General features: G+C 48.1%; 1 long non-coding RNA gene across 1 annotated transcript; it reads right to left on the bottom strand.

The window, feature by feature from the left end:
* Positions 1–46,228: 46,228 nt before the first annotated feature.
* Positions 46,229–50,435, bottom strand: LOC139083125 (uncharacterized). Its single transcript, XR_011539696.1, has 3 exons — positions 50,233–50,435; positions 47,192–47,306; positions 46,229–46,422 (listed from the first exon to the last, which is right to left on the bottom strand). It is a non-coding gene; the product is annotated as an uncharacterized lncRNA (long non-coding RNA).
* Between the last annotated feature and the right edge of the window lie 21,654 nt (positions 50,436–72,089).

The following is a 72,089-nucleotide window of genomic DNA, read 5'->3' as shown; positions in this document are numbered from 1 at the left end:
TAAGATCCACTTCACTTTAAAATATTTTACCTTGAAAGAAAAATATTCCCATCAATACACTTCTTTAAAAATATAATTGACTCTTTTCATCTGTTATTTTTCCAGGTTTTTTTTCAGATGTGAAAGTAATTCCCACTGAAATTTTTATTGGAGCTTAATGAAACCCCAAATGAACCTGGGATGAACTAGCCTCTCTTCAATATTCAGTCTTCTGGTCTGGAAGTCTTCCACTCTGGTCTTCCTTTATATTCATCAAGAGACATTTATACCATTCCTTATTGAATGATTCCTAGCACATTACCCTTTGTAATTGTTTTAATTAGGATTGTTTTCCCCATTATATATTTAAACTGATTCTTGACGTTAAACTGGGAAAGTGCTTATCTTCTATATTTATTCATATTCTGCCATTTTTCTAATTTTTTATTATTTCTTATAGTTTGTCAATTGATGCTCTTAGGTTTTCTGGGTAGACAATCATATTAACTGCAAGCAGTGGTACTTTTGATTTTCATTTCCAGTAGCCTGTCATATTTCTGTTTCCTGTCTTTTTGAATCAGCTAGGATATCCAGGACAGTATTAATTAATATAGTGAGACCAGGCATTTTTATCTTCTTCCTGATTTTAACTAAAATATATCTGGTGTTTTCCCTTTAAATATGATAAATGATATAATTTAATATAAATATCCCTTATCATTTAAAAATTCTCTGTCTCTAGTGAATTTTGTTTATTCAGAATTGGTACAGAACTTCTCTGAAATGCCTTCTAGACATCTACTGAGACCATGCGGATTTTCTCTTTAGACTTACTGATACAATATTATATTTCATAGCGTTAAATAATTCTTATATTCCCAGAAAAGCCCAATAGAATCATCCTAGATTGCTTTTCTTATATACTGCTAAAATTGATTTTTCAGCACTTTATTTAGAAATTTTGCATCTATCTATATATGCAGTAAGAATGGTTTGTAATTTTGCATTTTATGTCATTTCTCTCAAAGTCTGTTTCAGGATTATGCTTGTTTTATAAAGTGAATTGGGAAGGTTTTAATATTTTCCCTACTCTGGAACAGTGTATTTGGCATAGGAATTATCTGCTGCTTCTAAAATTAAAAGAAAAATCATCTAAATATGAAGCATGTTTGTGTCAATTCTTTTTCTTCTTCCTTGTTAAGCTAATCTATCGTCTATCTAACTTTTCTTGAATAGGTTTTATTGGTTTCAGGTAACTTTTAAAATATATTAGCATAAAGTCATTTTTGTTTAATTATCATTTGAAACTATTGTTATCTGTTAATACATTTCCTTTCTCATGTGTATTTTTATCTCTGCTTTTTCTCCTGCCATGATAATATTAGCCATAAATTGTCATTTTATGGCTTATTTATAAAAACCCATTCTTAGATTTATTTATCTATGCTACTATTTTTGTTTAAAAGTGAACTAGCTTTTAAATAATTTCCTAAATACTAGTTTCATTATTTTTGATTTACTATTATTTTTCTAGCCTCTTGAAATTATTACTTAATTCATGTATTTTACTTTTTCTTGTTTAATTAAAAAAAACATTTTAAAGCTATTTGCCCTCAATTAACAGCTTTGGCTACATCCCACAAATTAAGACAATGTTTTTATTTTTGAGGGTTTTTTTCATTTTTGGTAGGTGTTTTTGCTGAGGAAGAGTCACCCTAAGCTAACATCTGCTGCCACTCTTCCTCTTTTTCTGTGTGAGCTGCCACCACAGCATGGCCAACTGACAGGTGAATGGTGTAGGTCCATACCCGGGAACCAACCTAGTTAGCCAAAGCAGAGAGCACCAAACTTAACCACTAGGCCATCAGAGCTGGCTTTATTTTTGAGTTTTTGAATACTGAAAATGTTCTCTTTTACTTAGTATTTTTAAATTTTCAAGTGCTTGAAGGGTTGTTATGATCTCTGAGCTCATTTCATTGTGGTAAAAGCATATGGCCTATATGATGTCTACTTTTATCAATTTATTAATGTTTATTCTATGATCTAATGTTATATACATTTTAAATGTTCTCAGCACACCTCCAGAGGTCAGGAGAAGGCTAAGAAGGCTCCCTCCCATGAAAGCTATGAGGTGACTTAAGTCCATCCCCATCTGTCCACTCCTGTACCCTCTTCAGTGCCCATCTTAGAAAGGAAAGCAGAAGTACAGGAATAAATGTGAAAGAGAAAGCATCCTAAATATCTTGGGTTAAGTTATTAGGTAAGACTTACATTATTATTATTAAAACAATGCCATATACTCTTGTCACCCTTTTCTACTCCACTCTTCTGGATGGCCTCCACTCTCTGAGGAAATGATAAGGACAGAGAGAGCAACAGGCTCTCTAGGATCGATCTGAACACTGAACAGAGCACCAGGAAGTGAGCTTATGGCTCTTCCTTGTCCTGGGTTCCTGCGTGACTAGGCTTGCCGTCCAAGTGGAAATACAGTAGGGTTATACACTTGATCCATGTCAAGAACAATAACTTCTACCAAATACAGAAGAAAGAGGGCAGCATTACTCAAAACACTATCTGGACTCTGTGGGTTCTTATAACATTTTTATACCTGGCCCATATGTCTGCACGACCCAAACGTCTGCATGCCATTTTGTTGTTGTTGTTGCCTCACACAGACTCTTCACTAGACCATTCTCCAAGGTGGGGCTAAGTGGACCACACAGAATCTGCTGCTGCTTAGTGTTTAATTCATTGACCTGTGTTTTTCTCATCATAATGTCATTTGGTAAAGGCCAGGACAACCGTCCATGGACATACACAGTATAGTTTGAAGATGGTGCATGAACTTCTTTTGTAAGATAGTGCACACTCTTGACAAATAGAAATGGCAAGCAATAGGATATATTGGAGTATATGAGGAAGCCATTTGGTGTAAACCTAATTCGGCGTGACTTTGTTTTTCCAAAAGGGCCTGACATGGCCACTGAGCATGCATTGTATATCTGCTTTAAACATTTGCTGTGTCCCAAAGACAAGAACAAATGTGCTTAAGATAAAGGTGCAACTTTCCCCCACTTTGGCATTTCCCGAAGGACAAGCATCTTTCCTTAGGCTAGGAACTGATTGCTGCACTCACCTGTGACCACCCAGCTTGAGACAACAGAACTACTACCCTGTTGTGTCCACTGAGACAGCAGACCTACTACCTGCTGTGTCACTGTACTGACAGGGCAATCTTGTGACTGTTGTAAAAGGGACATTTCAATCATATATGAAACATCCTCTTTGAAGGTATATAACCACTCTGTACACCCCACTTCTTTGGTGCCCTTCCTTCCTTTGGGAAGGAAGGACTCTGCCCATGGTCCTCACATTTTGGCTCAGAATAAACTCACCCAAATTTTCATTTATAGATTGGTTATGGATTATTTTTGTTGACACTCTCTTCAGGATTTGCACCCAGTATCCCTTCTGGCCACCAGACCAATATCTAGAGACAAGCACAACATAGTGAATGCTGTCAGTAAAGTGTCTGTTGAACGAAGGGAAGAAAGGAGCTATGTCTCACAAGAGCTGCAGGACCTGATAAAAAGATGGCCTGTGTAATATTCCTCTGAGGCCCAGCTTGGAGATGCTACCACGCGAGGATGGAGCACCATCCTTCAGGATATAGTATGTACCTTAAATCAATGATTGCTGTATGGGGTATGAGTGAGGGCTATGGCCCTCAGTGGGTGCAATACATGACAGTTATTGCTAGCATTCTTATCACTTTTATGGAGAAGCAGATTTGTGGAAGTCAAAATTTTCTCCATCTCTTCCTCTGCATTGTTTGATGGAGATAATTTGAGGCTTCTGATGATGCTGTCTTCTGCAGAGAGAATTTACATTTGCTTCTGGTGGGAGACATGGGGCACTAGCAGTCCCAGACCCCATCAATCCAATGGGGGAGTGAGGTGACTCAAACCTGCCTTCACTTCCTTTCAGGGACTGACTATTCCTGATTCACCTTATTCCCGCGATGTGACCATTCACGGTCTTGACCCAATCATGGGGTTTTATCAGAGCCGCCCATCCTTGACAGGCTCCCAGCTCCCTAAGTCTGTTGAAAGTTCTGCTCAGCTTCTTAGCTTGTCAGCTACATCTTCTGGAATTGTCAGACACTCCTAGGAGAAACTGGCCAGAAAATCCAGGCTCACCTCTCTGGGTTTCCCTCCTCTCACTGAACTTGGCCCAGTAATTCTTCACTGATTTGTGATTTCTCTGATCCTCTCAAACAGATTTTTGAAGATAAGTTTCGTCCAGCTTTTCAAGTCTTTCTCAGCAGGAGAATGAGTCTGAACTGCTAATTCAGCTACTACTGGAAACAGCGCTGTGTCAGGCATCACATCTGCAGGAAGCATGAAGCAAGAGAGGAGACAGAGCAGAGTGCACCTCCCAGCTGAGTCAGATGCTTTAGGTGAACCTTCTCAGATGGTCCACATAACAGCTCTGCTTCTGTCTCGTCAGCCTGAAGTTAGTCACGTGGCCACACCTGGCTTCAAGGGAAGATGGAAACTATAGAGTATTAGCATGACATATTGCCACCCCAAATAAAATTGGAGTTTTATTACTATAAAAATGAGAAGAATGGATATTGGGTAGGTAACATGGTCTATGCCACATTCCTCATCTGCAAAACGGAAATAATATCAATACCTAACTTATGAAGGTGCCGTGAGGATTAAAGGATACAATGAAGGTAAACGGTTCAGCACAGTGCCTGGTATATGGTGAACAGCCAATAAATGCTAGCAATAATTCTATTTATTATAGTATAGTAACTTGACTATGATAGATTATTATATGATAAACAGGGAAAGGAACCAGTCCTTTGAACTTCCTTTCTCTAGCTTCCCATAGTCACCAAAAGCCTCTTATAAATTCGGTCAGATAAACTTAGGGAGAAAATTCCCACTACCCTTGCTTTGTTTCCAATAGTAGAGTTTTGCTTGATTTATAAATCATAAATCTAGCTCATACTAGGTATGAAAACACGTGTAAGTTTCCCTTATAATTACACTCTGGATTTTCTTGTACGGTCCACATTTTTATATGGTTCAATTCTTTTCAATTTACTAAATGTATAAATAAATATGATTACTTTTCACACCTTTGTAAGACCCATCATATTAAACAACAATACAACCCACACTTCAGAACAAATCCTCTTGTCAGATAAAGGCCCTGATTTTTAGCTGCACATATGTGGGTCCTCACTATGCTCATAATAGCTTCTGTATGATATTTGGGGATATTTTGACAATCCTCTGCCCTTATTTCTACTTCTTATGGCAACTACACCCAGACTGTTTTATACATACGGTAATGGATAAATTATGGGGGGTCACAGAACTTTTCATTCCAACAGCCACAACAAAACAACAGAATCTACAGCATCCACCTTCTCCCAGGGATCTGACGTGAGTGAGTGTGTGTGTCTGTGTGTGCGTGTGTGTGTTGGAACCCCAGCATGGCAACAGTGTCACTGTTGGTGATTATGAGGAGAAAAATTACCGGAGTGACACAAATTACTAATTACTTTATTATGCAGTGAGAAGAATAAGAAGCTGGAAGTTGTTTCAGCAAATTCTATTTTTAAGCAAATAATTGTTGGGTTTGCAACGCTCCAAATTAAGCAATTCTCCTCAGGACCTTCCTTAAGTCTCTCTCTCTTTGAACTCCAGCGGCTGGCAGAGGATTGCAGCTGGCTCTGGGTTGGACCTCAGATTTCCTTTGTAATTACTCTCTTTTCAAACACGCTATACCCAACATGAGATCTCCTCAAGGGTGTTTTCTTCCCCCAGTGATTAGGAGCGGTTTACTGAGTCATGCACGGCTTTTCTTCCCATTCTATAGGAGGTGGTGTTGAGTAATCTAAAGATATTTTTTAAAAAAGAACTTGGAACCACGTTTAAGACCAGGCGTTGCCCCCTCCCCGACTTTGTGACCTCGGGCATGTCCCACAAACTTCCCCCTTGCTGAAGGAGTAGGTGAGACAGTGTAGGAGAAGTTTTTAAACTGAGAAGCACTGTACATACTCATTTATTATTATTAAAATGGACAGGCATAGCAATAGCAACTTGGCTGCTCAGTAAGAATTATGATACCAGCTCACCGTGTTTAGGAGGTTTTGAGGATTTATCATGTGCCTGGTCGAAGTGCTTTATATGCATTAACTCATTCAGCCCTCACAATGATCCTTTGAAGGAGGCGCTAGCCTGTCCTCATTTTACTCATCAGCTACAGAGAGGGTGGGTAACTTGCCCAAGATCACAAAGCTAGGGAACGGCAGAGCCTGGGTTCAAAACCAGACATCTCAGATCTGGGCTCCACATCGCCGCCTGCCTAGAGCTGAAGGTGACACCTGGCCCACAGGCCTGAACACATTGGCTCAAGTCTCTGGTCCTTTGCTTTTCAACCAGAGTGTCAGGCACCCCTTCAGGGCATCACAAAGATGTTCTTATGCGGTGACAGTTACAAAATGCCACTTTTAACCAGAAGTAAACAAGGAGAGAGTGTTGAGGGAGTTGTGTGAATAAGCGTTGGGGTGCAGGATGGAACAGTTAGGCACTGGGCTGGCGACTGCCTATGCAGGAGCCCAGGGCTGCTCATTACCACCCCCAACCCAACCCCCCCAGGACAGTCATTCAGGATAATTTGCTTCTAATTCTTAGATCTGAGATGATGGAGGAATCGGGTTAGTAAGACTTGGTTGGGGTGAGCAGAGACGGGAAGGTCTGAATGGAGGGACAGACACTCGGTGGCCCAGGCAGGTGTGCCTGTCAGTGGGCAGCTCTGTGGTCTAGAGAAGGACAGTATGAAACGAGATGAGTTCAGGGGACGGCCGTGGGCAGAGCAGGAAGAGTGAGACAGGCTGTGTCCCCTTTGGCATCTTGTCTCCAACAGGTCCTAGAAACAGGATCTACGTGATTCGTTAATAAGAGTTGGTAGACAGCACAGAGCCTGGTGGGGTGTGTCCGGGGAGATAGGGGAAGGAAGCACAGAGGAGAGAGCCCGGGCCTGGGCAGAGGGCCTGGGTTAGACTTGTGGCTGGCCTTCGCAAGTTGGGTGCCTCATTGAACTGCAATTTCCCCCTCAACAAGCTAGAGATGATAATCCCCAACTGGTTCAACTCACTCAGTAGTCACCAGCAACAACTGAGACAACGTACTACGTCAGCAACATCCGGGAGCCCACTGAAGATGCTGATTGAAAGGGACGTTCTGTCCCCAGTGCCTAGGTCCTGGGGCATAGCATTTCTTCCTTGCTGGATCTTACCTTAGCTGGTGACTTTTAAGCTGGAAAGACACACTAGAGGAGGATCCAAGTGAGCAAAGCCTGGCACACGTGGGAGATCGCCTCGCTTGGATCCCAAAGTCCAGGGAGCTGAACACACACCAGGGAGCCTCTGCAACCTCTGGAGATGGGGTCTCACTCAAGGATGGTGTTAAACAGAAGAAGTGTTCCTGGGCCTCTGGCAGCTCAAAACCTTGGCCAGATTGGCAAACATTTCAGCAAGAGGTTAACAAAACTGATGCCAACTTAAATGAACCTCCTTTGTGGCTGCGCCGGGGTCCGTGTTTGCTCTGCAATACTTTCCATGCTATGGAGAGAAAAGAGGGGGTTCCAGCGCACCATCAGTGTAGGCATCCTGAGCTTGTGTTTCTGCAGTCAGTTAAGCAACCTCAGCAGAGCAGCAACACTGCTGGGAATACGAGCTGGGAGGTTCAAATCCCAGACCGCCACGATTTGTGGGACCCCGGCAAAGTCATCTCACCTCTCTGGGCCTCCATTGCGTCGTGTATGAAATTAATATCGTTAACCTAATCCTGACCCTAACCCAGATCCCAGCCTTCCTCTGGATGGAGAACAGACATCCGGACTACGTGATGACTGAGTGGAGTGATGCGTGTGCTACAGCCCAGGACATGGGACACAGGCATTCCTGGTAGCTGTGCCTGCCCCTGCCCAGACCTCGAACTCTGATAGAGGTGATTTCTGACCAGTCACTGACAGTCTCACTCTATCGAGGTAGCGACACTCTGGAGGGAGAGGGTGTGCTTCCACACTGGCTTCCTCGGCAAGCCTCAGCCTGAGGGGAGAGTCACTGGGATGCAGCGTGCAGGGGACTGAGCCCAGGAAGTCCTGAGCATCTTTCTCTGGGCCCTCAACTCTTTTCCTTAGTCTTGGGAATGAGGCCTGAGGGAGAAGTGGAGAAGGACAAGAAGGGTAAGGAGTCGGTGGGCCACCAGAGATTGGCATCAAGGGGCTTCTCTCAGAGACGCTGTCCTGAGTGCCCGCAGGGTGCACGCAGCCCTAGCTGGGGTCGTGGAGGGGAGTCAGTGGGCAAGCGCCCAAAGGCCAGCGGAGGGAGACCAAGGGAAGGAGTGCCACCTGTCAGCATTTCAAGGACTGCCCCCATGTCTCGTGGCACCTTCGCCTCACATGGCACAGCGAACCGTGTTTGTAAATTAGCCTGTTAGAGAAAACTGGCGAATCGTTGGGAGTAGGAAGAGAGAGGGTGAAGGTAGGGGCAAAGGACTAGAGCTCAGGTGCAGAACAACAGAGCCTCTCTCAGTGACAGAGCACAGGGGAAACAGCCATCAGGCTGCTGAGTGTGCTCATGCAGTGTCCTCAGTCCCGGAGATCTTCGGGGGCAGAGCTCTTCCCTTATTCCTCTCTGCAGTCCCAGCCGCCACCATAGGAACTGGAACATAGTAGGTATCAGTGGAAAATTTTCTGAAAGAATGAGCGAACAAATGAAAGAAGCTCCTATAGTCCATTTATGGGCCATATCCAAGCTAGGAAGCACTGGAAAGAGGTTAGAGGTGGAGAAAGGTCGAACGAAAGGCAGCCCCCCTTGCCTCCTGGCCACCCTCTCTGATTCTGGCCTCTCTCCTCCCCTTCTCCCAGGTCTCAGTCTTTTCTTGCCACCACTTCCCAGCACCCATATGCCCAAAAGACAACTTCGTCCTGTTTCTCCCTACTTGAGAACCTTCCATGGCTCCCAATTTCTCGCAACATCTAAATCCTCTCCTGGCTGTTAAGCCTTTGCATTCTCCCAGCCTGCACCCCTGTCCACTGTTCCACTGTCACTCATTCCAGCCAGCACATCTGGCTCGCCACCATCGCTCCAGCCCCTCCCTCCTCACTTCCTAACCCAACCCATACAGTGTCCAAGACTCTACTCGTCTTATGGCTCCAGCTGCTGTGAACTGGCCTCGCCTCTGAGACCTGCAGGCATCAGTGGTCTGGGTGGCACGGTTTATCCTGGGAGATCGTCAGTCCTTATTCTCTGGGTTAATCCTACCTCACCCTGGAGACTAGATTCCCAGAGGAGAGGGAAGTACATCACACATCCTTCTATATTGCTCCCCCAAAACCCAGTTTGCAATTGACTAATAAATCAGGTTTGAGATTATAAAATCATTGATTAAATTCAATTTAACAAGCACCTACTGGGTTCCAGCCACTGGGGATTTGCAGATGTGGAAGACACAGGCTCCCTGGGAAAGCAGAAGGGCTACTAGTGGCCATTTCTAAAGCAGAGCGGTCAGTGCTGAGGCGGGGTGGGCACTGAGGAGAGACCCCCATGGAGCTTGAAGAGAATGCTCTCCCCAAGGAGGTGAGCTGAGGGACCAAGCAGGAGTCAGCAAGTCAGGACATCTATAAGCAGGGGCACTGCTTTTATAAAGCTCAGGGTTGGGGCTGGAAACTGCAAATGGAGCATGTGGGCAGCTGATGCTGCAGTCAGAGCCGCGCGTGTCCCACCTCAGAGTTTGAACTTTATCCTGAAGCTTTTGGGATATTAATAAGGGAAATGATCTCCTTGGCAGACATTTGATTTGCCCACAATTTTTTTGTGTGTATGTGAGGAAGATTGGCCCTGAGATGACATCTGTGCCAATCTTCCTCTACTTTATGTGGGATGCCACCACAGCATGGCTTGACCAACGGTGCTAGGTCTGCACCCAGGATCTGAACCTGCTAATCCCGGGCCGCCAAAGCAGAGCATGCAAACTTAACCACTACTCCACCTGGCCGGCCCCTGCCCACAACTTTTAAAGGAACCCACCATCTCTTGGGGTTAACGGGATAAGTAACAGGTTTGTGGAAGAATATCCAGAGAAGTGTCTCTGAGGGGCCAGCCCCGTGACCAAGTGGTTAAGTTTACATGCTCCGCTGCAGCAGCCCAGGGTTTCGCCAGTTCGGATCCTGGGCGCAGACATGGCACCACTCATCAGGCCACGTCCCACATGCCACTACTAGAAGGACCTGCAACTAAGATATACAACTATGTACTGGGAGGATTTGGGGAGAAAAAGCAGAAAAAAAAAAAGATTGGCAACAGTTGTTAGCTCAGGTGCCAATCTTAAAAAAAAAAAAAAAAAAAAGTGTCTCTCAGCATCCTGTGCTCAAAGAAAGGATTTTTGCCCCTCTCTACCTGAGATTAATTTTTAATCTCATAGAACAAGCTTCATGAAAGGCAATCAGTTTTTATACCGAGACTGGCCCCCACCAGAACCGGGAAGTGGCCGCCTGCTCTTTCAGACCTTCTGGACCCCTCACACCCCTGCCCTCCAGCTCAGCCCCATCTCTGCCTCCCTCCCTGACCCAGCTCTGCTTCCCACTGGGTCACGCCCCTAGTGTTCCCAACTCTCATCTCACCTGCCGGCTTTGGGCAAGCTGCTCATGTCTCCGGGCCTCTACAACCTCATTTGTGAACCGATTATAACAAACCAAATCCTAATCCAAACCCTTCCCCCACTCTAGCCCTGACTTAGCGCTGGACGGATGATGAACCAGGACGAGAGCGATGTGCTGATTAAGCCATAGGACACACACGCCACACTCGGGACATAGAAGTGTCCATCGCTTTTGATTTCCCTTTGAACTTCCCTGCTCAGAGGGCAGACCTGAAGTGTGGGGACCCAGGCTTGTTTGTCTCGGGTCTGTGCTCAGTGTTTGCGGCATAAGATGTCCTGAAAGCAATTTCTCAGTTAAGCAGATGTTCAAGTAAACTGAGGGAGGTCCGCTTATGGACTACAATGCCTTAGAATCCACTTAAAAATACATGTCCATAAAGGAGAGAAAATGTAAGGCACACCTGCAAAAGAGTCAAGGACTTTATGTAAAATTTTTGTCTAATCCTCCTAAGAATCATGAAGTGTTTATTACCCTCGTTTAACAGATGAGGAAACTGAGGTTTATAGAGGTCAAATGTGTCTCATTCAAGGTCACTGCCTCTAGCCAGGCCCGCTTAGGAGTGACAGTGTGTGTAGTGTGTGTGTGTACGTGTGTATTCGTATCCTAGTGGCCCTCTAGTGACCCTCAGTTCACATACAGGAAGTCACCATCAATTCTGTCATTTCACCGGTTGGTTGTAAGGCTTTAGACAAATTATCTCCCCTCTCTGTGGACCTCGGGGTTGTTCATTTTTGTGTGTTTGTTTTTTAAACCCGTAAAATGATGGAGGTGGAGGTAGATGGGGTGGAGCTTGGTCATAGAGGGGCGCTATCGGATAACTAGTGTCCGCATCAGCACCAACTTTACAGGATTCCCTAGAAGACCTCCCCTAATTTTAATGCAAATTGCATTTCTCATCCAGAAACCATTTCTCGAAAGCCATTATCCAAATCAAGCCCTGAGCAGTATCTCCTGGCTTTGCAGTCCTTGCCTTCATCTACAGCCTGTGCTGCCAACATTCATCTAGCAGTTTGCTGGTCAGGGCTCACTGCCTTCCCACCCTGAAGACAGTCATAAACGTCGGGAAAGGAAACACAAAAGAGAATCAGGGCACGTTCGAGTGGGAGGCACCTCAGGGACCATCTACAGCCTCCTCATTTTACAGGTGAGGAGTCTAGGCCCTGGAGGACCTGAGAGACTCGCCATGGCTCCACCAGCAAAGATGCCACCCTCACTCTTGCTTCTGGGCATTTACAGACTAACTGTGGATCGTGATTCCGAGGAAATTAGATGGATCAACAGGCAGTGGGAATTGAATATAGTAGGCTACAGGCATAGGGACTATAAGGAAAAGAGGTGCTCAGGGGATTGAAGAATGCTTCCTGAAATAAATGTGTTGTGAAGCCGGTGTTGCAGTGTGTGACGAACATGGAGAAGAACTTTGCTTGCAGACTTTGAAGCAGAAATACGTCTCAGAGGTTGTGGTGTGCGTTGTTTGTGGCTAATTGTTTCTGCCGATATCCAAGCTCCTCCTCTTCCTTAGAAATAGATTTCCTGATTTTTTGCTGGGTACATGAACACCCAGAATAAAAACTACATTTCCCAGCCTCCCTTGCAGGCAGGTATGGCCAAGTGACTAGGTTTCGGCCAATGAGATATAAGATAGAAGTGTTGTGTACAACTTCCAGGAAGTATCTGTAAAGGAATGACCATGCCCTTCTCTCCTCCTTCCTCCTTCTGCAAACTCTAGTGCAGATACGATGGTTGGATCCTGAGCAAATGTCCTGGACCATGAGGTGCATACTGGTGCATATTAACAATGGCAAAGCAGCTAGTTTGGGACTGCCTAACCCCAACTTCTTCACGTAAGAACTTCTATCTTAAGTCAATTATATTTGTCCTTTTTTTCCCCAATCCAATCTAATTCTAGCTAATACGGAGGTGGAAGAGGAATAAATTCAGAAGCCCCTACTAAAATCCAGAGACCTACAAAGGGAAGCTGGCCTCGCGGAGAGTTAACGTGAATTGAGAGGAATTCTGACACTGACATTCTGGTGGCCCTAATGGATGTTCTAGATAGACCAGCAGTTCTCAAAACTGACTGTGCGTCAGAATCACCTGGAGAGCTTCTTAAACCACAGCTTGCTGGACCCCACCCCCAGTTTCTGATTCAACTAGTCCGGAGGTAAGGCCAGGACATTTGCATGTCTAATGAGTTGTCAGGAAGCTGATGCTGCTAGTTCAGGGGACCAGACTTTGAGAACCATTGTTCTAGACTTTTTGAAGACACTTCCCCAAACTCGGTTTTCTGTGGTGGGTCTCAGCTTCGTGTCTCTAACTAGGAGATGGGATGATTTTCAGCTGCTTTCAAAGACCAGGGAATGTGGGGAGGCAGGAGAGGGTCTGAGCAACAGCTTGGGCGAGCTGAGCATCCAGCAAAGAGGAGATTTGTGATGCAAATGATTTACTGGTGTTCAGCAGGGAGCAGAAGGGATTTCAATATGGTGAGCCAAATCGAATTCATTACCTGACAATTAGCTCTAAATTAATGCAAGACTGCGCCGCCCGAATGTGCTCTAAGGAAGAAGGTCCCTGACAGCTTGAGACAGGCAGGATCTGAGGCATCAATTTTGGCTGGACGTAGACAGGGCTTTTTCCCAGTTTGCCAGTGTATTCTGAGCTCAGAGAATGGCCAGCACCCCGCTCAGAGCCCTCTCCTATTTCACTTCCTCCAGATTTAGCCCTGATTGACCCAACTCAACTCCATCTGGAAGGGACTCGATCTCCTAAATCCCTTGCTCCTCCAGGTTTGTTCCTCAGGAAACTGCCTTGGGCACACAGGCTGGCTGCTGATTCTCCAGCAATGCTATGCTGCGGGATGAAGCTCATTATGTTCTAGAGGAGCAAACTGTTAGCATTGTGTGAGTATGTTTGACCTCCTCAGTGGAAGTTGCAAATCCCTAGAGGATAGGAATTATTTTTTTTTCTATTTCTTTAGTTAATTATCTCCCCATTCCTTCCCCACCTTCCCTCCCCTTCCCACTCTTCCTCTGCTGCTTCCTCACAGGGCCTCTGATACAGTGCACACGGGAATATGACCATAATAAACGCCGCCCAGTGGATTGAGCATCGTTGGACTTTATTTATTCATTAAACATTATGTGCCAGGATACAGGTCATGACGGCCTATGAACACATAAAACTCACAGCCTAGTCTAAGAAATAGGCAAGCAAGGAGTTAAAAAACAGAAAGACATGGTCCTAAAGACCCGTATATAGAGGAGTGAGGCATGGGGCCCTTTGCAGACCACTGTTTGTCCGTTGAAAAATCCTGTAAGACTCCAGCTTACCACATGGACCCCCCCCCCTTCCTCCCAGCACAGTCCCCAGCCCTGCCCTGTTCCAAATCCTCAGGATCATTGGCTCTGAAACGTCAAAGGAAAGTGAAGCAAGTGGGGCAGGAGTGCCATGGAGCTAGTTCTGTCCGTCTCCCTTTAACTGCCCAGTCCGAATGCCCAACAGAAGCCCCTCCCAGTGGGCTCTTTCCTTCCCAATGTCGCCTCGTGATGAGTTCAGGAACCTCATATTTGCATCCCTGAGAGACCTCATTTAAAGTATTTAATTGGTTTTGACAAATGACCCCCAATTTTTTCTCTTCCTGTTTGAACCGCGCTGAGCTGTCATTCAGAGGAAGGAGAAGCAAGCCCACTGCCCCCACCGTCATTCTCTCCCCCGAAAACAAACATCTTAGATAATTTGTGGACTGAATCTCAGTTTAAAACAAATTAAGAGATACCATATTACATGTGTAGATAGTTTTACAAAATGCTTTAATTTCCATCACGATGATTTCCCTTTGTAAAATTTTTTAATTTTTTAACTTTATTGAGGAATAACTGACAAGTATAATTGTATGTATTTAAAGGGTACAACATGATGATTTGAGATATATATATATATATACATTGTGGAATGATTACCAAAAGATCAGGATAACTAACACATCCATCCCCTCACATAGTTAACTGGTGTGTGTGTGTGTGTGCGCACATGTGAGTGGTAAGAATGCTTAAGATCTCTCAGCAACTTTCCAGTGCCCGATACTATATTATCTCCTACAGTCACCATGCTGTACATTAGCTCCCAGAACTTACTCTTCTAATAACTGAAAGCGTGTACCCTTTGACCTACATCACCCCATTTCCCCTTCCGCCCCCAGCCCCTGCTAACCACCACTCTATTCTCTGCGTCTATGAAATCAGCCTTTTTTTAAGATTCCACATGTAAGTGATGCCATACAGGATTTGGCTTGCTCTGTCCATGACCCTAATCATTCTCGGGCTTCTCCTCATGTTACAGGAGGGCAGTGGTCATAGAACCAAGGCCTCAGTGCTGGCCTTTGACTCTCGATCCAGTGCTCTTCCCATAAGACCACACCCTTTTCACTATCGGCAGCAGGTGGTGTACACACGACCTGGGCTCATAAAACACGTGTGTGCATTTGTGTGTCAACCTCACCTTCCACCCACCTCCACCACCACTGTCAGCATGCCTGTGTGAACCCCTGGAGCAAGGAGTGTCAAGGAGAATAAAAAACATCAGGACAACATGACCTACTCAGGATAGCATCTGTATCAGGCCGTGGTCTCCAGAGAAACAGGACCAAAAGGCAATGCATGTGTGTAGACATGTATGTATTTTTTAAGGATTGGCTCATGCAATTGCAGGACAGATAAGTCTGAAATCTGTAGGGCAGGCTGGAAACCCAGGCAAGATTTGACGCTGCAGTCTTCAGGCAGAATTTCTTCTTTTCCAGGAAACCTTAGCTTTTACGCTTAAGGCCTTCAAGTGTTTGGACAAGGCCCACCCACATTATTGAGGGCAATCTCTTTTCCCTAAAATCAACTGACTGTAGATCTTAACCACATTTAGAAAATGCCTCCACAGCAACACCCTGGTCGGTGTTTTATTAAGTAACTGGGTACGTTGGTCTCATCAAGATGAGACGTAAAACTATTGCAGCATCTCAATGCTGTTTCTCTCATCTAGGAGGTGTGAGCCAGAAGAGCTGAGGAGAGACCAAAGTGCCTCTTCTCACTTGAAACCCAAGCTGGATATAAAAGAGAAGAATCCCCATTTCCGTGACTCAAGGGGAGGGTGACCACTTCTGCCCCGTCCTGCCTCCCAGGCACTTGACAAGCGGGTTCCTGCCAGAGGGGGAGGCCTGGATGAAACTCCCTCCCACAGCCCTGGCACCCATGCTGCTTCCCTCGTGGCTGCGTCTCTGGTGTGGGTTCCAGCCAGCTCTGCTAGCAAAGAGGTGGGGCCACGTGTCATAGGACCACCTCTCAAATGCCTTCAGGAGCCAGGGATGCGCTGTGCGAAGGGCTGTGAGGTGGGGGCTGAGGACACTGGGGGGCATGCTTGGTCCACAGACACCTAATCATATTTGAAGTCACAACAGCAACCATGCACCTGAGCACCTGAGTCAGGCTTGGGGCCCTGTCGGCCCCCTCGCTCAACGAAGGCCGCAGCCTGAGTGCCAGCCGTGCTGGGCGTCCTGAAGATCTAGACAAGACGGACAAACACCAGCTACCAAACAGGCTCAAAGACCCCAAGAGCAGCTCACGGTCTAGTCGCCTTCAAGTCCCGGAGCACCCCGGGGCTAAGTGCCCACACTTCCACCCACCCTCCGGTAAAGTAGTCACCCCAGGATTGATGCTCTCGATTAACTTATTTCCCACATCTGACAAATAACACCTGACCTATTCTAGCGCTTTCCTGTGACTCTGTTTATGAACAATGTTCGAGACTTTTCTTCTCCCGTGACGAGTACTAAAGGCACAAAATTCAAACCAATCATGCCGAGGGGAGGTCTCCAGCCATCCGTGGCTTTGCGCCTGGCGCTGACGTGTTATTTGTCACTGGCTGACCGAGGAAGCACAGCCCTGATGGAAAGAGTTCTGGTTCTGGATTCAGACCAGGGGTCAGCCCGGCCTGTCCCCGGCCTCAGAAGGGCGCTGAGCAAGTACACGTCCTCCATGAGCCCCGGCAGGAAGACCATCTGAAAAGAGGGTTTTCCTACCTGTAAAACGAGAGTTGTGGAGAAGCCGATAGTACACAGAAGCGCCTTTAAAGTGCAGAGTGCTACACGACCCTAGGGGCTGAGCCACTTGCCCTCCTCGCTGTCCCAAATCCCTCTGAGCCTTGTCACTCACACAGCCTCAGGCAGCTCTGCTCTGGGCCCTGTTCTCATCGTTATTGCTGTGCGCATACCACCACAAATGCATTGGCCTTAAAAGCAAGCATTGTAGGGCCAGCCCCAGTGGCCTAGTGGTTAAGCTCCGCTTCTGTGGCCCAGGTTCAGTTCCTGGGTGCAGACTTGCACCACTCATCTGTCAGTGGCCATGCTGTGGTGGCCCACATACAAAAAGAGGAAGATTGGCAACAGATGTTAGTTCAGGGAAAATCTTCCTCAGCAAAAACAAAACCAAAAAACAACCAACCACTGGATTATGCTTAAGGATCTGCTGGTCAGGAATGCAGAAAGGGCACAGCAAAATGGCTTTCTGTGTTCCACAGTGTCTAAGGCATCAGCTGGAAAGAGTCAAAGACTGGAGGGACTCAACGACTGGGCACTGGAGCCATCTGAAGACCTGTCACTCACATGTCTGCTACTGGCCGGGTGGGCCTCAGCTAGCCAGTTGGCCAGAACCCCTCCATGGGGCCTCTCCACAGGGCTGCTTGGGCTTCCTCACAGCATGGTGGCTGGGTTCCAACAGCAAATGTCTCAAAGGAGCCAGGTGGAAGATGTGTGGCCTTTTATGACCCAGCCTCGGGAGTCACATGGCAGCACCTCGACTATAGACACATGCCCCACTCAGATGGATGGGGAGGAATAAAGGCCGTCAGCTCTGGACAGAAAGCCCCACTGCAAGAACAGTGTGTGACATGAAAGATGTTGTTGCAGCCATTTTTGGAAAATTCAATCTGCCAGAGGGTCTGAGTCACTAGATGCATGAACAAGCCGGCAAGTTAGAATTCTGGACCAGGATGGAATTGGCAGACATCGTACCCCTCTACTCCTGCTCATTCCTTGTGCCAGGTGTCCACTGAGACCAGCACAAATTGTCCCCATGTCAGGAAGCCTGGCCAGCAAAGCTCAAACCAAGAAGTGTCTTGAGGAGAGGGCAGGCAGACTGCACGGCTGCCCTTTCCTCCCACTCTTGACCTCTCTGCCTCAGCCGGGGCCTGAGCTAGGCTTGGGATTCACATCGCCCCATTTTCCAGAATGATCTCAGCCTCGTGTGCTATGGGCAGTGCTCCCAGGGTTGACTCCTTTGAAGGATTTGTGGCACACACTCACTAGCATTGGCATTACCTGGGAACTCCAGAAATACGGAATCTCTGGCCCCACTCTAGACCTAGAGAACCAGAACCTACATTTTAACAAGATCCCCAAGGGATTCGAAAGCTTATTCAAGTGACAACAGCACCAGAGTAGGGAAAAGAGAACCTGATTTGAAAAACACATGCTACTCTGTTTTAATTCTGTCTTTGCCCATTTATTAGCTGGGCAAACTGGCAAGTTATTTAACCTCTCTGAGCCTGGCTTTTCCTAATATGTAAATTAGGTATCATAGCTCCCTCAGAGGCTTGTGGGGGAGGGGGCAGGGGGTGGGTAAGTGTGCCTATGTCTCCCAGGGCTGGCAGCCAATAAAGTTCAACTCTGAGGGCCAAGCACAGCCAGCAGCTCCCCCTGTTTGGCTGAGGCCTCTCCTGAAGTCTGCCCTCTGGGGTGGGGTCTCTGAGGAGACAGCAGGCAGTGTCCAGGAGCGTGACCAGCACTGCAGCGAGGCAGCAAGGCAGACATCCCCCCGGGGGCCACCGAAGCACAAGGCTCAGGGAGCCCTCCAACAATGGGAGAAGCTGTCTCCTTGAGAGGCGGGAGGGGCTCCAGGAGCCTGCTCTCCTTTGGAGATGTTATTTATTTTTTCTAAAAGATGCTGTTTATCGCCCACTTACAGGTGTTCTGACTGAGGCTTTTGTCGCCCTTCAGACTCTGGAAATGAGGTCAACCCTCTCCAGAATTTACTTGCTCTGGGAACCCTGCCCCACCGAGGCATCAATGGGGCCTTGTCAGGGACGGGGACTCAGTGAGGATCTACAGAACCGTGGTCCCTGCACCCAGTGGCCGTCACCGAAGTCACTGAGCTTCCCCACTGGTGCCCAGGCCAGCCAGGCTCCAGGTTTGTGTGTTTGGGGGTGCAGGGGGTCCTCCCATAAAAAACCATACAGTAGTACGATCCCGGAAAGCAGAAGAAAGGCTGGTAAAAAACGTGAACAAAGTATTGAAATATTCAGTACCTCTAAGTCTTTATTTAAAATGTGCACCAAAATGACGCCATCCTTTCCCTACACTGCAAGATTTCAAGTGAAGTAAAAAAAAAAAATCGTAAGTAGAGATGAGGAGAAAGCTCAATTCGCACTCTGTCGGTGGTGACAGCTGCAAGTCCTTCCTTCAATCTAACTGGACGTCTTGCTGCTTTAAGTATCGTGCAACTAGCTGCCCCGGCACCGTGGACACAGTAACTTCTCAGCAAGGACTCAGCGGACTGTCATTCTAGAAGACTGTGCCCCAAGAGGGCAGGAAAAACTCCCCCTCTCTGTCCTGCATTCCCAGGAGGTCTCCTTTCTTTAGGATCAGATGGTCCAGGTACGTTCAGGGTCTTGCTAAGCCCAGCCAAGCTCCTCCCCAGCCGAGCATCTAGACAGATCACCAGTGCTCAGGCTGACCTGCAACGGTGCCCACGATGCTCTGGGGACATTTGATTTTTTTTTTCCCATAGGAAATTGGCATTGAGGTTACCTAGTGCAGTGGAAATAAAAACCAGGGAAATTCTGAAGCCCAGGGATGAGGGACTTTCTGGAAGGACCATGTTTTGGGGAGTGAGGCTGCTGCTGATCGGCAGGCTGGCCGAGCTGTACTCTCTCTTCTGGACGTTGGCCTTTGTGTCGACATCTAACGGGCCTGTCTGTTAGGGGCCCTCTGTAGTTTGGAAGGTCAAATCGACGCGATTCTGCAGCCACTGTCCTCCACAGTCGTTAATTAAAATATTTCAAAACATTTCGATTGAATGTGCAGGCACTACATAGATGTTAATAATAATAATTCTCTCACAGCACAGCCTCCAGAACTGAGCATCCTGGGAGGTCCCCCCGGAGGGTCCTTGGGGCAGGGACACAGAGGTCCAAGCTGGGCCTTCTCTGACTCACGATGAGGCTGCGGGCTGAGTCCCTTCCCCAGCACAGGCCGTGAGAGGAACCAACCCTCCCCGCCTCCCACCTGATGGAGACGCGCCAGAGACACTGATACAAGGAGCTTCGGGTGCTGGAAGCAGGGAGATGCTGACAGCCATCACACCTCGGCACGGCAGATGCCCCGCGCGGGAGCCAGGCCTCCTCCACTCCATCTGGCTGAGCCACAGCCGCCTAATCTGGTTAATACAGATGAGTTCTGAGAATTGAGTCCCCACGGAGCTGTGCAAGGGCCAGGCCTCCAGCCAGACTTGGGGAAGCCCATCCCCACGGGAAAGGGTTTGCTCTCAGCCCTCACAGATCTGGGCCTGGATTGGAGGCAAAGGCAAAAGTGGAAGGGTCTCTGATGGGGCATGGGAGGCTTCAGGTCCCCTCGGACTTGCTAAACTTTCATCCCAGACCGTGGGCTGCTTCTGGGCCACAATGTGAATGGGACAAATTGACTGGCTGAGGGGGTCAGTATCTGTGACTGTGGCTGACCAGGTCCCCCTCCTGCTTCACCTAGACTGCCTCCACTTTCCAGAAAATTCTTCCCCACTCTCTGATCATAACTTCACTGCTCGGCATCTCAGTTCCTCTGGGGAGTGTTAACTTCCAACATGCCAGCAGTCATCAAACACATCTCTTCACATGAATATGCCAAGAAGAGAGCCTCTTCTCCCTCCTAGGAGCTTCTGTCAGAAGCAGAGCAGGATGGAGGAAAGGACGGGAAGGAAAGCTTGCACTTTTAGGGGCCCAGCGTCAGGGTGGTTGGGAGAAGAGAGGAGAGGGATTCATGACAGACCCAAGGAGGTGGTGCTTAGAACAGACGGGGCCTTGCAAGGTGACACCTGTTCCTCACAGATGCCAGAGAGTCCGATAGTTTGGGTATCTGCAAAAGGCCCCAGTTCCTGGGAGCCACCCTAAGAGGTGCTATAAATCCTTGTGTGTCATTTCACATGATCGAACATGAGGGTTGGCCAGTTGGGGCGATGTAAGAGGAAGAACGTACACACCGCCCGCTACAAGAATTCTATCCAGGATGTGCCCATGGACGTTTCCAGAACCGCAACCTTCCCGCCTGGCCTGCCCCACTCTCCCCAGTGCTGAGCTCTCCCCACCTCCCAATCAAAATGGCAATATCTTGTCCAGCTCTAAGCTCTCCGGCTCGGTTTTCTCCTGTAGCCCTCCTGGGGGACGTCCTTCCGGCAGGCCCTGTTAGAGCAAGCTTACGTATACGACAAATGGAGTCACTCAGCAGCAGCTGGCAAATGTTTTCAATGAGTTGGAAAATCAGGTTGAATGTATCATGAAATATGGTGCTTACACCGCAGCCCAGACGTGTGGGCTAAGTGCTCTGCGATCAGGCCTGCATTTACCCACTGCCCCAGCCCCCTCCTCACCCTCCGTCTCGCCTTCTCCAGAGTTTTTAAAGTTAGAATCCGCCTAAGTGTTTTATTCATATCGCGTAAGAGATGTTTCTTCAAGCAAACGGTTCTTTGCCTTAGGGGTCAATGTGATCTTTTGTGTATAGCACGGTATGTTGGCTTGTGCATGTGCATGAGTTTATGAGTGTGTCCCTGTGTGTGTATATGCCGAATAAGTATTTATTGATGATGCCTATCCATTCAAGTGCCATGTGCCTGTATTTCTGCCCCATGTGTTATTTGTCCATTACACACACACACACACACACAGCTTGGCCTCCAGAGCTATATGTGCTCTATTGGCAGTTTCTGAATGTCTTGAGCGGCTATGTTCTGTCTAATGGGTGGACAGAGAGAACACTCAGATTGTTACCAAGATGTTTTTTCCTAACTGATCAGAACCGCCACCCCCACCCACAGCCTCAGGACTGGCAGGACAGGGAGGTCAAGTTCTCAGAGATCAGCTGCCCCACTTCGAAGCAGGTGCTAAGTAATCCAGCGCATCCTTCCTTCTTTCCTTCCGCTCCTTCCTCTTCTGCCCTCCTCCTCGACTGTGTCTCTTCCTCCCAGCCTCCTCCTCCTTCATTTTCCCTTTGCCAAAGAGCCACACGTTAGGCATGTTTGACAAGGATGCAAAGAGAGCAGACATCAATGGGAAGGGCCATAGAAACCCCCTCTAGCCTTTCATTTCATGGATGAGCAAACTGAGGCCTGGAGATGCTGCAAGATTTCTCCCATGTGCCAAAGGAGGTCACAGGAGAGCCAACGCCAAACGCTAGCTGTTCCCAGCCTTTTCCACAACTCTGCCCTTGGTGGAGGAAAACCAGTTATTTCACTGGCTCTTCCCCCTGCTCAAGGCCCACCCACGTCACAGGGTCAGGATAAAGTGAGTGTGACCAACGAACATTACCAGTAGTGAACTGAGTCTGACATCTTGCCCCGGCTAACAGTCAATCTGCTGCTCTCTAGGATGAAAGGACTTCATAGGGAGTCTTTTTCCAGCGAGCAGGCAGGAGGGGGAGCTGGGACACAGGAGCAACAATCCTGCTGCTCTTGGACCTCTTGTGGATTTAACAGGGGCAATCTTGGTCCCTACTCACCCCCAGTTCGGGGATGGCCATCAGAGAGCTGGTGCGAACAGAAAGAAATAATGAGAAGATGCAGGCATGGAATCCCAGCCTTTGACCCTGGAAGAGGTTGAAGAGATAATCCTCTAATTGAGTCCCTCGTGTTGCGCAGGAACTCAGCACACAGAGGCTCAGTGACTTGCCCCAGGTCACACAGACAGGTCCAATTCTTTGTCTTCCTAGGGCACCCTGTTTACAAACCCTTCCATCCTCTCTCCCACTTGGAGTTGGTCCTGATGACACTCCTACGAGAACAATGCTGGGTGAGGCAGGAGGGTTGACCTGCCCTCAGGTGAGGATGCTAATTCGAGATGACTCACCCATGTGGCTAGTAGTGTCCCCACATGCCCAGCTCAGCTGTCTATCCTCTTTCTACCACACCCTGCTGGTCCTCCGCTTCACTGGAGATAGAGCGGATGACAGAGGCACATGGAGGGAGCAAGCAGGGACTGGGGACACACAGGTGTGCCGGGGTTCTTCAGTCTTCCTGGGACTCGCTGTCAAAAGCACTGCCCTTCCCTGCCTGCCGCCCTGCCCCCAAGAAGCCAGACGGACTCCAGCACGAAGGAAGAGGCTGCCCTGGCACGATTCCCTCTCCAAAGTCAGGAGCGCCCTCTGCTGTTAGAATGGTGAATTGCGGGGCCCCAGCCCGAGCTCCCAGATTGTCCCTTGAATCAGGCGGCCAGCCTGCGTGCGGCAAAAGCAAGGACCTGAAGAAAAGGATCAAAGAAGCCGTTCCTTTTCCGGGCGGTGGGGCTAGAGCTGAGTCTCTCCTCTGAGGACTCATATCCGGCAGGGTGTGGGAATCCGGGAGGAGAAAGGAGAGGGGCTGCCTTAATTCTTTGGGAAGAGGGATCCTTTCATCTTGGATTTAGGGCGAAGGTCAAGTCCCCACACCCTTCCCACCTTTGTCCTCTCCATGCATTTCCAGAGGCTCCCCTCACTTGAAAGAGCAAGCTGTGCTAATGGAGCGAATGGCCCAGTGAGGAGCCCACAGGAGCCACAACATCTGTAAAGATTGTACTCAGTCACCCGCCAGCCTGAAAGTGACTGGATGTTCCCTCGGGCCACTTTGAGCCTGGGTCAAAGTGGAGTGTAGCCGCAGGCAGAGCACACGACTAGGAAACCTGGGATCCAGTTCTATTCCAGCACTGATGACTTATGTTTGACTAAGCTATTTCTCTCTGCGCCTCAATTTCCTCAGCTTCAAAACAGGCCTTATAATACTTTGCCTTACAGCTCAGAGATGTGTCCTGGAAGATTCATTTAGAATCTCGGTTTTCTTTCTCACGAAATGGGCAGTCATAGTGGGAAAGTGGGGACAGAACCAAGGCCATCTTCCCTATGCTTCTTCCCTGCCTGGACTCCAACTTTGAAATGTCGCTGGACAGTTCCATCTTAGCTCTTGATGATGTCACCATCCTCCCGTCTGAAGGCAAGGCATTCCCAAGGTTGTATAAATAAACTTGCCATGGGGGCAACACAGTTGGCGAAAATCAGGCTGTCCCCTTAGCAGTCAGCCTCCTGGCAAGCAGAGCTGTGAGACAGGGACACCGCCCAAGCTGGCTCCAAAGGACCTAGAAGGACTGGGGGAGGGGAATGCTGCTCAAGGAAGGCAGGAAGGAGCAAGGTTGAGGTCCTAGGAACAGCATGAGGGCCCTAGGCAAGGGGCATGCAGGGAGATAGGGAAAAGTCAGCTTTCTCTGAGTCTAGAATTTTCCGGACCAGCCCTGAATTGACTTTACCTGGCGGAAAGGTCAAGAGCATGGGCTTTGCTGAGAACCAGCTATAAAGCGGAGCTCGCTCTGTCCCTTGTGCCTAGGACAGCTGCTGAACCGCGTTGACCTTATCCATCCACTGGAGCCATCACTCCTACCCCAATAAAGGTAAACTGCTTCACCGGCAAGCAGCATCTGGTAAATGCACAAAAGGTATTATTGTTATTATTATTGTCGTGATCACCAGTGTCATATCACTCCTGGCCCTCTCATTTTCAGCATGATCTTCTCTTTTCTGAATTTCGCTTTCCTCATCAACGAAAATGAGAATGATCTTTGTCCTAAGGTTGTGGCAGGGAGAGAGATATCCCAGGTGCATCTGCAGAGGAAGGTTCCAGAGGGACCCAAAATGCTATTATTGAAGGCTAAATGTTCCGTGGCGAAGAGCTGCTGTGGCAATCTTTGCATGCACTTGATCTGAATGGGCACATTACTGTGATGTCCCAGCGCTGCAGTCAGCACGGGGAAGGGTGAGCTATTTGTAACCACGAGACGCATGAGCAGCATAAAGATCAAATGGTGGAGGGAAGCTCGCCTGGCTTACCTGAGAAAACAGGGCCATTTGCTTGAACACGACTGGAATTGATCCATGGCCACCTGCCTCAGACACCGCTGCCCCAGGCTTCCTGTGGGGAGGGCCAGAGACAGGAGTGGGCGGTCAGGGAGGGACTGAGGCAAGCAGAGCAGGCCTCCCGGTTGGACTCCATGAGAGAGAGAGAGAATCCAGCCATAGTTCCAGCTCCAGTGCCATGATGGATGCTAAAGGTCCTGTCTTCTACCTGTTGCTCCAAGAACACCGTCAGCGCTCTGCAAAACTTCCTAGACCCCCTCAGATGCGGACGGAGCCCCTCATCCTTGGTTTCAAGTTGTGCCGGTGAACAGCTCCAGGCTATTTCTCTCCCTACTCTCTCATCCAGAGGGACAGAGGACCCCAAGGCAGCAGGTCTCCAAGGTTCAACTTGGAGTGGAGATGGGAGTGGGGAGTGATGCCCTGGACTGGACGTGAGAGGTGGCAGGAGATGGGAGCAAGATAGGCAGGCCAGAAACACAGCAAGGCTCTCGTAAATGTCCCCTTAAGGCCAGGGCTGCCTTTTAGCCACATTGAGCCTCTCCCACCACATAGTCCCTTTGCGGTCTAGTAGGTCCTCCCAACTTTCGCCACCAATGCCTCCTTTGATCCTCAGTTAGAACAGTTTCCAGTAGGGAGGGGGCTGGGGGGGATGTCATGTGGCCTACATCCAATTCCCCACAGGATGACCAGACACTCATCCCCCTTTCTATTTTCCTTCCAGACCCTGGGAAAAAAATCTCTGGGCCTCGGTTTTGTCATCTGTAAAATAAGAATAGTTGATGCTCTCCGAGGACCCAACTCCCTCCTAACGTCCTAGCCTTCTCCACTACACGTTCTCTCCCAGCACCCCACGCAGCACGCGTCCACACTCACACTAGCTCTCAGCTGCGTTTCTCAGCCGTCTCTCTAAACTGAGTAGCCCTTTGCCCTCCTGGCTAACACGGCCCGTGCCCTTCAGCGTTGAGATTCTGACCGTAACCTCCTCTTCCCGCCCCTCTCCCCTCACACTGTGAATTTCCTCCCAACCCAGCCTCGCCATACTTGCTGCATCATCTCTCTCTTTCCTTTTATTGTGGCAAAATATACATAACATAATATTTATCATTTTAACTATTAGTAAGTATAGAATTCAGTGGCATTAAGTACATTCTTAATGTTTTATACTATCACTACTATCTATAGCCAAAAATTTGTCATCGTCCCCAACATAAACTCTATACCTATTAAACAATAACTCCCCACCACTGCAACCACTATTCTACTTTCTATCTCTACGTATTTATCTACTCTAGGTGCCTCATGTAAGTGGAATCATACAATATTTGTCCTTCTGTGTCAAGCTTGTTTCTTAGCATAATATTTGCAAGGTCCATCCACGTTGTAGCATATATCAAAATTTTATTCCTTTTTATGGTTAAATAATATTCCATTGTATGTATATACCACATTTTCTTTATTTATCACCTGTCGATGGAGATTAGGTTGTTTTTACCTCTTGGCTATTGTGAATAGTGCTACTACGAACATGGGTGTACAAATATCTGTTTTCAGTTCTCTTGGGTATATACCTAGGAGTGGAACTGCTGGGTCATATGGTAGTTCTCTATTTAACTGTTTGACAAACTGTGAAACTGTTTTCCCCAGGGGCTGAACATTTTACAATCCCACCAGCGATGCACGAGGGTTCTAATTCCTCCATGTCCTCACCAACACTTGTTATTTTCAGGGTTTTTTGTTATAACTATCCTAGTAGGTGTTAAGTGGTTTCATTTCACTCTTATCTCCCCTCTACACCCACTCGTAGTTTCATCTGATAATGGTCCTAATCTTATAGCACATTAAGTATAAAAGTGTGGTTTAAGACTGAAAACTCCTAGAGGACAGACACTGTGTGTGGTTCCCTCAAGATCGCCATTTTCACTTCCATACAGCGCTAGGCAGTGAGCAAGGGTGGCATGTGGTGGGGATGGCTGTTTCGGTCATTCCGTCTGCCTTAGGTCCCAGAGCCCAGCTGTGTCAGTCCTTCCTGTTGACAGAAGTTGGCATGCCAGAGGAGTTCAGGACAGTTCTCAATGGACAGGGAGAAAAAGAAATAAAAGAGAATTAAATGAAAAAAGGTTGGACGACCCTGAGACTAAAAGGGCAGGGCCCAAGAGTGAAAACGGAGAGAGGAGAAGAGAATTTGAAGGAGGGACTCGTCACAGAATCACATCTCCAGAGAGGCCTATTCTGGAGCTCCTTCCTGCGCCTGATTCGTATGCCTCACAGACCTCAGCTGGGAAATCGTAGAGATTCTGCTGCCGAACTCCCTGCCACCCCAAATCAGCTTCAGTAGACTGAGGGGCTACAGCTTCCCCCGGGGCTCCCGCTGGGGCCAGAGGCAGCCTCAGGTGCCCTCAAGAACTCCAATTGCAGCCCCAGCAAACTGGAGAATACAGCTGTTGTCAATACAGCTGTTGCTCTGGGCATTGCCGAGGGAGCGTGTCATTGCGGACCGTTGGAGGGCGGAGGGAGGGCGTGGGGAGGAGCTGCAGTGGAAGCTGTGTGGTCCAGTTAGCTAGTCAGTGGCTGCATCCCTGCTTCTTCTTGTCCAGATAGCCATGGGAAAAGCAGAAGAGATGCTCAGCAGCTCACTCCCCCAAAGGGCGGGATAAGGGAGATGTGTGGAAAGAGATGTGAAGAATGCCAGGAAGGACATGAGAGAGGACTGAGAGCAGGCACACGCTGGGGGCAGAGGGAGAAATGGGACACGTTGATCAAATGTAAATCGCCTGTGTAGGTCTAAATTGCAACACTTTCCCCTCTCCGGCTCCCTCTCTCTTTCTCTCTCCCCCCACCCCCGTCTCTCTCTCCCAGTTACTATCAAAGCAAAATTTATGAAGGGCTCGAGGCATTGGATATTCCTTGTATTTCAATCTAACTTTTTGCAATCTCAAGTGAACAGCTTGGCTGCTTCTGCCTGTCAGGGAATTTAAATTGCAGATGGGATGGGGAGCCAGCCGCCCAGCGCAGGAGCAGCCCCTCTGGTGTGCACCATCATTGCCTAGCAACTAGGCGGGGATGAACTTTATGAAGCAGCAAAAAGTTCCACTCTGGAAAGTGCCCTTGACCCAGGGTGTCTCACGGGAGAGGAAAGGGAGTTTCCCAGGGAGGGGAGACAGCCAGGTAAGAGATCTACCCATGTCACCCCAGGGTCAAGGCATGCAGCCAGGGACGGCCATCAACATTCCCCCCCAACACTGTCATTAGTGTCCTTCTTCAACATACAGAATTCCCACCGGCTCCCACATGGTTTTGACATTCCATTGTTTTGGAGACTGTTTTCAACTAAAGATGCCTCCCTTCTTCTCTGTGTGCCCCTCACACCTCAAACACCAACAACGAGTGAAGAGAGATGAGAATGAATCATGCCAACACACTAACGCTCACACACACACACACACACACAATCACAGACACAGACAGGTAGGCACATGTGCTGCTAAGAAACAGAACCCCAGCAAATACCCCCCACAGGTTAAAAGGAAGCACAAATCCATCCCACCTGCTCCTCTCTGGACCTTGATTCTCCAGGATGGAATGTGTATGATTATGGCCTTCAGCCTTGATCAGGGTTGGTATTATCTCAGGAAAGCATTTGCCACACTTAGCATCCTAGTCTGAAAGGGAAAAAACGCTCCAAATGTTCTTAAAGCCATAATCAAGGCATAGGCTTTTACTCAAATAATTGACTTTGAGAATAAAAGTGTAAATAGTCGCCCAATGTGCCTGTTTGGCAAAGTCTGCACAAATTGGTGTTCCGTCAACTTTGGGGCATAACAGCCTTCCACACACACTCAAGGAAAGACACTCTACATCAGACACACCCATCTCTAGCCTGTGTCCAGGAGATAGCTAATGTAGTTTCTGGGTTCCTGTTATGGGTTGAATCGTGCCCAGTCCCCCCCACCACCCCCAGATAAAAGATATGTTGAGGCCCTAACCCGCAATACCTCAGATTGTGACCTTATTTGGAAATAGGGTCATTGCAGATGTAATTAGTTAAGATGAGGTCATACTGGAGTAAGGTGTCCCACGTGACTGGTGTCCTTTTAAGAAGACAGGATAGCCACGAGAAGACAGAGACCCCAGGAAAAATCCCTGTGGAGGTGAAGGCAGAGATTGGAGTGATGCAGCTGCAAGCCAGGGGACACCGAGGACTGCCGGCTGCTCAGCAGAAGCTAGAAGAGGCAAGAGGGGCTCTCCCCTATGGGTTTCTGAAGGAGCCTGGCCCTGCGGATTCCTCAATTTTGGACTTTCAGCCTCCAGAACTGGGAGACAATCCATTCCTGTTGTTTAAGCCACTCAATTCGCAGCCACAGGAAGTAATACACTTTGCCTCTTGTCGTTGTGTTGACGGGGACGAGGAAGCCTGTTTGCTGACAGTAACGGCTTGGTGTGAGATAGAGATGAGTCTGCACAGGACAGCGTTGGGACCTTCTGGAGGCAGATGCTGGCATGGAGTTCAAGGCTGAAAATCTTTGTGACTTGGGGCAGACACGCGGATTTTGACTTTTTTGGCGAAACTTTTATTTTTATTAAAAGTTTGTTCGGAGAAGATCCATGGCCCTTGAGTGTACTGTGAAGAGCAGAGCCTTTCAGGGGGCTGAGGCTGGTGGAAGGCCCGGCGCCCTTGTCCCCATCTTCCTCAGACCTGTCTGACCCACTACTGGGCACTTCTCAGATGCTGCCTGGTCCTCTCATTTAGCTTGTCCTGCTCCTGGGGAGGGAACATCTTCCAGGGCCAGCACCGTGGTGTATCTTTTACTGGGTCCGCCAGAGTGTTGTGCACTTAATAGGTTCCATCCATGTGTGGTAAGTTGATGCCTGAGGCATAAACATAGAAAAATCATGATTTGCACAAAGACTCCTGGTGAGTTGCCAGCAGAATTTGCACTCCAGTCCATTTGTTTCTGAATTGTTATTACTGCTGTATTATCAGTACCCCATTCGACGTGGGAATAATCGTATTTTTTTTTCTAACTAATTCAGGGTATGTTCACATCAGGTACCTGACTTTATCTTCCTGGAAATTCTATGAGGTAGGTGTAATGGGTGATCACCCATTAGGTCAGAGACCGAGACAAAGATGAGATCTGAGCACTAGACCAGTGAGAACACTGGAAGTGGAGCGGGCCAAGAGTTGGAAGAAGATGGTTCTAGACCAGCTCACTGATAGAGCAAGTTACTTCACCTCCCCTGACTGTCAGCGTCACCAACCTGTTGCATGAAGGTATTTACACCTTAAACATTCTGCATATGACTCTTTGACCTCCAACTGGGGTAGACACAGAAGAGTGTCACCCAGGTCCCCCTTCTCTGGTCATCAGAGCCCCTTGAAGGAGATGGCTTCTTCAAGGTCAGCTTCAGCTGAGGGGACTGAGCCCACAACATGGGGGGACTGAGCGAGGCACGGGTATCAAAGGCCAGGTCACTTTGTCCAGATGAGCAATTCTCACTCCAGAGCCCACAAGGCCCTTTGGGCTCACGTCACAGATTGAGCTCAACTTCTCTCTCTTCCCAACCCTACTTCCTCCCCCTTCATCCAAAGGTATTGATCCCTAAACATCATCTTGCAGCCTAATCTCCACCCTAGCATCTGCGTCCAGGAGGCCTGACCTGCAGCACCAACTCACTTCTCTGCAGACTTTTTTTTTGAGGAAGATTGGCCCTGAGCCAACATCTGTGCCCATCCTCCTCTATTTTATATGTGGGATGCTGCCACAGCACGGCTTGATAAGTGGTGCTTAGGTCCACACCCAGGATCTGAATCGGCAAACCCCAGGCCACTGAAGTGGAGCACATGAACTTCACCGCTACACCACCAGGCTGACCCTGCAGACTTTTTTTAAATTGTGGCAAAATACACATAAAATAAAATTTACCATTTTTAAGTGTACAGTTCAGTGACATTAAGCACATTCACAGTGTTGTGCAACCACCACCACCATCCATCTCCAGAACTTTTTCGTCTTCCCCAGCTGAAGTTCTGTACCCACTAAATAGTAACTCCCCATTTCCCCTCCCCCGGAAACCACCATTCTACTTTGTGTCTCCCTGAATTTGACTACTCTGGATACCTCATGTAAGTGGAATCACACAGTATTTGTCCTTTTGTGTCTGGCTTATGTCGCTTAGCATAATGTCCCCAAGCTTCATCCTTGTTGTAGCATGTGTCAGAATTTCATTCCTTTTTAAGGCTGAATAATATTCCATTGCATGTATATACCACATTTTGTTCATCCATTCATCCATTGATGGACACTTGGCTTGCTTCCACCTTTGGCTATTGTGCATAATGCTGTGCAGATAAATTTTTAGATACATTTTTATCTCACACCAATTACCCCATATACAAGTGGGCCTTCCTAACCCCCTTCAGGATGATTAAGAGCTAAGAGAAATGGCAGACATATTCGGAATTTCCCAATCAAAGCGTCAAAAGGGGCAATTGCTCCAGCCTCCCACTGCCTCAAGGATGGCTAGCTGGGCAGTGCCCTGGGCAGGGGCACAGATGTAGACAAACAGACAAGTCATGACTTATTTTCCAAGGTGCAAAAAGTGCACCAGGTGCAGAAGCGAGGAGTGACGGAAAAGCCCTGGGGAGCCCAGAAAGTGTTCGTGTCTTCCGTCCTCTCTGGGCCCTCGTCCCCTATAACACTGTCTGCGACATTCCTTGCAGAGGCGACAGGAAGTGAAGAAGGGCTCCCCATTCTGCAGTTTGCCTTGCCCAGCACCCCTACTCACAGGCAGGGAGAGCCCCAGGAAGACTGATATATTAGGACTAATAATCCCTGACCTAAAAAAAATGATTGAAAGCATTAATTCAACAACAACTTTTTGATGCCTCCTATGTGCCAGGCACAGTGCTAGGCATGTGCCACTTAGCCATCAAGACCGCCCTTCCAAGAGCAGGGAACCCCCCTAATTGGGTCTCTAATTATAATGGGCACAGGATAGGCTAACCCAGCACAGGAAAATGCCCTAGTACGCTGTCCTCTTGGGGAGGCAGCCTCTGTCCCTGGTCTGGAGACTCAGCCTCCTCGACTTTCGAGGCAGTGCCCAATTCCTCTGCCCCATCCATCATCCATCCAGTCACAGCATAATTTTCTTTTCATCCACCAGGTCCCACGTTAGGGAAGCAAGGGTGAGGAACGACTGCCCCAGTGGGTAATAGGAACCCTCCCCCATGCACACTGGGAGAAATACTGCTCAGTGATGAAGATATGCCCTCCTCTCAAAATGAAAATAGATCCTCTGCCCCAACCCGCACCCTCCCCCCCCCAACATGAGGTCAGCATCAGCAGATGTGGGAGTGCCATCTCTGGCTGCTCTCTCTGTCGGAGACCTCGGGCTGATCAGCATTATTCAGCTGCTAACAGAGTCGTGGGCCAGCCCCCTACCTTCAGAGAGCCCCTCTCCTGTGACCCTAATACCCATCTGAGCACCAAGCAGCCCCTGATGATGCTTCGGGGACCACCCATCTTGGCTGCTAGTTGTCACCTCAGGAAGGAAGGAAAAACCCAAACTAAAGGCACGTGAGCTTCCCCTCTGTGCCAGAAATCCCGCTGCCTGTCACAAGCCAGACATGATGTACAGGAATAATAAGCCCCTTGAATTACCCATTAAGTGCTGTCAGCAAATCACATGATTTCTTTTTTAATATTGCACATATCTGGCCCCTGGAAAATGATGATGATGCTATCTCTGCTTGGCTGGATGATAAGCAGAGCTTCCTCCGGTGCCAGGGAGGCACAGCCCCTCCTCCAGAGCCCTCTCTGAGCAAAGGCAGGAAAAGGGGGAGGGAGAGGCTCCCACAGGCTCCCACGTGCGTTCCTGCATCTTGGGCTTCCCGCCTGCGCCTGTGCTCTTCTGGCTGCAGCAGACAAGGGAGGGTCCAGAAACTGCCCTACCTTGTACCTCCCTCCAGCCAACTTTCATGCTTCCTTGAGAGCATAGCTCCTGCATAAATGTCGCTTCCTCAGAGTAGCCTTCCCTGATTTCCCCATCCAAACCAGGCACCCTCCGTGATCCCCCCTCCAAGCCCCTGCATTTTCATTCCTAGCATCCCACCTGTTTGCTTGGTTAATGCACCGTTCACGAGACAACGTGCCCCGTGAGGGCAGGAACCATGCTGCCTTGTTCATAAGTCAACCCTCCGGGCCTAGCACATTGCCTGGCACCCAGGAGGACCTCAGGAACCATTCCTGAGTAACTTAGTAATAAATGCCCAGTAAACCCTGCTCAACTGAATCCAGCCACATTTCCCAGGGCAATCAGCACATCCTGAATGTGGGAATCACCTGGAGAGTTTGTTAAACCACAGACCGCTGGGCTCCACCCCAGCTTCTGCTTCAGTAGGCCTGGGGCAGGGGAGGCGGGGGACCTGTGGATTTGCATATCCAAACAGCTCCCAGGTGATGGCAAGGCTGCTGGTCCGGGGACCCCACTTTGAGAATCACATCTTGAGAGACTTGGTCATAAATGTAGACATCCACTTTCTGCCCTCTAGTCAAATTTATCAGAGCTGTCCACGTGAGGCCAAGCGACAAAGGCAGAAAATCAGGCTCTGCAGATCCAGTTATCCAAACTGAATAAATTATTCTTATCCCTAGTAATAGGAAGGTAAATTGAGGCCAAGAGATGCAAAGCGAGGTGAGTTGTTCAGCCAGTTTTGACAGAAACGGCTTAGAACCCTACGCACCAGATACACAGTTTCCCATTCCGATCACTGAGCTGCACTCTTCTGACACCAACTGTAGAAATGAGTTGGCTTCCAAGTGGCTTATTAGAGAACAAATTATTCCCTGTTTTGCTACTCTTTCCATTTGAGTTAATCTGCAAGTCTAAAGTCCAAGCAGGTGCCAGAGTTATTCCTGCAACTGGCACCAAATTGCATTCAGAAAGCACAATTAGCACTTCGTTAATGTGCCTCAGAATGGGATAATCTACATATTACCCAAAGGCTGCCTTGGTCCCCACTGCACTTTACCTTCACGTGCCAGCGTGCAGGTTGCCCTGCTCACCGGCCTTTGCAAATCCCAGCACTTGCCAGTCAGTGGCCCCGACCTCCTCACTGGAACAGAGCAGCAAGGACCCCCTGGTGATAGTGGTTAAGAATCGAAGATGCACTCTCTCTTGTTCCTTCTTATTCTTTCTCTTCCTTCACTGTTCAGTCCACAAATCATTTTGGGGGGCCAAGAAAAGTAGGCACCTGTGCCAGGCAGAGGGAGATGCAGTGGCCAGAATGCAGTGTTGGAGCCCACGTGGGGAGAGGAGGGCTCCCACCGAGGGACGGTTCAGCTCTGGAGCCTGAGCACTGTGAGAGGTTTCTGCATGAGATAGGGGCTGCAAAGGGAGCCTGGCGTGGAGTGTTGGAGCTCCATCGGAGTGAGGAGGAAGACCATGCAGGGGGCTAGGAGCGGGGGCCCCTGAGGGGATTGGGAGGGGCTTCCACACCAGGCTGGAGGGTACAGCCCAGCACAGCCTGAGAGACCAAGTTGGAAAAGAAGGACATCCCTGCCAGGAAGGGGTGGTGGTAGCAATGGAAGGTCGATTACATAAGAGGAGACTGATCGAACAAGAAAATATGTTAAAGATAACAGGAGCCAGATTTCCCACTGTCAGAGATGGAAGTCACAAATATAAAAAGGAAAAAAACTAAAGGGAATCTTGAGGTGTTATATTGGAATTTGGGTATCTATGTGAACTCATGGTTTTTAATATGTAGATAAACAAATAGAGAAATACAGATGCAGCTGTATGTGTACACATACCTGTATGTAAACACACATGCAGATATTTCTCTACTCTGCCCAATAGGGCCTGGGAACCACCTCAATACCAATGAGCACACCTCGCCCCCAGATCTTGGTCTCTAAATATCATTCTGTGCTGAAAGGAACCAGGCTCCTTGGAAAATGGGCTGGTTCCAGACAGGGGCAAGGAAAGTACAAGATGGACCTGGGATCACTTCTACACCAGACAAAGGAAGTACCCAGAGAATGGTGGGGATGTGTGAAAAGGACACAGAAACCAGCTTGAAGGGACTCCCACTGGGGAACTCTGAGATAATTTGAGCATCGAAATAAATGACAATAATAATAAGTTACAATCCATTGACTAAAATATGAAGCCACAAGTTTATATTGATATAGATAAACGAACAAATTGAAGTTTGATAAGGAATGAGATATTTACCTAATTTCAAAGTATCTCCACACACAGTTATTTACAAAGACGGGAAAGAGCAACTCTGTGGTAAAGAAGGCTAGCAGACACCACCTTAAACAAGCGATCAAAGTTATTATCACTAGGACCGGGAGAAATCAGAATCACGTGCCACCTGATAAGATGCAATGAGAAAAACACAACGTCACTTCTCTGAAACTTCTGCCAAAGACGCATAGTTTGAAACTAATCATGAGGAAACCTCAGACAAGCCCAAATTGAGGGACATTAATCCAAATAGTTGGCCTGGAGACTTCAAAAGTGTCAAGTCTTGAAAGTTAAGAAAAGACTGGGGATCTGTTCCAGATTGGAGACTATGGAGAGATGACAACTAAATGTACTGTGTGACGCTAGATTGGATCCCTTGCTATAAAGGTTATCATGGGGGCAGCTGCCAAAACCAGACCAGAGTCTGAGGATTAGATGGATCAGTTCATTTCCTGCCTTTGATGATTGTTTATGGTCCTCTAAGAGCATGTCCTCGTTTGTAGGTTATATAAACTAAAGTATTTATGGGTGATGGGCATCATGTCAATAATGTACTCTGAAATAGTCCAGGAAAAAGAAAGGTTTTTGCACTGTACTTGCAGCTTTTCTGTATGATTGAGATTGTTTCCAATAAACCATTTAAAAAGCTGTAGCGATGATGACAGCAAAAGATTTGAGTCTCCTTCAGCCAACATTGCCTGGCCGTGCTCTCGATGAGCTCAGTCTGCCTAGGGACACTGAATGAGTCAGCCTCACACGACTGTGGGGAAGTCGTCATAGTCCGTGCCTACCATTTTAAATACCCTCAGAGGAAGAGTGGGTTGAGGTGAGATCTGTGGGCTCTGTGCCCTCCTGGAGCCCTGTATTGATTGAGGAAGGATTCAGGCCACTTGGATTGGGAAGATGGAAGTCTCTGTCACTGACATGAGCACTGGGTCCTTGGGCACAGAGCAGTGTCCTGGTTTCCAGGCCTGTGTCTGGTCCTCCTGGGTGCCCTGCTCCTTAGGGTCTACTTCTCCTCCTGCTCCTGAGGGAGGCTGGCAGGGCGAGCATCTGAGCTGGAGCATATACTAGGAAGCCAACGTGCTCCTCTCAGGAGACTGGCCTCCTGCACGCCAAGGATGAGCCTCTTTCAGTGTAGACTTGAGGTCACACCTGCGTGCCACAGGGTAGACAGAGCAAAGACTAATTAACGATTCACAGCAGGACAGGGTGACCAGGTAGGAAGGGGTCTGAAAACCATGTTGTGAGAAGAGAAGACACAAGTGAGACGTGGCATCTGCCTTTAAATATTTGAGAAGGTGGCCCATGGAAGGAACTAGATTTATCTTCCACAGCTCTGGATTAAGAACTAGAGGATAATGAAAGGAAGTGGAGTTCAGCTCCACATCAGGAAGGAACTTTCTAACACTGGGTCTATCCAAAACGGCTCAAGTCCCTTCTGTAGGCTGAGACCCGGGAAGTGTCAAGCAGACCCTGAAAGCCTGTCTGTGAAAGGGACTACAGCAATGCCCTCTTCAATTCATGACTCCAGGAAAGACCAGATTATCCCAGCATGGCTCAGACTAGGAGAAGGAGCCCGTGATTCAGTGAGCAGAGTGAAGATGGACATTCCCAGGCTTTGCTTAGGCAAGTAGGACAGTCCCACCAAGCCACAGCACCTCTCTCTCCCCGGCAGCACATCCTCTGCCACTCAGCCCCAACATTTCCAGCAGCCAAGGTGAGCAGACATAACATAAATGCTGAGGTCAGGGTTTCTGAGAAAGGACCAGGACTTCACGGCACCTTGATGTGTTGTGTCTGGGTCTCTGCGGCCTCCCAGATGTGTAACTTCCCCACCATCACCCTGACTTTGTCCCATGAGTCCAGCTTAGACCATAGTCCCACCTGTTCCCTAAGATCCATGGCCTCTCCAAAAGGCATGATGGGTCGCCTGCCTGTTGAACCCTTGGCCACATCCTTCAGTTACCAGTTTCTCTAACTTTGACCCTTGACTCACAGTCCCTTCACATTACACAGGTGAACAAGGCTCAGGTTTCAGGTGATAACTCCTATGTGGAACAGAAGAGCTGTGCTCTTCCTCCCACCTCACCAAGAGAAGATAAAAGGTCATCTGAGCCCCTGAAAGACACGGTAGGGTGCTGTAAGTTTCCTCATCATCACGGTTCACTTGGAGAGAAAGATTCAGCCAGGTGGAGAGTTTCCATGGGAAAAGCTGTCATCCATGGACAAGTCCAGCATACACGCGTATATGGTGTGGGTTCAAATTTGTATTCGTTACTCTGGTCGAATTTATTAAAAGAAGGAGACAGCAATTTTAAGAAGGCAGAGGAAGGGGCTTTTCAATAGCACTTGGAGACGATGTTAGAGCTCCTTGGGCTGTCACACTGGACGCATTATTCCCCAGGGGCCTGAGTAAAGAATTGCAGCAGCAAGATCTTATTTGACATTTGATGTTTCAATTTCCCAAGAAACATTACACCTGTTGAGTTTTCAGCTCGGATGCAATACCAAGCCGGCCCAGTGGGCAGCCCCTCCCTTCTAACACCCCCACTACAAGTTTTGAGGGAGATCAGTTCAGATTTGTTAGACATTTTTATTATTCCACTTATACCCCACCCAGATCCATTGGCACAAATCACTTTTACATAACCCACATATTCACGACACATATAGTTAGCAACTTTGTTTATGTCTCAGAGTTTATCCAGCAGCAAAGCCCAAAGTTGAGAATAACTGACAGCCAGACATTTTTTAATTCTGGAAACTATGTTTAATCTATTTACGTGCTATTTCTGCAATACTGCATGCTGCATGGTCTTGCTAACTGATAGCCCCTCTCCGTGGTGTCATCTGCCCAAGGTGGAAATGCCAGTGAACGTGCCCTGGGCAAGAGTGGACAGTGGGCTGGACTGGCAGACCCGAGACGTGCTGGCCTCCACATTGGCTCACTGCTAACTCCCCACTAACTTCTGGAAAATTCCCTTGAACCTCCCTTTCTCTGTGATCACACCTGTTCTATTTACTTCCCAGAGCAACAGGGAAGAGACAAGGAGATCATGGATATGAAAGTGCTCAAGTTAGGGGTTGTGTAGTTAGGATCAGGTTTAGAAAATGGGGTCTGAACACAGGGCTGTTAAGCACACAGAGGTCTGAGCCATGCTCTGGCCCCATTCCTCACTTTATAGGTAAGGAAGTGGGCACGTGGCTGTCACAGCTACTCACAGGACAGTGGTGGGGCCAGTCAGATTTAAATGAGACAATAAAGACCCACCCCATACTTGAATGCCCACCCAACGGCCATCTAGCCTCTGCTCGATTATCTGCCTTGATGGAGAGTTCACTTCTTCAAAAGCAGCTCCTTCTACCTTTGAAAGACTTAGGAGACTTTTCAGAAGTATGAGGAAGGGGAAGAAATTTCTGTGGGCTTTTCTCTCCCCACCATTGGTCTGAGTGATACTAAAGATGCCCCATAGACGGCACCTGCTTCCTTTTCCATACGAAGTTTGGTCAGTGAGGTTATTCTCTGTGACACATCTTCCCCAGTCTACGCATCCCTAGTTTCTTTGTTCACCCCTCATATGTCTCTTTGTCATCCTGGTTACCCTGCGATCAATATGCTCTAATTGTCCAGAACTAGCTCCCAGCTCATCTCTTCAGTATGGCCACCTGTCCTTGGCAGCTGACAGCCTGGACATTCAAAACCTCTTCAGTCACCTTCAGTCTCAACAGCTACTGTCAGCAGCTCTTTAAATTTAACAGTAAGCTGGGGGTCGGGCCCGGACAAGTAGAACTCCACGTGCTCTTAGTCCACTGTTGATACCTGGCAAAAACACGTAAGGCCTTGAGACAATGCAGGGAGACGGACACAGAGCCTGCGCTTGGCTGGGTGCTGGTCAGGGGCTGACACTCCGGCAAGGAAGCACCCTGCACTTGTAGAAGATGGAAAGAGAGACCCGTTGCCATAGTGACTGTCGGGCAGCCTAGACTGCCTGCAGCGTGTGACAAAAAGGCACTGGGAAGTATCATAGTGAGATGCAGGAATTCACCCACAACCACTACCCAACCCGCCATGGGCATTTACCAAGTCAGGCAGCGCCTGGGCTGTTTCCATCACAGTCCAGGGAGGAAGAGGGGGCAGGGCTGACATTAGCCAGCCTACAGGAGGGTGGGAGGCCTTCAGGTGTCTATGTGTGATGTGTGTATGTGTGATGTGTATTGTCTGTGTATGATGTGTGATGAGTGTGTGTCTACATGTGTGATACACGTTGAACGACACAGCATCAATGCCTCCTTGGGCAAAGCCTCTTTCTTTGTAGGTACAACAGTGACATTAACTCAGAGCAGCTGGAGGATGATGACTTGAGGCTGAGCTACTCACTCCTCCTCCGTGCCCTGAGCACTTTGCACGCACCTCTATTAGCACTAATTACATTGTGCTCTAATCATTTGTTTACACGCCTGGCTCCCCTACTGGAGCAGCTCGAACCCTGGGGCTGCGTCTTGTTTTATGTCCCTGATTCCCAGCACTCCTGTGAGTCCCTGGCACATAGTAGGTGTCCAGTAAGTGTTGCCTGACTGAACGAATCCCTGCCAAGGACAAGATCAGAGAGTTGGGATTTAAAACAGCAGTGTGCAAGATCGAGGCTCAACTGAAGCAGCATCCGAGAGGCTCTTGTTATATTGGGGCACACTGCTGTAAAGCAGCCTTATCGTCACGGAGCTCACGCTGAGCGGCAGGACGGAGCAGACGGCAGTCCTCCTTCCCCTGTGGCAGGGACCCAGCAGCAGAGGCAGGCATGATGTGTGCCAGTCGGTGACAGCACCGTGAGAGGAGCCCAGAAGACCTCACCACCAGGCCGGCCACCTGGCAGGTTACCAAGGGAAGGACTGGTCTCATTTTCACGTTTATTCAGTTGTTTTTAATCTACATACAGTTCAACCACCCTTTTTGATACACAGGTTTATGCATTTTTGACAAATGCATAGAGTTGTGTAACTATAGCGAAAATACAGAACTGTTCCATCACCGTTTTATTTGGTCTTATTTTTCTAAATAACCACCCGTATTTTATCTGGGCCCATTTTTGTATCATATCCACCTTCAGTGGAGACGTGTAACTGAAAACCGAGTCAGTTCTTTCCAGCAGCCTAATCAGATTTGCCCCTCCTTTGAGTCCTATTTCACGTTTTGAAGCAGGAGAGGGCAACACAGGAAAGAGAAGTAAGGTGGGATGTGCACCAGCTCACCCTCAGAAAGGTGTTTTCTTCTAGATTCTCCCTTTAACTGGAAGGATTTACTGGCCAGAGAAGGAATGCTGTGAGGATGGACCTTGCCATACAACCACAGGCGCACCCTGAAAAGTTATTCCTAATTCCAATTTTATAAAACGACCCATCAATCTTTGTTTCTGCTGGTCACCACTCCTCAGCCCCATTTCCTTCATCTTCCCCACCCACCCACGCACCCCCTTGGGGTTTCGGGGAAGCAGAAACTTGAAAAAATCATTTGCAAATAAACTTAAATGTAACAGAGAAATTGCTATTATTTAGGAGCCTTTAAAAATATTTTTATGGGAAAAAATATTTTCCTTGGAGAATGAGCACGTGACCATTTTTAAAACCAGAAAAGGTTGGAATTTGAGCATTCACGTGATGCTGCTCTTCCAAACAGTTCTGTGGGATGTTGTTGACTCGCTGCTATTCCCTGATCTCTGTTGGAACTTCGCCTCGGAAATGGCCGTCAGAGCCAGTCTATGAGCCGTGTGAGAAAACCAGCCTCATTTTTCAAGTCACATATGTTTTTGTCAAATATATTTCCCCCTCCTCAATACTTGAGGTCTGGTTGGCATTGATTTTCATTAACCTAATGTCCAACCTCAAGGTCAGGAATAGAGCAGTCAAGCATCATTAATTTGGGACCCACTGTTTGGGAATAAGAAATAATTCAGACAAGTAAACTTCAGCCATATAACTGCTCTCTCTGGAGGGAGAATTAAGAAATTAATCAGACATGTAAATCAGAAGAATTTACTGATCTGCTTAAAAGAATAAACTTCTCAAGCATTCTCAAGTACACCTTAGATTAAAGCACCCTTTAGCCAACATATTTGTAGGTTCATTAGAAATCGCCTTTATTAACCAAGGACATCCTTCCACGGACTTGTAGGGGGCCTTCGTCTGTTGACCTATTTCCTGTTACCGTCAGCACTTGAATCTAATAAAGTTGCATCTCTTTAAAATGATGTCATAATTCAGACTTTTTTTCCACACTCCAGCAAACTCACACCATGCTTCCTCAAATTAGTCTAAATTAATGAGATTTGATTTTACTAGATTGAACCATATGAAATCAGCAATATTCAACTACTTTTGACCTTTAAAAGTGGCAATTTTATGTGGTTCAATCTAATAGATTTTTTTCCTGATGCTCCTTTCCAAGGAGCCAAAAGAGTTCCACCTTTCCATGCTTTCTTCATATATTTAAAAGATACAAGTAGGAGAGTGGGGTTGAAGCCCCAGCCCCCAGCCCCTGCCCTCAGTTCACGAGTCCAGAAACTGAGAGATTTCACAGAAGAGAGTCATTCAAAACACACCTGCTGCAAACTGGGATGCAAAGAGTACTAGAACAGAAATAAATAGAGCTTAAAGAAATTATCACCGCTCTACCATCATGCCAACTCGTGCCCTCTCCCTTAGACAAGTCTCCCCTGAGCAGTTGGTTGGGCAATCTAGAAATCACTTCTAGGGACCAAATATATCTTGCCTGCCCCTAAGTTAATCCATCAGAACCCAAGAGACTCCAACTGTGTGAAAAAACTCCAACGTAAGACTTCTAAAAGCCTGGGGATGAGAAGGGAGCAAATTAAAATTTAATAGAATGGAACCTCAGGAAATGGACAAATGTAAATTAGGACAGAGAAACAGAAATTATTCTCATTTTTACAAGGCTCCTCATTAACTTATTTGATAGCATTCTGAGAATTTGTTTAAGAAATGCAGGCATGTGTGGACTCAAGAGTGCAAGAATGACTGGTCTCTGCTTTGGGGCAAGGAAATGGATTCGCACTGCAGCAAGAAGGGTTTCTGATGAGTATATAGAACTTCCCGGGTTGTGAAAGTTAGGAGAAACTGAGGAGGGGTTGGTGGCAGACTCTGAAGTGTCTTGTCTGGAGGTATCATGTAGAAGGAGCACTACTTTGAGAGATCAGGGTCGATTCTCCCCCTTCCGCCAGGGATCCCGATGTCTGGATGACAGACCAGTCCCCTCAGCCACAGGGCACCTCTCAGAGTAGCTGTGACACCGAGAAGCAGGCAGACACGCATCACACAGTGGTTTCCTCCAGAGGGCTGGGGAGCTCCTCCAGCCTCAGGGGAGCTCTTCCAAGACCACCCTTTCCTCAGAAGACCCTGTTTGCAGGAGCCATAGGTTCTGCTGCCATCAACTTCGCTCAATGCCATACTTCCTGAAGCAGAGAGGGAGCAGGAGCACCTGAGGCGGGGTCTCCTCCGCATTGTGAGGCAGCGGAGTAGGGGGAGCCATTTATGTTTACTTTATTTTCAACCAAGCAACACACAGACAGAGAGAATGGAAATGCAAGATAGGTTTGAAGCTACAATTTTTCCCCAGGGGAGCTACTACGAGAGATGCTCTCCATGGCCAGCTCGGTTTCTTACACCCCTGTTACAGAGAAGGAGCCCTTCCCACTCCTGTAAAGCCAAACAAACCTGCCCCTGGAGTCCCCATCTCCTGGTGACTTGGGCACACAGCAGTGGTTTATGGAAACAGAATTAAGGTGGCTCTAAAGGTAATTTGAAAATGCAGAGAGTAGCGAATTATCACATGAAAATGCAAATTGTTCCTTATCTGGGCTGTTCCACAGATGCTATGATTCATCATGGACTGTTCAGCTGTGTTTCCAAGTCAGATCTCACTGAGAAGGGGAGAAAGGCAGGGCCCAGCCACGTTCTGCCTGGAAAGATTTGTAGCTCCCTTTATACAGATGTAAAGCACACGGTGGTGGGAGGGAACATTAAACCTATAAAATCTTGATCTATCACATAGTCCTGAATTGAGGAGGGCCAAAGGACACACAAGCATAGACTTACATCCTCCAAAATTTCCTCTCTCCAGACATGTACACACCTTTCATGCAATTCCTCCTCACTTTACCTTCTTACCTGGATCAAAAGAAACTCTTATATCCATCCATTCATCCATCCTTCCATCCATCCATCTGTTCATCCATCCATCCATCCATCCATCCATCCATCCAGAGTTTCTTTCATTTACTTACTTATTTTTAGTGGGTGTAGTGAGGAATCCATCCAGCCTTTATAACCAGCCACATACACAGCTTCTGACTAGGAAAAGGGGTCCAAGTGGGTTTCCATACTTTCTCTTTGGCTAGCCTCCATCCGTTGAGGGTGCTTGTTAAGGAGGGGACATCAAACTTGAGAACTGGACCAAGGCTCCATGTGTGAACAGAAAGCAATCATGTAAAAGCTAGAACTCAAGAGAAGCCATCTCTTAGATGGGTCAACACTTCTATAGCCGTCTCTATGTGCCGGCCAGTTCTGAGGGTTTTGTGAATGTTAACTCATTCACCGAGCCCAGGAGATGAATGTCACTCTGAGTGAGAGTCACTGACCCATCATACTCTTCTTCTGGAAACTACCATGAAGAAAAATCACTTAAGATCAGGGTGCTCCCTGAGGAGGCCACCCTCAGGGCCTCTGTGGAGCCTCTACACATGCTAGGATGGGACAAATAGGACACAGGTGATGGGCTGCTGAATGGGTGGTTTTCCCGGCCTCCCCACATTCCCAGATGCTCCGTGTGTCTCTTGAGTGCAATCTGAGAACCTGGCCAGTAGACAACCATGCAGCAGGTTATTCCACAAATAACTGCCTGGGCACCAGTGTTGTGGAGCACGAGTTCCTGCAGGGGAGGGGTGGGCGATAGTACTGGAAAGGGAGGCTGGGGCCAGAGCTGAGCTGTGTTGGTTCACAAGGGCTGCCATAACAAACTGGGTGGCTTAGAACAACAAAACTACATTGTTTCACAGTTCTGGAGGCCGGAAGTCTGAAATCAAGGTGTCGGCGGGAGCATGCCTGCTCTGAAGGCGCCAGGGAAGGGTCTTTCCCAGGTCTCTCTCCCAGCTTCTGGTCGTTCGTTGGCTTGTAGCAGCGTCACTCCAATCATCATAGAGCCTTCTCCCTGTGTGTGTCTGTGTCCACATTTCCCCTTTGGATAAGGACACCAGTCATATTGGGTCAGAGGCTCACTCTACTCCAGTATGATCTCACCTTAACTACTTACATCTGCAACTACCCTATGTCCACGTAAGGTCACATGCTGGGGGTTAGGACTTCAACACAAGAGATTTAGGGGCACACAGCTCAATCCATGACACAAGGTAAGGGGGTTGGGCTTTATAAGAGACTGTCTTGGGACTGCAGCCTCTAATTATGGGTCCCTGCATTTGAAATTTGGCCTTACAAAGCCCTCTGCCACTAGCTTTTCAGATGTCCAGAAACAGCAATGAGGGACGATGTTAGAGGCATCCTACCCCAGCTATCTGTGAACATTTCAGCAGGAAAGATGGCCATGACTGACATTCCAGAGCTCAGGTGCAGCTGGCAGAGCTGCCTCATGCCTCCCAGATGCAGCTGGGACTTTTAGATCCTTACAGACTTTTTCTCCAGTTGTTCTCTAAAATTTGAGAAACGGTTATTGAAGTCTCCAACTGTAATTGTGGGGTTTTCTATTTCTTCTTTCAGTTCTCTCATCTTTGCTTCATATATTTTGAAGCTGTATTTTTAGGAGTAGATGCATTGAGGGTTTTTATGTTTTCTTGGTGAGTTGCTCTTCTTTTCCCAGTTTCATTATGTCATTTTGGATCATTTTTATTCTTCAAGTTGACTAATCTTTACTTCTATAACATCTTACTCACTGTAATTCCATCCAGTATATCTTTCATTTCAGATATTGTGTTTTTCATCTCTAGATGAGTCATTCCATTTGCCAGCTTCTTCTTTCCCATCAGCAATTTGCCGCCATATGTAAATACATGTTCCATATCCCTGCTAACTCCAACCCTGACAAATGCCGTCTTCACTCCCCTCCCCAAACGCCGTAGAGTGGAGGATCTTTCCTTCCCCACTCCATATGTTCCTACCTTGATAACCGCCCACTGGGTGCTGCAACAGTCGCTCAAAACAGCTCAGGGCTCAGCCCAGGGAGTAGAGGAATAGGGTGGGAGCCAGCACGAGGTTGTTAAGATTGCTATAAAATAATCATCCCAATAGCAAATGTTCCTGAGGTCTGGCAATCAAGTCCTGAGAATACATGCCATTCCCAGTGGAAATGTACCACAGGAACTCTTAGGAAGCAGACTGTCATCTTTTGCTCTGGGAACTCCGTCCCTGGGTGACCCTGGGCAGGCCTGGGACCCTGGTTCCCTCCTACCTAGAATGGGTGCACCATTTCTGGACCCTCTATGAACTCAGGATTATTGATAGGACCGATAAGATCACAATCGAAAGAACAGAATTTGCTGAATGCAAGGTGGTGGCGACAGCGCTGAGATAATTAGCTTTTCTGTACCGATGAGCCGCAGATACACATACACAGGAACTTGCTTTTCAGGCTTTCAGGCTGTTAGAAGATACTGTGATTTCCCAGTTCACCCCTAGAGTTTCTTTGTGTTGTCCTGAAGAAAAAGGGAGGGGAAGGAGGTGGAGGGGGCAGACTTACTCCACAGTTGCTATTTTGGTATCCAGAGGAGCCAGGCTCGTTGATTGCAGAGAGATTGTTATCTCTCTTAGGGCTCGATGAAGGTCACCTTCAAATCTTTTGCTAAACCAGATGCTCCTTTTCCCCTACTGCTCAGTCCAGGAAGAACCTGGAACCGGAACATGGAGGGTACAGAGGGGGCCGGGGGGATGCAGAAGGCACCCCAAGAGCTAAGAGAAGAACCTAGTCCCAGTGGCGGAGGGAGAGAGGAGGAAAAGGAATTAGGGTGAGAGGGATTTTGATGTACTAGATGTCTGAGAGGAATCTAGCTGAGAAGTTGTTTTTAATACTGATATTCTGATGTGCATTGGCTCTCCCCAGGGAGACAGTGGACTAACTGGGAGGGAGAGCTTACAGATGGAAGTCATGAGTCCTCCATTGGACACAGCCACTGCCTCAGAGGCAGGGGCTAAGGAAAGGAGGAGAGCCATTGGAAGAATTCCCAGACATGCGTCGTTAGCTGCAGAACAGAGAAGAGAGAGGCAATTCAAACACTGACCCCGGCCCCTCACAGCTTCAGGAGGGAGGAGTGGAGGATGCAATGCATGAGGGAGTGAGGGGCCCACAGAGAAAAGGCTTCCTGGGACAGGAGTCACCATCACCCACACTAGAATCCAGACCCGCGTGCCAAAACCTCTGTGAAGGAAGAGACCAAGGTCGTGTCATCCCTGAGGGGCCATCCAGGCCAGTCTGCTCCTTATTATCCAGCCTTGTCCCTGCCCTTCTCCCCCTCCGCACATGTCCCTCTGTTCTGCCGTCTCAAGGTTCCCTGGGTGCCCCCCCACCACACCCCTCAGCTAAGGCAAATCGCGGAGTGCCATGCTGTCCTGAGCAGACCTCCACGCTCCCTAGGAAGCTGCGTCTCTGCACAGAGCCATCAGTGTGCAGGGAGTCCCTGGAGAGAGGCCTTTGAGACGGGATCATTTTTTTACCAAAAGCAATGAGGTGCTTTCTCAAGACTCTATTTCTTCCTTAGAGTCTGAGGAACTCCATCTCTGAAGCTCCCAGTGGGCCCAGGGATAAATCGGGTTGGGGTGGGGAGGGTAGTAGTAAGAGTCAAATGTAGTACGCTGGGCCTTCATTCACCTCCACTCCACCCAGTGTCTCCGGGCCTGGTCTCTGGGAGCTAAGGGAGAAGCTCAGATTTTGTTTGTGGTGGTAGTGATGGTGTAGGGGTGTGTGTGTATGATGGCAAGTATCCGTGTGTGACCTCAAATTTATGTACTCACCTTGCCCCTTGGGGTATCACTGGCCTTCAAGGGAAGCTTTGGATGGCTGAGTCCTCTCCCAGCCTCTCAATCAAACTTTACTCTTGGTGCAGTAATCTGTCTTTAACAACTCCCACTGCAAGTCAATAAAATGTCAATTTAGTTCTCCTTTTGTTAAATCTTACCTCTGTGCAATACCTTGCCTTTCCTTGGCTTGTTAAATCAAGCTTGTGTCGACCTTCCGCACCCCCCTCCTTTTGCCCACCTCCTTCGCAGGGCCAGCTGCCCTTGAGCAGAGGAACAGAGATGCTCAAGTAGAGGTTGACAGTAGGGCCCTTGGGGATTGGGAGACCAGAATGGTGGGATTGCTAGGCATCTTCAGTTTTCTTCTACTCTTGGAAACCCTAAGCAAACCAGCCTTCTTTTACACTACGAAATTCCTTGATTCTCCCAAGCTTGCGTTTCAGGTGAGCATCAGCAAAGTGGGCAGCATCCCACAGGCGCTAAGAACCAGACTCTGATTCAAATCCCAGCCCCACCACTCACCAGCCAGAAGATTTCCCTTCTCTGCATCTCAGTTTCCTTATCTGTGCAATGGGCATGCTAATACCCTCATCGCCTATCTAGGAGGATTAAAGGAGTGAATACATGTAATGCACTTCAAACAGTGTCTAGCACGTTCTAAACGCTAGAAGCCTATTTGCCATGATTTGTATTTTCTGGCTTCCTACTATCTACTTTCTCTTCAGCTCAGTTCCTGGACTGGAATTACCTCTTCTCCGTTGGGTACAGCCTGGGGGCTAGGTCATTAGAAGCTCCATCCTTTCCAGACAACGAAAGAGCATGTAATGCAAACTATGCTGTAGGATGCGCCTCTCTGGAATTTGGATCTTGAGCATCGGAACAAAGAGACTGAAAACAATTGGCTGCAGTTGCATCTTGACCACATGGTGGCTGCTTCCGTGCCTCTGGGCACTGCCTTGATTCTCACCTATCCCCAAGCCCGGTTCTCCATCCTCCCTTCCATGCTGGGAGCTCCCTTTAGGGGAATTAACTAATTTGTTTCCTTTGCTTGCAGTCAAAGAATCTTGACCCGTAAGAGGGGAATTCAGGGTTCAGATGCCTCTTCAAGACAAGAGCTTCTATCCTCCCACCTCCCACAGCTGTTACCTTCACCTTCTGCCTCCATCTGCTACCTGTCCCTTTCTCTTTTGTTCTGCAGTGAAAAGAGAGGTTAGAGGAGAAGAGGAGAGAGACCCAAGGGGCCTGGAGGGAAACACCAGGAATGTCAAACAGTCTTTCTTTCCCAGAGACTTGGTGTGCCAGTCCAACTGGCTCAGTTTCCCCGTCAGCAGCCACACTCCTCTCAGTCAAGAACCTCTTCTTGGTGACGGCCACAGTCTTGGCCAAAGCAGAAAGAGGAAAAGATGGCTTGGATGTCAGCTGCAGACTGCAGGGCTCAACTTCCCACATCGAATGCTGAAAGCACACCTTCCCGCTGCTGAGCTGAGGACTCATTGAACTTGCATCCGGAGCAGCCCAGTCCACCTAGAGAATCCCTCTGGGAGGCTGGCTCGCTTGCCAAAAGCAATTTCCCCAAGACCCAGTTGATGGGAAGCCAAATTGCCATTTGGCAAAACGAAAGTGATGAGTTGTCATTTCATGAATTGATTTTTGATGAATTTTCTCAGGGCCTCTGTGGCCAGAAGCATACTCAGAGAATCTCCACTCCAAAGAAAAAAATTCAAGGAGTCCCAAGAGTCTAGTCTAAGGGGAAGGCTGAGAAGGTGGATAGGAAGTCACCACACACTGAGAGATCACCTACCGTGTTCCTGGAGCTTTAGGTACGCTATCTCATTTTATCCTTCACAACAACCCCATGGGCTAGGAATCATTAGTTTCATGTGTGGGAAAACTGAAGCTAGCGAGATAAATAACTTGTCCCCAGTTTCCAACTCCAGAGCCCCAGATCTCTCCTTTATGCCATGCAACCTCCTTGTCAGTCCACCTCTTCCCAGCTCAGGCCGGGGCCAGGGGAGAGAAATCTAGCTGGAGAGAACAGCTCTAGCAGGCCACAGGCATGCAGGAGCCACATTAGGTCTGTAATCCTGCAGACTCACTCATCTCCAGCCCAGGCCCCCATTTCTTCCTTTTGGCAATGAAACAGTAAATTAAAAAAGTGATGTTCTGTGAGGTCTACTATGTGCCAGGTGTTGTCATAGATGTTCATTTACATAATCCCCCATCTATAAGGTCAAGACCACTAGCAGTCAGGGGACCCAGACTCCCCGCAGTTCATGACTCATTCAAGCTCACACAAGTCCCAAGTGGTGGTGCCAGGTTGCCTAGCCGTGATGTCACTTGCTTTCTTTGCAGCAGCATTTTTGCCCAGGCTTTAAGACTCATCTAGTTCTACACTTTCATGTTACAAGTATGAAAATAAGCCTCAGCGAGGAGGAGCAGGTGGTTGACTTGGTGTCCCAACAAGGCAAGCCTTTCTTGTCCCTGAGGGAGCATGTGATTTTCTAGCCCAAAATACTTCAAGTCTTCCCCTAACATATGGTCTTCTTCCCCCAAATCCTAAGGCTTGAGAACTTTCCTATTGCCAAATTACCTTCTAGGACCGTGGTTCCTCTAAACCCACTCAAGAATCCATCAGAAGCTCTCAATTAAAAGTCAGCCTGTGGAAAGATCCAAGATAATTGATGGATGGGCTGCTGTCAGAGGAGGCAGAACAGACATGTTGAGAGGCAGCTGTATCGTGCTTCCCTGAAATGCAAACCCCACCCCCAAGCCACACCAGCCTCCAGATTTCAGCAGCATCAGTACCCATCAAAGGCTGCCTGATTTCCCTTCAACATCTGAGGGCTGTCAGCAGGGAGGGCACCACCAATTAGTCCATCTGTGAGTGAGAAGCAGATATAAGGTTGTAATTGCCCTGGGACCCATATAAAGGTGTCAACGTTCTGTAGGACGATGACAGGCTGAGGAGTTTAGAGCAAATCGAGATTCTGGCGCCAAGAGAAATGGCAGTTTCTGGTGGAGAATACATAGTTCTTTACCTCCCAGATGTTCTGCTGTTATGGAAATGAAGTCCTATAAACTGCTTCTCTTAAATACCTCTCCAATTCCGTGACTCTTTCCTTTCCCAAGGCCACCCTGGAGGCTCTTGTCCTCTCTGACTGGAAGTATATCAACAGCCTCTTAAAAGCTCAAGAGAATAGCAGACGTCCACATGCCAACTGGGTGATCCATCTAAAATGACAGTTGGTTTAAAATTCCATTTGCTTAGGGCAGAGGCACGTATACACCCCAGGGAATACACAAGATGCATGGCGGTGTAGGAAGAAAAAAATTAAACTTCCATTTGTATTTATTTTTCTAAAAACAAATTTAAAAGAAATTAAGCTTTACTAATATATACTATTCTTCTTGACACTGGCACCCCTGCTTGGTTCAGGGGTGACGCAAGCAGGGGAGAATAGGGGCCCCACAACAAAGGGGTTGACAGTGGTGTCCTCACTCAATCCTTCATTTTCAGCCTTTTTTGTATAATTTGTCTAAACTGTACTGAATTAGATTAATCTTAATCCTTGATCCATATGACATTTCTTCACCAGTCATTCATTCATTTATGTCTTGATACATCTTTAACAATGCAATAAGCACCCATAAATCTACCACCCAAAGGGAAAGCTAGGACTTTGACAATAACTTCCACCTAGCTATGCAACCATTCCCCTCCCACCCTCCTGTTGGCCCCACCTAAGGGAGCCACCATCCTGAATCACAGGTCCATTGTTCCTTACCTCCTTTTAATATTGTGTTAATTCATCTGTATGTATTCCCTAAAAGTACAGATTTTTATCTTAGTTGCTTTTACCCTTATGAAAAAGGATGCTGTGCTGTATCTAATTTTCTGAGCCTTTCTTCCCCCACTTAATATTACTTTACTAAGATTCATCCATATTGCTTCGTATCACAGAGGTGTGTTCATTTTGATTGCTGTGTAATATTCCTTTGTGTAAGCTATACCACAGTTTTTTCATCTATTCTCCTGTTCATGGGCTTTTGGTTTGTTTTTTCATTAATAAATATAATTAAATTTTATTTAAAAAATTAAACAAAATACAAAGATCCAAGAATAGCCAGGACAACCCTGACTATATTCTCCAAAAGGACTCATATACAAAATATATAAAGAACATCAAAATTGAATAAGATCATGACAAATTAGTTAAAAAAATGAACAAAAGATTCAAACATTCATGAAGAAAGATAACCAAGTGATCAACAAATATATGAAAAGATGCTCATCCTCATTAATCTTCAAAGAAATGCAAAATAAAACAATAGTGAGATACAACCTCACATCCATCACGATGAGGAAAATTTGAATGATTGACAACACTAAGTGTTGGTGAGTTTAACTGGTGATTTGGTGGCAGTTGTGGATGTAAATTCTGCCCCAATGGCATACATACTTTATACATCCTTCAGCACACCTACAACAAGTTGTAAGAGAGACTGCAACTCGCCTCTCCCCAAAAGGATGTGTGACAAGCATATTTCTGGGCACAGTGGGCTGTAGAAAGGCACCCCCACTCCCCTTAGAAAACAGTTATTGTCTTTCTACAATATCAACTTGGGGATGCAACGCCAAATATCCACTCAATATCAGACTCTTCTTTAAATGAAAAAAAATTGTACTCTAGGTACAATTTTGGACTCTAGGTACTCAACTTGGACTAATCAGAATCCTTGCTTATGACCCAATGTCAACATTCTCCCATGCATGACCTGCTTGTTCAGTCGTGCATTCATTCACACATTCATTCATTTTTGTTCACCATCCAACTCCAAGTCTAGAACATGAATAACATGTCTGTGTGTTCCTTCCCTGGCCTGGCCCCCTCCTTCTCCTCTGCCAGAGGTAGCCAGTTTACTAACGCATGTGCTTATCATTTCTTTGCTTTATTTTCTAGTTGTATCACCTATATATGTATGCCTTATATAGTCTTTAGTTTTAATTTTGCAGTTTAGAAAACAGGCATTGTACTGTATATAGCCTTTGAGAACTTGCTTTTTTCCATTCATTATGTTACTAAGATTCACCTGTGCCGTTATGTGTAGTTCATTCATTTTCACTGCTGTAAAAAATTCCATTTGTGAAGATATCATAATTTATTTCTCCATTCTTCATTCTGTGGGCTTTTGGGTTGTTTCCAAACACTGCTGCAATGAACACTCTTATTCATGTCCTAACACCCGTCATTTCTCACGGCTATTGTTAAGGCTATGTTATGTTTCTGGACATGTATTTCTGGAAGGGTGATAATGATAGTAATAATAATAATGTGATGGTGCGAGCTGACATTTGTCTGACGTGTTACCTGTTACAGAGCACTTTTATCAACATGATCTAATCCAACAGCTCAAGGCACAGGCCGCCTCTCACAGGATTGGGAAGTGGCCAAATCCACGGCCTCTAGATCTTGTTTAGTGAGTTATTCTGATCCACTCTCAGGCCTCAGGACTTAATTACCATTTATGTCACTGTAAAGACTAGATTCGTTGCAATATGCCATTATAAAATGGGTGGGACATTTTATGTCAGTGGGCATTTGAGCAAACTGCGGCATAGACAAAGGTCATCTGAGAGCGGCCTGGCCTGGTACCAGGCCCTTTTCTTTTCCCATTCTCCAGCTAAAGGTTCCAGGGCCTGTAAGAGGCCCCAGGGCTGCCTGCAAGGTAGGATTTCTCCTAGTACCCTCCACCAGGCACCCTTTCTCCCAGGATGAGATGGGTCACCCTTGACCCTTTCCCGGCTGTCTGCCTCTCCCAGTTCCCACGTCGCCTCCTCTCTTGGGAGGCCAGGCTTGGTGGCAGAATGCCAGCCCTTCCCTGCTCCCCACCCCATCACTGAATAATGAGTACCAGCTAAGTGATGGGCTGGTGCCAGCGACCTCCTAGCAAATCTCCCCTCTGGAGCTGAGATCAATAACACTTAGCTGCTCCTTTTCAGCTTGGAAGGCATCAGAAGGAAACCTAGCCTCGGCCTTCCCCTCAGGGAGACGCTGCTCTGATAACCCCCAAGCCCACCCTCACAGGCCCTTGCTGAGCCCCAGCCCTCCATGGGGTGTGGGTGCAGGAGTGAAGCAGCATGTCCACAAAAGACTGATGATCCCTCCACCCATAGCCCAAAGCCCCCAGCTCCTGTCAGAATGTCGTTGTTCAGCTCCATCTCCAAGAAGGGCTCTCGTCCTGAGCTCTGGCTCGGAGCTCTGCCCTGGGCAGCCCACAGTGCCAAGGGGAGCCTGTGTTCTGGATCCGTTTGGAGCCATCAGCCTCTCAAAAACTTGAGCTGCTTGGTTTGGGATTAGAGAGGAAGAGAGGGAAAGAGGACACGTTTACACATAAACAGTCAATTCAGCAACGTTGGTTGTGTACCATGTCCAGTCCAGGCCTGTCACGTCCAGCCTGCTTCTGAGAATCACATCCTTTTTCCCTTGAAACCAGAGGAGGTCATTTTGCAGAGTTGAAGGAACAATAACGGCCAACACTCACAAAGCACTTGGCTTATAACTCTTTGAATCCTCACAGCAACCCATGAGGTCCATACTGTCATCTCCACTTCAGAGCTGAGGAGACTGAAGCAGAGAGGCTAAGTGACTTTCCCGGGGTCACAAAGTAGTAAGCAGTGGAGCCAGGAATTGAACGCAGGCAGTCTGGTTCTGAAGCACGTTGTCTGGACCCCTGCACCAAGCTGCCTTCCATCACTCCACCCTCTGGGAACGGCAGGGGCTCTGGAGGCCAATGTTCCTGATTCTGAATCCAGCAGTTATTTACCACTGACGTGATGGGCAAGTTGCTCAATCTCTCCTTCTCTGAGTCTCCCTTTCCTTACGTGAAAAGTAGAGATAACACTTATCTCAAGGGGCTGTTGTAAAAATAAAATGAAGTAAAGTACAGAGGAGGTGTTCTCCAGTAGGTGTTGGTCTCCTGATTGAGGGGCCGGAGGCCTTTAATTCTCCCTGCAGAGGGAGGTGTCTGGTCTGGGGCAGGAAAGCCCCGGCCCACATATGGGGTCCTGGGATCACCTCCCTGGCCTGCTATCACAGCATCTCTTTCTTCTCTGGTCGCTGTTTCCAGGCTCCTCTTCCTGGCGCCTTCCCTTGTCCCAGTCCTCTTCAAGAGCAGGGGACTTTAGCCACTCCCCTCCTCTGGCCCCTGCTGGTCCCTGCCCCCTTGCCAACCTCTCTGGCCACCGCCCACACCTGTCTGTGTGGACTGCTGAGGCCACTCTCCTTAGCTTATGCCCTTCTCAGGGAAGGCTTGGCCACGTCATCTGGGACACGCTCCCCTGCTGATGCACAGCTTAGATCTGTGGCCACATGAGGTCCCGAAAATGGCCTTCCCCCTGACCCCTGAGTTAACTGTCTCACTCAGTCACAGCCCATCTGTGCGTTGGTTAAATAATGCTGCACAACAAATCACCCCAAACTTAACAGCTTCATGCAACAGTAATCACATATCATCTCATGGTTCTGGTGAGACACAAATTTAAATAGCAGAGGGCAGGAAGCCTGCTCTCTGCTCCATAGTGTCTGGAGCCTCAGCTGGAGATTTAAGGCTGGGAGGCTGGAATCATCTGAAGGCTTGACTGAGGCAGGAGGATCTTCTCTCAAGGTGGCTCACGCACAGGACTCAAAGTTGGTGCCTCTCCACGTGGACCTCTCACAGGGCTCCTTGAGTGTTGCATTAGTTAGCTCAGGCTGCCAAAACAAAGTACCAAAGACTGGGGACTTAACCAAAAATTAATTTTCTCATAATTCTGGAAGCCAGAAGTCTGAGATCAATGTGTCCACAGGATTAGTTTCTTCTGAGGTGTCTCTCCTTGGCTGTAGATGGCATCTTCTCTCTGTGTCTTCACATGATCTTCCCTCTGTGCAGCTGTGTCCTTATCTCCTCTTTTCATAAGGACACCAGCCGCATTGGCTCAGGGCCCCCCTGATGACCTCATTTTACCTTAATTATCTTTTTAAAGACCCTGTCTCCAAATCCAGTCACATTATGAGGTGCTGGGGGTTAGAATTTCAACATGTTAATTGGGAGGGGGATGCAACTGAGCCCAGGACTAGTGTCCTTGTGAAATGGCAGCTGGCGTCCCCCAGAATGAGTCATCCCAGAGACTAAGGCAGAAGCTGCAATGTCTTCTGTGACCTGGGCTCAGAAGCCACACAACATCACTCCTGCCCTCTCCTATTGGTCACACATGTCAGCTTTGTTCCATATGGGAAGATGGTACCTAGAAGACGTGAATTCCAGGACGCAGGAGCTGTGGGGCCAGTCTGGAGGCTACGCCAGGCAACAAATGCCTGAGCCCACATTTGGCCCCTAGCAGAGAAAGAATGCATGCCTGAGAACCCCTTTTAAGGGAGAAACCCAGGAGGCTCAGAGTCACTCTGCCCAAAGGCTCCTCACCCTCAGCAGTCAGGAAAGTGGTTCCAGAGAAGGAGCATGGGGAAAGGGCTGGAAGCATTCCTCTCAAACTATTATGTCTTGGGGAGTAAAAGTTTTATTCCCTATGGAAACCTGGGGCTAACATTCCAGTTGTGAAGAGAGGTTCAAGTCTGGTCCCTGGTTCTCCCCACCTGCTGTGTTGTGAGTGTGCCGTGAGCAGCACCAGCCACATTTCTGGGCAGAGGGGACACTGCAAGTGGACACAGATGGATAAGATGCACGCTGTTTGCAAGGAGCTTGTAACATAGCACATGGTGTAGGACAAGTGACAAAACAATAACTCACAAGGTAAACCGTGATCGTTCATTTCCACAGCATGTTAGACTCCATCATGGCTGGGTAGGGGGACATTTCATTTCTTTGTCCTGGGTTGATGTGACTTAAAGGCAGAATCATGTTATTCTTTCCTCACTTATCTGGTTAATCTGCAGAAAAACAGAATTACTGACATCTAGCATCTGCTACTGTTGACCATAGGGTCCAAGATCTGTGTCCGGGACCCCAGATGATCTGTAATTCGTTTACTGAGTCCTCACTGGTTGTGTGTCCATGGAGCAATGGAATAAGCTTGAGATGGAGTCCCAGCACAACCCTGACTTAGATGGAGCCGCTCAGCTCTGCTGACTGCCAGCCTTCTCCAAGTGGGTGTGGGCTTGTAACTGACCCGGTGCTGGAGTCATACAACGCAATTCTCAATCCCACCTTGGATTCAGTCCTCCACAGGGCTGCCAGCCTTCCCCTCCTCCCTCACTGTGTATTCCCAGGGCTTCACACCACAGGAGCCAGTCCTCCCACCCGGCCTCCCCTTCACCTTCCTTCTAAGCTAAAATCACTTAGCCCAAGTTCTCGGGGAGAAGGGCTCATCCTGTGATGCTGCCTACCCCTATTTGGAATCTTTGGGTCTGATTTAAAGTTCCCACAGCCCCCACCCATACTAGAGAAGGGGAGGATTCCTCCAGCCCCAGCTGGCCACATCTCTCATTCACCTCATCCATCATCTCGACAGGTGGGCCCAAGAGAGAAGCCATAAGCAGGACAGGAGTAATTAGGATCCATTAAGGAGATGAGGCTGAACCGCAGGGGGGACCATTCATTCCCCAGCCCCCTCTTCTAAATGGGGCCCTCAGCCATGCTGAGTTTGCTCCCCCCACCCCTTGAGTTCCTGGGGAGGCCAAGGCAGCAGCAGAGTAAATGAGCCTCTTGAGGACAGAGAGGCCTGGACTTGAGGCAGGGACCACGGGCCATGTTCCAGCAGAGAAGGTAGAGAGCAGAGAAGAGGAAACAGGACCCCCAACAGGATCCAGTGTAGGGGCTTGTTCCTGAGCCAAGGCCTCAGCTTATGAATCCAAACTCTGCAATCAAGGCTGCTTTCAGTGGCCTCCCCACATGGCCCAGCCCAGGACCAGCTTTTGCAGCAGCAGAGAAGGCAGCCTCCGGGGACCAGGACAGCTCTGGTGGCACTGCCTCCAGAAGGCCCCTGTCAGAAAACAAATGTGTTCCCTGAGAGACGGTTACAAATTAACCTCCCAGGAGTCTCATCAAGCACCTTCTTCCTGATTAATTTGTCAGACCGGTGGCCTCCCTGAGAGAATGGGAATGCTCAAGAGCCAGACTTTGATTTTTTCTCTATTTTGATCAGATCAGAAAAATTAGGGAGCGGGGAACAATGGCAGATGGTGATGGGGTGGAGTGTAGACAAAGGGGTAAAGTGTGAGAAGTACCAACTGGAGTGGAACCAAGATTGATGCTCCCCTTTCTCCTAAAGGCAGGCATGACTCAGCTGGAGGAAGGGCAGGAGTAGTTGTCCCAGGATATTGGGCCAACCTGGAGAGGACCCATGGCCCGCACATGCTCACACACACCCTCTGTGCACAAGGTCATGACTGGAGGGTGGGGCTCCCAATCTTCAGACAGTGCCAATCTCCCGAAGCCCTCAGAACCCTCAGCAATAGACTGGCTGTCTTGTCATGGCAGCCCTTCCCTCTGGGGCAGTGAAGATGGACAGGAGAGCATCCATAGTCCAATGCAGGTGCATGGAGAAGATGAGACCAATGATTCCTAAACTGAGGTGTGGGGCTTTGCCATCCTTGACTAGCTCCCTCCTCGAGGTGGTGGTAGCAACATTTATCTCCATCTTCCAAGCAGGAGACAGGTTCAGAATGCTGAGTGACACTCTCAAGGACACACAGCTAGTAAGTAGCAGAGCCTTGACCAAGTCAACCCCTATTTTCAGCAGAAAGCTCAGTTCTTTAATACATGAGACCTTTCATATCATCTAAACGCCAGCTAGTCATCTATGTCGGTAATTCGGTCCCTCCTTATGAGTCTGAACTCTTTACTCATTCACTCAGAAAATATTTCAGAGCTGAAAAGAAACTGACCCTATGATCTTGACACCTACATGCCATGCCCTCGGTGGAAGCACTCACCCAGTGATGGGACAGCTCACTGCTGAGCACTGATTGAAGCCAGGCCATGGAGAGACACGAGCACAGAGTTGCTGAGGTGAAGTCTGGTTGGCCAGAGCCCCAGAGCAACACATTTTGTGGCTTGAATTCCCCAAGAAGAGGCCAGAAACAAAACTTTATCCCTTTGGTGGTTTAGTTGATCTACCCCTTTTGTAATAAAGCAAGATGTATTTTGAATATAATTCACTGTTCTTGACATAGGCACACATGCTGTGTGGAATGTGGTTGTTGGGTCTTTAGTTCTTTGTTTGTTTGCTTGCTTGCTTGCTTGTGTGCTTGTTTGGGGCACTGCGTTCCGTAATGTCCGACTAGGTCATGTCTGAAAGGAGGCAGCAAGCATCATGGTTCAGGACCACGGACAGCAGCTCAGCCCTCCTCCACTCTGCCCTGAATCTCACCGCCCAGGATCCTCCGGAAGGCACTTCCTAGCCTCTTCTTTCCTGAGGACCTTAGAGAACAGAACTGGGTCAACCCTGAATCTTGGGTGCCTTTGTCAGCTGAGCCTCCTGAGGGGCTGAGCCCACTTTGCCTTCCTTTGCTGGTTTCAGTCCAGCAGCAGTTGAGCCCACATGAGACCAGGAGACGGGAAAGGCCAATTACTAATGTGCTGAGAAAAAAAACATAAATAATTATACTGAGGCTTGATATAAAGTATAAGAGGGACTAATAATTCAGACAGGCGGAAACTTCTGAACCCACCACAAGGCTCCCCAAGGCAGAATGGCAGTGGATGGCCGCATATTTGCATAATAGCTTTCTTGTTGGTCCCTTTGTTCTTTTGTTGCTTCAACTAATTGCTTTTAAGCACCCTGTTATTTCCCTCATTCCTCTGAAAGAATGAGCCCCGTGATCTGTAAAATGGTAACTTTCACCAGCACAATGCTGTTATACATTTACAAATTTGGGAATATGAAAGGAGATAAAGCTCTGGATCAAGAGAGCACCAAGAACCTCTCCTTCTGCTCCTTCAGGGAATGTGCTGTGGCAGCTTTTCTCCAGGCCTGGCTTCGCAGGGCTGCCAACTGTGCGGCTGTCCCACGCTTAGCTGGCCCATGGTTGGAAAGGCCCTATGCTTAGTTTAAAGCTTGCGGTCACTGTTTAGAATTTCCCAATAGTTTTTTAACAAAGGGCCCCACATTTTCATTTAGCACTTGGCCCTGCAAATCGTGTACGAGTCTCTCTCTGTGTCAGATTTGGTCGGGATATGGCCTAACTCCAATGGCAAGTCCTCTCATAGTCAATCCATCACACCATCTCTGCCTCCTCTGGCATTCACATAGCTCCCTAGCACCCTCAATGGCAGCAACTCATAGAAGAGGGATAAACTCTATCAGCCAGGACACACTCTGATGCCAAACTTCTTGAGTTCAGCTGACAACCCTAGCCTGGCTCATTCATGAAGAGATGGAACAAAAAGAAGCATAAAGATTTTTGTCTGGATGGGGCCCTTAATAGTTGAAGTCACTTCCTTTGTGCAGAGCCCTGAGTGAGCTGAGAGAGTTCCCTCATCCTAGGGACACTAATCGTCCCATTAAAGAAGCGTAGAACTGCCCTACCTATGCTGTTCATTCCTTCTCCCTCCTCACTTCTATATTCTTCCAGATAAACATCATTAATCTGTTCCTACAACAAGCATTACAGATTACTCCAGGCTGTTCTAGGCATTGGGAATCCGGTGTAAACAGAGAGACTTGGTCTACATCTTCATGAATCTTACATTCTCATCACAAGAAGACCCAAATGCCACTTCCATCCATACACACACTCATGTGGAAAGGACTAATACCCACATTCCTGCCTCGGAGCCCATTGTTATCCTGCTGGGAATGTCTGCTCCTCTTTTCTTCAACCCGTGCCTGGTTAACTTGATCTCCAGAATCCAGTTCAGAATATGTTTCTACCAGGAGTCCTTCCCTGGCTAAGTCCATGCTGATCACCACTCTGTGCTGCTCCACTCAGCTGCCTCCTCAATGCATCCACCCGGGCACTCACATGTACCTGTGACTCTCTGTGTTCTTCAGTTCTTACAGAATTGTAGGTTTCCTGCCTTGAAAGGAAATTCAAATAGAGACTTGTGGTCTGTGTTCCCCCGTACCCTCATTGCCTGATGTAGCAGGTACTATTTTTTCCACACAGATCCATCGCTCTCTTCTTCTTTGCCAGTGGATCTCAATTTTGTTTCCATGCTCACACTCTTCTCTGGGGCCATCTCCTTGGGAAAGGTGACCTTATCTCTTTCCTCCATCCCCAGGAGGGTGAGGCATGGATCTTGATTGGTCTATGTGATCTCATTCTTTGTCCAACATTGGGTTGACGATCATGAGGCCACATTTTGGCCAATGAGATGTGAGTGGAATAATGAGGTGGCTTCTATAAAATAAGATTTTCAACTGATCAAAGGAGACTCCTGGGAGGAAACTGTCCCTTTTCTTCAGTTGGATCGTGTCATGTCTGCATGTTTTGCCTGGAACCATGGCAGCTATCTTGTGACCATGGGGAACAAGACCAGCAGGTTGAGGATGACAGTGAACAATGATGGAGAGACCTTGAGTCCTTGATGACAAAGTCTAATAGATATTAACTAATCTGGATCCACCCACACTTCCAGGATTCTTGCCATTGAATTTAAAACATTTCTTTATCACTAATACACACTTATTTAGGCTGAAAGCATTCTACATGATAAACAGGGTTTTGCCTATAATAGGTGTGCCTATAGGTTTTCTCTGACCAAATGTTGGGCACAGGGCAAGCAGGCGGGCAGATGCCCTTGGAATTGAGCTAACTGGACTGCTTGTAAGGAAGATGAGTGGCCCAACAGAAAAAGAATATAGGCATCCTGGTGTTTCTGAGGCCTAGTTCTCACTCTGTCCCTGACTGTGACTTTGACAGGATGGAATACAGGAAACTAAGGCATTCAGGAGGAAAGTCTTGACCTTGGTTGCATCACAAACTAAAGAAACTGAATCTAGACTACCTACTTGGAACCAATCCCAAATAAAACTGGGACATAAGAAAAGTTTGTCTTTGGTGAACCAAGATTCTTCTGTACAAATCTGTTCAACTCTTTGATGACAAGTTCGTCCCAGGTAATTGTTCTCTGCCCCATTTTCCATACCCTATTTTATGCTCAAGAAAAGGGCCTACCCATGAATAGAGATGGCTTCATTTTAATTCTTTTTAAAGGCAATTGTATAGGCAAAAGAGTGACTCGTTTATGGTGGACTTTTAGACCTTATCATTTCTAGATGGCATACTTTTAGACAGAATGATGGCCCTAAAATGCCACTGTATCAGTAGCCACCAATTTCTCCTGCTTGAAGGCCGGCCTCACTCCTGCCTTACTCTGCTGTGATGGCTAAGCTTATCTCAGCTGTCATGACTCTTTGCCCACGCTTTGCCCTACGGAAGGCTTTGGCTGACCCCACTGTCCAGTGGATATTTTTGTTTGCCCCAATCAAAAAGGTCTGAGCTGGTGACGGGGAAAGAAAGGGGGCAAGGAAGCCTGCAGGTGTGGATCTGACAGTGACTCAATCTCTCTCTACCTCCTGGAAGCAGGAAGAAACAACCACCACAAAATACCACTTTAGCTAATGCAATGGAGTGGCCCAAACAGCCCAGGCTGCTGCCAGCTGGGTAGACAAGCTCACAGATGCAGCAGCCTTCTTCAGCATTCCCCTCGGGAAAGAAGGAGGCCTCTGGCTGCAGGTCCTATTTCTTCTGCATTTCCATGTCTCACTTATGGCCCTGCTGAGAAAGCCCAGCCTTGAAAAGACCTGGGAGCCCTCTCCCTCACCAAAGGGGCATAACAGTTGCCAAGGAGACAAGAGAATGGTGAGGGGGAGACACAGGCTCCTCTGAGCACTGTTAAGGCTTCAGAGGGGACGGAAGGCAGGGAGGAGGGGAGGGAGAGAGAGAGCTCAGGTAAGAGAGACAGGGCATCACCTTCTAAGCGAGAGTCCCTGCCAAGAGGCTTCTCCCATGCAAGTATCTGCCGTTCACCTCAGTGGCCTTTCCCCAAAGCAGCACTATGCTCTTCAGCCGGCATCTAGATGCAGTTCAGCTTCTGAAGTGTCTTTTTAAAAGATGGGGAAACTGTGGCCTCAGGTAGCAATTCTCCCAGAGAAAGTCAGACCTTCAGAGAGGAGTTGGGCTTCCCAGTACGCTGGCAGGGCCACCCTGATGCTGTGCGCCTTGCCCTGCCCGTCGGCGGTTTTTAGAGACCATGGAGCAGATGGGAAGGACTTGGCAAGCAGGTGCCCAATGCCAAGAGGCCAGCCACCATCAGTGGCCACCTTGTCAACATACAGATAAGAGGAAGACAATGTCAAAACTGAGCTTCTTCCCAGTGTCCTACAGGGCCCTCTCTCCGGATCTGATGTCCCCGTGGAACAGGGGCAGGGAGGTGAGGTCAGGGCGTGGTCGAGGGCATGCCATGAGCAAATCCACCTGTGCACCCCCTTTCTCCCCACCCCCTGCCCACTGCTGCGGGACATCCTGCCTTGGAGCTACAGCCACTGGAATGCAGTCTCATTCCTATTTCAGCTCCACTGGACTGGGTGCCCTAGGCTCCATTCTCCATCTGCTGGTATCCATGAGGCCTCTGAGGACTGTGGTGTTGCTGTCCCTACTAATTAAGGTGCCCAGCCATTCCCAGTCTCTCAGAAGACCATTTTGAAGTGGAAAGATCGTGGGTCACGCACGTCTGGTCCTATAGCTTCCAAGCAACACCTGGACATGTTGGAAGAAAACTGCACTGCACGGTAGACCTTTCTGTGATGTGGAAACGTTCCACATCTGCGCTGTTCCATACACATTCACCAGCTACAGGCAGCTACAGGGGGCTGGTGCAACTGAAGAGCTGAATTTTTAGCTTTATGTAATTTGAATGAATTAAAATTTAAATTCCCAGAGCCACATGTGGCCCATGGCTGCCGTATTGGACACAGCAGGAAGAGTTAAGGCCCCCACAGCCAGTACCAGTGGATACCAAGGAATGGGGGAATACTGTGCCACCCCCCTCCCCTCACCCAGGCCCTCCCCAAGAGGACAACACTGAGGGAAGACAGCTAATCGGGAAACCAAAAGTCCCTCTCCACTAAGTGTCCTTTTCCTATGCAAAGTTCCCAGCACACAGTGGGCTACACAAACCCAGAAATATGTAGAGAAAGAAACGTCTACCCATACACGTCAGCTCCACAAGCAGGAAGACGGGCACAGGGCTGGGGACACATACTCGCAGTTTGCAGAACAGAGAGCCTGGACCCCTGTCATTTTCCACTTAAGTGCTGCAGAGATTTGATGCTGTGAAAGGGACAAGGGGAACGATCAAACCCCAGGGTATACAGACTTAGGGGTGTGTGATGAATTGGAACCTTGCTTGCCTTCTTTTGGAGGGGGGGGCGTCCCTGCTATGGTGCCATCTCATAGGTTGTAACTTCATTGTAATGAGATCCTTCTGGTTTTTCAAAGTGCCTGGCTGGGATCCAAGACAGACTTCTTCTGTCGCACCTCGTCAAGGTAAAGCAAGGCCCCAGCATGCTGGTGTCGGGCAGTTCTGTGGTCATGTGAGAGTACATAGAGTTCTCAGCCGCTCATCTGCACTCAGCTCAGGTCATCGCTACGATTTCCGGACACGGTTCCAGGAGGAAAGGCTGGGTATCTGGCAGACGATGAGTGTGAGGCAGGCATTCTGGGCAGACAGAGCTGAGAGAAGGTACCATGATCACTGGGGTAGCCAGACAGCTTGGAGGACTCCCATTTCTCCACCCTAAACCTGTCCTCATCTTGTGTCCCCATCTCAAGAGGACAACCGAGCGCCTACTCACACTCCCCAGAGAGAAATCTGGTGAGAATCATCTCAGATGCTCCCCTGGACACTTCCTTTTCCCTCACCCCACATCAAATCGGTCATCAAGCCCTGTTGGTTATACCCCAGAGACGTCTCCAAACGCCCCTCCTCCTGGCCTTCACTGCCTCCTTGGGGCTCTGGCCAGAACTGGGCCTGTATCTGACCCCCATCTCCCTCTTTCAGTCGATCCTCCCTCACTTGCCAGAGGCACCAGACTGAAAATCAAACCGCATGGTGTTATCATGCACTTGCTCAGCTGGGGTTCCGTTTTGCCTAAAGGACAAGGCCAAGACTCCTCCGTATGGCAGGCACAACTTCTAAGGAGCTGGCCATGGTGTTTCTCTCCAGTCTCACCTCACACAGATCTGCCCGCATGACCCACACGCCAGTCCGTCATACTTCTCACCATCCACTCTATGTGCCTGTGTCTTTGCATGTGCCATCCCCTTTATGTAGATGACTTTCTCTTCCTAATGAACTCCTATTCATCCTTCAACAACCAGCTCTACCATCCCCTCCTCTGTGAAGCATTTTTGGATGCTTCCCTCCTCTGTGCTCCCACAAACCTCTAGTGCAGATTGTGTTTATTTGTTCCAAGGTCTGTCTTCCCTTTAGAAAGTGAGCTCTGAGCTCCTCAATGCCTGGGATCATGGTTCTGAGTCATTTCTATTTCCCTCTTGCCCTGCACGTGCCTGGGATGTAATGAGTACTTGATAAATGAAAGAATGAAAAGTACGTTCATCAGACTAAAACCATAGGGTCTGCCTTGTGCTTCTCAAGCCTTAAAGTGCACATGAATCACCTGGGGGTCGTATTAAAATGCACATGCTGACTCGGTGGGTCTGAGTGAGGCCTGAGAGTCTGCATTTCTATCAAGCTCCCAGAGGACGTGGATGCACTGCCCAAGCATCCTGTTGACCACACTTTCAGTAGCAAAGACACAGAACTTCCGTGGGTGGGGAAAAACAAACAAACCAAAAAACCTTTCCATCATTCAGCCATAGAACAGAACACATTTCACTTATTCAAAATGAGGCTTGTATTGACATGGAAATATGCTAAGAGAACAGATGTAGAAAAGGTGTAAAATGGAATCCAATATTGTTTAAATATAACTAAATAGATAGAATGGTAGAATCTATCAGATAGATGAAAGGAAGGAAGGAAGGAAGAAAGGGAGAGAGAGAGAAGAGAGAGGAGAAAGAAAGAGGCATATATTTAAGTGCTGTTAGGTAATCTCTAAGAGATGAAACTACGAGCATTTAATTTTTTTCTTTATAAGTATTTGAATTTTCCCAGTTTCTACAGTAATCATGCATTCTTTTATAATATTAAAGTTATTTTTATCTTTAAATGAACTCTCTGATTTTCCTAAGAATACACTTACTCATTTACTGCACTCCCTAAAAACAAGGTGACAGCTCAGTTGGGGGGTCCTGGGTCCCCCATAGGGGGTTGGTCCTTAGCCCTTTGAGAAGGGATGTTACAAGGTCAGGCAACAACTGTGAGAAGCCCCAGGCCAGGTGGCTGCTACTTCCCAAAAAAGATGCTCTGAGCATTCTGGACCACATGAGCCGTCCATCCTTGCCAGTGACTGTACAACTGCAGGGTACCAGTGACAAGACAAGAGGTGACCCTGGGCCCTGGGATGGGGCCAACACTGTCGCTAAAATGATCGTGTAGGTTTACGGAGGGAAAAGTCCCTGTTGGCATCCCTGAGTGACAGGCCCATTAGATTTGCATTCCTGTCATGTCCTCTGGCTTCTCCCCAGGGCTCCTTCTTTCTGCACCACATTGTCTCAGTCTCTCTCCCTTTCAATAGTTTATTTTAAGTCCCTAAGATGCTGTCCTTAAAAAGTCCTTCCTTCTTATACCACAGGGACACAGATCACCCTGATTATTTTAGTTTTTCAAGTGGGAAAACAGGCAGAGCAGAGTAAAGACCAAGGGAGAGACAGCCACTAGTGTCATGTTCTAACCCTAAACTTGGGAGATCTGTTTTCTGGAAGAAAATCCTCTAACTTTATTTCTCTCTATGCCTTTCTCTTAATTCCTTGGGAACCAGAACACAGCACCTCCTGTAAGGGTCTTATAAACAGAGGTCTAAAGGAGAGGAATGTGCATTCAAGAGCAAATGGGCTTTCCTGCCCAATGTAGCACCGTGGACTCCATGAGCACACAGCCTTTCCCTGTGAGTTGGGGCCAGATGCTGATAAACAAGGCCCATGGTCACATGGCGAGTATTAGCTAAGGGAGCCCAAGTTGTAGTAACAGATAGACTTAAAACATTCAGTGTCTCGAAGAATAAGCAGGCTATTTCTCTCTCATGTAACCCGCCCAGGGTGGGTTTTCAGGTTGAAGGCGCAGCTCTGCTCCACATGGTCCCCTCAGGACCCAGGCCAGCAGCTGTTCTACCATCCTCAATGTCTGGCTTTCAAGGTCCTTGGGTATTTTCATTCCAGTCAGTCAGAAGGGAGAAAGGGCACGGAGGAGCAGTGGGAGGTTGTGAAAGGCCAGGTCTGGAAGGGGCACTCATTGTTTCTGTTCACGTTCCATCACTAGATCTCAGCTCTGTGTCCAACTCTTACAGTATGGGAGGGAAATTATTCTAGCTATGTGCCAGGGAGAAGAGGAGGATGCATATTGATGGATAGATAGTAGTCTCCAGCACATTTTATCACCTGGAGTCAAACTCCAAACTTTGGGTTCGTAAACAATATTGATCACCTACTATGTGCCAGGCACCACACCAGGCACTAGAGACTCAAGGATGAATAAGACACAGGCCCCATCCTTGAGGGTCCCTACACAGGGGAGTTCTTCACTGTAGACAGTAACCCAAACCTCCAGCACAGGGTTCGGGAATGAGGAAACACAGCCAACCTAGGCCCTTGTACGCTCAGCAGTGGCAACCCAGATAATAAGAAAGGGGATTTGTGCTCCACAGTGTGCAAGAAGGGACTTACGAAAATCCCTTATGAAAATATTTGGGCACAGATCTGTGAGCAGAGTGCCCCAGACTAGTTGTGTGTTTGCTTGAAAGTGCGTGTGTGTGCATGTGTGCATGTGCTCACACAGATGTGCATGTCCTTGAGCGTATGGGCATGTGAGAGAGAAAGAGAGTAGACTGTTCAATATCCAGGATAACTTGACATCCTCAACTCACATGAGCATTCCTCTCTATTCTGAAGTCCAAAGGGCTCCATTATCTTGATCTGGAAGTCTAAGTAGTTGAAAATGAACTTTATTTCTCCCTTTAATAGTCTTTCTTATTCTTAGAATTCTACCTGGAATGACTCAGTTCCATGTTACAGAGTTTCATAAAATCCACTCCCATAATCCTCTAGCCTAATGTCTTAACCTCTCATCATCCCTCAATTCTCCACACAACGGTGAGAAAATGGCAGCCATGACTGAGTGGGGCACAGTGACCATTGGCCCAGGTACAAGAAGAAACGTCCAGGCCCCACCAGGGAGCTGAAAGGAAAGCCCCAAGGCCTCCCTGGCAGAAGGCTGGCAGCCCGCAGCAGAGCTGGCGTGGCCTGAGCCATTTCCCACAGAGCAGGCAAGCGGACAGTGCTGGGTGATTTCTGTCCAGAAACAGAAGTTGCTAAAGTGTAGGATAAATAGGAAAGAAAGCCCCAAGCAGATGGAGGATATTGCAGAGCTTAACAGAGTCAGGGAGAGTCAGGAATCCTCACAGGAGGCTGGAGACAACAGGCTTGGGCTGAAGGAGTAGCCGACAGGGGCAACAAAGGCATACTTGTAAGCTGTGGGGTCTGTGAGCTTGTAGGCAAAGAGCAAGGATCCAAGGCATTTGGTTCCAAGATGGGAGTGCAAGCTACTGCGAGACAAGATGAGCGCTTCCCAACTGCAGTCCCCTCAGAGAGATGCTAAGGTGACCAATAGGTGATCCCAATCTGTCCCCAGGAGAAGAGGATCATTGCGTGGGCTCCAGCTTGCAAAATCTAAAGTCTTACCACTTTTCCTTCTGCAGAGGAAAACCCCACTGGGCAGCTCTCACCAACACGGAGGCCAGCCTCCTCCTACATCCGGGCTGAGGGTTGGAGAAGTGATAGGGGACCAGCCGCTCCTTGGGATCAGCCAGGTGGGGCCAACTTCACCTTGAGTCTAATCTGTTGGGGCAGGAGGGAAACCCATAGTCATATTAACTATAATAACAAAAGCAATCACAATGATTCTCTCCACCTGCCCAGAGCTGTTTAGAGAGCAAGACCCTTTCATTTCTATTGTCACCCACCATGTCCCTGGATAGCTGGCCAAGGAAGGGAGGAAGATCCCCATGCCCCATCTCCCACCTCCTCAGACTCAGGACCATGAGGGGCCATCCTCTCTGACAGAGGAAGACAGGCCACACAGGGTGGCCCTTGTTTCCACTGGCACTTGCGGCCCTCACTTGGCTGCACCCTTCCTGTTTGCCTGTGTGCGGCGTGCTCCTGTGACAGCCCCTCCCTAGAAGGAGGCCCTGTCAAAGCTCCCCAGGGCTAGAGGGAACCTCAGAGGACTTTCAACAACTGCTCCTGCCTCTGGGAAGGACAGGCAGCTCCTGAGTCATTGCGGGCAGATGGGAGCCTGTCCTATTTTTTCAAAATATCCACAAGAAACGCCACCATCTGCTTAAGTAGTCAAATGTGTCTGATGATCTGACAAGGCCATATAGGAAAATGCGACAGCACCATTTACTGCTGGGCCCAGCAGCCTGAGGGAATGCAAAGAACCCCTTTTATCAGAAGAGCACTTTCCAGTTTGCAAGGCACTTTCTAGAGAGCTTTACAGTTTTCAAGGGACTCTCCTGTGGAGCTTTTAAAAGAAGCACTACTCTGTAAATGTGGGCCCATCCTCAGACTCTTAATAAGTAGGTCTGGATGTGACCTGGGCTTCTGTAGTTTTGAAAAGGTCCACAGATGAGTTTGATGCACAGACAGAATTGAGAGCCCTGGTCTCCATCATCTCATTACTTCCTTGAAGAATGAAAGATTTCCCTAAAAGACAGAAGACACGTACTGTTATTCCCAATTTGTAGATGAGAAAACTGAGGCTCAAGACACCTGTATGGCTTATCCAGGCTAACACATTTAGCCAAGCTTAGATCTAAGAGCGAAATCCAGGTCTTCAGTCCACTGGTCTGTGCTCCCCCATCACACCACACTGCCCATCAGAAGGATGATGGGGAGGACGCTGGACTCCCCTTATTCAAAAATGTACCTCCCAGGAGGGTGGGACCCATGAGTCACTCGCACCTTTATTAATTAACACGTTCTTACAGTGTTCAGTCATGTCAAACTTCTACATCACTGTGGGGGAGAAGGCACACCAAAGAAATGGAAGTTATCTTTCCAAACCATGAGCAGTGTCAGTGGAAGACCAGCCCCACCCGAGAGTGGTATGTGCATGTCAAAGCTGTTTAAGGCAGTTTCCAAACTTTCCTGATGATAAAAATCACCTGAGATGCTTATTCAAACTGCAAATTCTTAAAAAAAAAAAATTAAGAAAAAGGAAAATAATGGAGTCAGAATCTTCAGGAGAGGGGAGAGAGAAATGACAGCTTCAGCAAGTGCCTTGGTGATTCTTGACATCACAGAGGTCACAGAAGTTTGGGGGAACTTGCTCCAGGGCAGTGGTTCTCCTCAGGGCAGGGTGGTAATTCAAGAATGACAGGACTCCGCTCAGTACTTTCCCCTTTAAGTTGTCCTTGAGGCCTCTCCGGGAGCAAGAAGTTCCATCTAGGGCAGGGTTTCTCAATCTTGGCATCATTCACATCTTGGGACAGATCACCCTTTATTGTTGGGGCTGCCCTGTGCATTGTAGGATATTTAGCATCATCCCATCGCTGGCTTCTACCCACTAGATGCCAGGAGCACCCCCTTCCAGATGTGACAACCAAAAATGTCTCCAGACATTGCTGAGTGCCCTGGAGGACAAAGTCTGCCTGAGTTGAGAAGCACTGGTCTAGTGGAAAGGTTAGAGGCCTGGGTGTGGAGAGCCCTGCTGGTCACTGGCCAGCTCTGGTACTGACACACTGTGTGCACTGACGTCATACTTACAACTTCTTGAGGCCTCAGTTCCTCCATCCACGAAGTAGGGATGATGTCTGCCTTGGAGCAATATTGTGAAGATGGATTCTGATCCAGATTATAAGGGTTCTGATTTACTTAGTTAAAGGCATCCAAAGGGGGAGGGAATTAGCTATGGGTCCCCCAAATCATCTAGGATTAATCCAACAACAACCTTGTAAAGTCCTCTTTATGGACTGAACTGTGTCCTCCCCGAAATTCATATGTTGAAGACCTAACCCCCAGTACCTCAGACCGTGACTATATTTGGAGAGAGAGGCTTTAAAGAGGTAATTAAGTTAAAACAAGGCCATTGGGGTGGACCTGAATTCTTTTGTTATGACAGCCCCAGCAGACTAACAGGGGCCTCTGCCTTGATTCTGCCACAGAGCAGACACTTGCCTGAGCAACGATTCCGGATCCTGCTCTTGGCATTGATCGTCTACACCACTTTGCAGGCCATCTCTGCTGGACCTCAATTCCCTCTTCTCTTCCCTGGGAAGGGGCAGGGGGGTCGGGAGGGAAACACACAGCCCCTCACGAGCAAATCCCTGGGCGTGTAGGTAATCTTCCGTGACCAATACATTCCCTCGCTCTCCCCTCTGAAGCCCCTTCAGGGGAGCTTAAGAACAGGGCTAAGCCGCCAGCACAAACTCTTTGCTAAACATAGGTTTTCAGCTCAGGGTAATAATACCCTCCATGCCTGTACTACAGTGATAAAAAGCCATCTAGATGAAGGTGTGTTTTCCCAGTGTTTAATAATCAGCATTTCAGTAGAACCTGGTTAGAAATGTGATTTTCTGGAGAGGGCACCTGGGGACCAGGCTTTTCTTAATAGATTAAGAGCCATATACCACACCAGTGACCCTCAATTGACACAAGACATATAATGATACAGAGCATGTCCTAATAATAGCTTTAACCTACACTGATCACGCTGTGGGTTCTACACGCTGTGGACCAGGCACAGTTATACATGCTGCACCCACATGCAACTCTATGAAATTGGTACTATTGTGATCTCCATTGCAGATGAGGAAACTGAGGCACAGAGCAGTTATGCAACTTGTCCAAGATCCACAGGTAATGAGTGATCAGACAAGGAGTCAAAGCCAAGGAGCGTGGACATCTTGGGGACAGGAACTGAGCCCTCTTCCTTTGAGCTGCAGCCCCTCCCTACCCTTGCAAGGCTGAGCACACGCACGTAGAGCTCACGCCACCCACGCGTTCCCCAGATGACGAGCACTATGGGGTCGCAGAAAGAGCAAGAGCTTTGAAGTCAGATGGACTTCAGTGGGAATCCCGGCTCCTCCCCCAACCAGCTGTGTGATCCTGGGTAAGAGACTTACTCCTCTAACTCTTAGTGTCTTTGACTGTGAAAATGTGGACACACCTCACACAACTGTTTTAAGGGAAAAATGGGAGAGTATCTGTCGTAAAACACCTAGCGCAGCACCGGGCAGCTGCCGTTCCTCAGTAAATAGTTCTCTTCCCTCTTCCTCAGTTGAAGACCCTCATCCCTGACTCCTTAGTAGAGAGAAATCTTCCTCTCATGTCAGAAGTCATCCCCCAGGCCAGCTGCTTAGGAAGAGACAACTGGTGTCCCCAGTGGCTCAGACTCAGGCTGACTGGTAAACATAATAAGGAGCTTATGATTCCCTGCATTGGATTTGGCCCCACGACCTTTCTTCAACCCCTATTTGAGTGTCTGCCACGTGCCCGACTATTCTCAGCTGCCAGATCCACCAATGAACAAGACAAAGACGGGCTGCCACCCTTGCAGAGCGTACTTTCTAAACTTATAGCAAACTGTGTTTGTCTGGTCGCTTAACTCCTGATGACTGTCTACAGGGTCTTATTCCCATGGGTTCTCTCTCAAGGACTGTTCGGGTCACTAGAGGATTTGAGGGGACTTGATAACCACCCTCCAAATATTCTACCTTGAAGTCATTCTGTCTTGTATGGCCTTGAGGAAAGCTCTTATCAGTCATTAATACCAAGGA

The sequence above is a fragment of the Equus przewalskii genome, chromosome 4 (assembly GCF_037783145.1).
Source record: "Equus przewalskii isolate Varuska chromosome 4, EquPr2, whole genome shotgun sequence".
In the NCBI taxonomy this organism is placed as follows: Eukaryota; Metazoa; Chordata; class Mammalia; order Perissodactyla; family Equidae; genus Equus; species Equus przewalskii.
Note: the sequence above shows the minus strand (reverse complement) of the source record. Positions and strands in the feature narration are given on the sequence as shown.